The sequence below is a fragment of the Symphodus melops genome, assembly GCF_947650265.1.
Source record: "Symphodus melops genome assembly, chromosome: 6".
NCBI lineage: Eukaryota > Metazoa > Chordata > Actinopteri > Labriformes > Labridae > Symphodus > Symphodus melops.
The window spans coordinates 27442127-27498503 of NC_136696.1; the positions used below are offsets into that span (position 1 = coordinate 27442127).

The 56377-nt window shown below is 41.0% G+C and overlaps 3 protein-coding genes and 1 long non-coding RNA gene across 5 annotated transcripts; all 4 read left to right on the plus strand.

Annotated features, from left to right (window-relative positions):
- Positions 1-432: 432 nt before the first annotated feature.
- LOC306825854 (uncharacterized protein) lies at positions 433-21703 on the plus strand (the record flags this gene model as incomplete). The annotated part of the gene is made up of 4 exons (XM_079346808.1): positions 433-675; positions 18716-19149; positions 19348-19949; positions 21515-21703. Exons 2-4 carry the CDS (start codon positions 18957-18959, stop codon positions 21701-21703), a joined length of 984 nt encoding a protein of 327 aa, XP_079202934.1. The 5' UTR covers positions 433-675; positions 18716-18956.
- Positions 21704-25620: 3917 nt separating this feature from the next.
- LOC306825855 (uncharacterized protein) lies at positions 25621-28709 on the plus strand (the record flags this gene model as incomplete). Its single annotated transcript, XM_079346809.1, has 3 exons — positions 25621-26071; positions 26270-26871; positions 28521-28709. The coding sequence occupies exons 1-3, from the start codon at positions 25879-25881 to the stop codon at positions 28707-28709; spliced, it is 984 nt and encodes a 327-aa protein (XP_079202935.1). The 5' UTR covers positions 25621-25878.
- Positions 28710-32271: 3562 nt separating this feature from the next.
- Positions 32272-46163, plus strand: LOC306824900 (uncharacterized protein). Of its 2 annotated transcripts, XM_079345309.1 has the most exons (4): positions 32272-32692; positions 42431-42868; positions 44240-44841; positions 45994-46163. In XM_079345309.1, exons 2-4 carry the CDS (start codon positions 42676-42678, stop codon positions 46009-46011), a joined length of 813 nt encoding a protein of 270 aa, XP_079201435.1. In that variant the 5' UTR covers positions 32272-32692; positions 42431-42675; the 3' UTR covers positions 46012-46163. The 2 variants fall into 2 exon arrangements, with proteins under 2 accessions (XP_079201435.1, XP_079201434.1); XM_079345308.1 differs by lacking the exon at positions 45994-46163 and having other exon boundaries at positions 32284-32692; positions 44240-45844.
- A 3032-nt stretch (positions 46164-49195) lies between these two features.
- Positions 49196-53758, plus strand: LOC306824907. The gene is made up of 2 exons (XR_013779188.1): positions 49196-50288; positions 51657-53758. It is a non-coding gene; the product is annotated as an uncharacterized lncRNA (long non-coding RNA).
- Positions 53759-56377: the final 2619 nt, after the last annotated feature.

Genomic DNA, 56377 nt, shown 5'->3' on the forward strand with positions numbered 1-56377 from the left:
GAAGTCCATATTTTCTGTGGAAATAAATGCCCAATGTGTTGCAGGCGCAATTCTTTGTTTCTTGCACGCTACTGGCCTGTATCAAATGATCTGAAATAATTATACACTCCGAGACTGTGGAGGGCAGCATTACACTCTACAGTGTACAGCCTGCCGGAATTCTAACTGAAGAAGAAGGTGGAGCGAAACACTGCAGTCCGCTGATTGGTTGAAAGATTCGTCACTTCCTGTGTTACAACTGTAAGCAAAACCCCGCCCTGTATTTAAACCATAGACTGAGATGGGCAATAGAAATCAACATTGAAGACATTTTACGGTGTGGAAGGATGAAGGGAGGAAAGTGATTGTCAGATTTTTGTTCAAGACTGGACTCATCAAGACACTGTAACTCCAATAATTCAAAAAGAGGAGGAGACATGACCGTTTAAATTCAGCAGAGGGCAGTATTGCAACATAAGAACGCCAACTGCCGTAAAACTCCAGAAGAAGAAGAAACCACAGACTGATCATTTACGTCTGTTTGTTTCTCCTCGAGGCACACAGCCTTCACTGAAACAAAGCTTGATTGAGTTTTGTGATAAAGATCCACATGCTAGTGACAAAGTGGATGAACCGCTTGATGTCTTCCAGCGTTTTTCTCCTTTTGTTGAGTTTATTAGCGGTTAGCTGTTAGCGGTTAGCTGCTATCATACATAGCATACGGCTTACACGTCGGTGGCTGAGGAAACAAACAGGATCAGGCTTAACCGAACCAAACTGTACTGATCCGTACCGGACTGCTATGTGGAAAGGGGGCTTTTTTTTTACACATCTATGTTTAAGGTAACCATGGTAACGGATCAGCAATGTCAGTTTGAAATATAAACGGAGTTTTGAAGAGAGAAGTTGCCGCGATTTTTCTAAAATGTCTGAAGCTGAGTTGCTGAGAGCTTTCACCCAGCAGAGACTGTCTGCAGCTGCTGAAGAGATTCTGGAGCAGTTTGAAGGAACAAAAGCAGAATATGAAGAGGAAATCCGTCGATTAAAGCAACAACGCCACCTGCTGGATGCTGCTTTCAACCCTAGAGTCTGCCTCCACAGATTAGGTTTGTTTTGGTTTTTTATGCTTTTTATTTCCAGTCAAATGTGAACATTACCTGTTTGTTTGATTGACTTTTCCCTACGAGCGAGAAATATTTGTGTTGCAGGATTGTGTGAATGTCACTGTGTTGATCAAATATATTGAACCAAAATTTCACCATCTGACCCTGAAGAAACAAGCTGAGGGGGAGGGGCTTGTCAAATAGATACCAATGTTTGTTTTCGTCTCCTACAATCAGCCAGGGTGGTGTCATGGCTGCCTTTTACCTGTTGACCAAAGTCAGAAAAGTTGTAGGTTCAAGCACGGCTCTGTGAATGTCACTGTTTCCTCCAGGGACTGCGTACGGATTACGGCCGTTTTTAGTGTTATTTGCAGGCTGACCACTCGAGTTGTGCAGCTCCACATGTCCGCAGATAGCAGTTACAAAATGACCAAATCTCAACAAATGGTGAAGACGTCATCTCTGACACTTGAAGAGAGTTAATGTTGTGTAAATAAGATCATAAATAACAGGCTTCCAGGGACTCAGTTTCATCTGATTAGTAAATTCAGGTTTTTATAACTTTATGAATTTCACTTTTTTCACAGATGTGCAGCAGCTGGTGGTGAGTCAAGACGAGGTTTCACCTGAGCAGCAGGATCTGAGCCCTAGACTGGACCAGAGCGAGCCACCAAACTCAGCACAAATTAAAGATGAAGAGAAGGAACTGTGGGGGAGACAGGAAGGAGAGCAGCTTCAAGGGCCAGAGGAGTTTGATATCAGCATGTTAACATTCCAACTTGTCCCCGTGAAGAAGGAAGAAGAAGACGAAGAGAAACCTCAAATCTCACAGCTTCATGAAAACCAAAGTGAAGAGAGCAGAGACACACAGCATATAAAAACAGAAGCTGACGGAGAGGACTGTGGAGGAGCAGAACCAGGCAGAGACTTTAATCCAGACAGTCATTTACAGCCAGATACTCCTGACAAGACTTCAGACTTTTCTGGATCTGATACTGATGACAGTGGTGATTGGGAGGAGAGAGATGAACCTCAGGAAGGTTTAAAACTTCTGCCAAACAAAGACATAGCAGATACTCCTGACAACCCTTCACACTCTGAATCAGAGGCAGATGACACAAGATGGGCTTTGGAGGGCTCCAGGAATCCTCAGGAAGATGTAAACCCTGTGCAAAACAAAGATGTACCTGTGAGTAATGTGGTATGTAATACAACTAAAATATCAGTCAGCTCCTCTGAATGTGCCACAAGCTTCGTACAAAAGAAACCAAGAAAACAAAAAGGAATCCAAACAGGAGAGAAACGTTTGAATTGCAAAAAAATCAGCTGTTCACTTTGTAAAAAAATGTTTTCTTCCCAATCAGCTGTTGTTAAACACATGAGGACCCACACAGGGGAGAAACCCTTCAAGTGTTCAGTTTGTGGTAAAAGATTTACACGAAATGGAAATCTGAAGGACCACATGGCAATTCACTCAGGAGAGAAACCAGTTAGCTGTTCAGTTTGTAGTAAAAGATTTACACTAAATGAACATTTGAAGTCTCACATGGCAGTTCACTCAGAAGAGAAACCATTTAGCTGTTCAGTTTGTGGTAAAGGATTTGCACGAAATGGAGGGCTGAGGCGACACTCTGCAATTCACTCAGAAGAGAAACCATTTAGCTGTTCAGTTTGTAGTAAAAGATTTACACTAAATGAACATTTGAAGTCTCACATGGCAGGTCACTCAGAAGACAAACCATTTAGCTGTTCAGTTTGTGGTAAAGGATTTACACGAAATGGAAGACTGAAGGACCACATGGCAGTTCACTCGGGAGAGAAACCTTTTAGCTGTTCAGTTTGTGGTAAAACATTTCCACTAAAAGAAAATCTGAGGAGACACTCGGCAATTCACTCAGAAGAGAAACCATTTAGCTGTTCAGTTTGTGGTAAAAGATTTACACTAAATGGACATCTGAGGCAACACTCGGCAATTCACTCAGAAGAGAAACCAGTTTGCTGTTCAGTTTGTGGTAAAAGATTTACACTAAATCGAGCTCTGAGGCGACACACTGCAGTTCACTCAGGAGAGAAACCGTTTAGGTGTTCAGTTTGTGGTAAAAGATTTACACAAAATGGAGATCTGAGGCGACACTCTGCAGTTCACTCAGGAGAGAAACCATTTAGCTGTTCAGTTTGTGGTAAAAGATTTACACTAAATAGAGATCTGAGGCGACACTCTGCAGTTCACGCAGAAGAGAAACCATTTAGTTGTTCAGTTTGTTGTAAAAGATTTGCACACACTAGAACTCTGAAACACCACCTGGCAGTTCACTCATGAGAGAGACCATTGAGTTGTTCATATTTTTATAAAAACAGTCTCCCAACGTGATTGTTCCAAACGTCACATGCTTGTTTGTGAAAGAAGGAAAATTCAAAATGTCTGTAATGCCAATTAATTCCTGTAGGAATCTATCAGAAAAGGTCAGACACATCTTAACGATGGTCAGATTAAAAAACACACGAAACGGACTCCAAAATAAGTCTTAAGTTTGATGTTTCCAGCAGACGACGTCTGATGATGATTAAATAAATTCTGCATTCTGAAACAGTTATTGAAAAATGATGTACAAATACGTTGTATTTGTTTTACTTTTATCTGTAAAAAACAAACAACTTTTTTCCAAGCATAAAAAAAAGTCTTGTTTGCAATATTTCTTTGGTTGTGTTTTGCTTTATATGAAAAAAAAATAATAAATCTTTGTTCCAAACATAAAATAAAGTCTTTTATTTCTTTCGTTGTGTTTTGTAAATTGGTCTTGATATTTACTGACCTGCTCACAGAGTGCTTTATGAAATATTTCAGCTGCTCTGTTTGTGAAAAAATATTTCCAAGAGAAGAGATACACAGAAGATAGTCCTTACATGTGTTTCCTCTGCAGTACAGGATTTGCAAATAAAAGCTCTGTGACAACCCTTGGATGTTCATGCAGCCAGAGGCAGCCGTGGATCACTGGTAGGTTTATCCCCAGCTCCTGCAGCCACATGTCAAAGGGTGGATCCCAAGTCCCTTATTTGCAGTCTCCTCGGTCATCGGTCCTCGGCCGAACCGGAAGTAGTTCCAAAGCCGCCATGTTGAGGATCGTCCCAAAGCTCTTATAGCGAACGGAGGATCGAGGAGAGAGGAGGCTGATCCGAGGAGCGATGACCGAGGAGACACGAGAGCTGACTTCACGGAAGTCTTTTCACTGACAGACACGCCCCCTTCTCGTAAATCACTCATTGATTGGACGCTCTACAGGATCAGACTTCAGTGAAACTTCTCAACATGAGCAGAGTTTAATACGGGAGAATTATTTATCTTCTGAACGTTTCATCATTTAGATTCTAATCAATCATTTTCATTATCCTGACAGATAAATATCTGTTTATAAAATACAGAGTTCGATGTCTAAATACAGGCTAGGTTAAGTCAAAACTGTTTAATAATAATCAATAATTATAGACAATTCAAAATGAAATCTTTTAGTCAGTAGAAACTGTCCTTTTGGTTATGAGTAGTCTGCAGGTTGTTCTTCAGGTGTTTTTTTTATCAGGTAAAGACACCAAACACTGTAACTGTGTGTGTTTGATTAGAAATAATACAGTGTGTGTGTTTGATGAGAAATAATACAGTGTGTGTGTTTGATTAGAAATAATACAGTGTGTGTGTTTGATTAGAAATAATACAGTGTGTGTGTTTGATTAGAAATAATACAGTGTGTGTGTTTGATTAGAAATAATACAGTGTGTGTGTTTGATGAGAAATAATACAGTGTGTGTGTTTGATTAGAAATAATACAGTGTGTGTTTGTGTGGACATAAACAGCTGTTCGGCTGATTGACAGCTGAACGTGATCAGCTGATGTCGCGTCTCCTCTCCTCGAAGAAAGAGTTGCAAGGCAGTAAAGGACTCGAAGCTAAAAGACTCCAAACAAATAAAGGTGGTGTCAAGAATGATAGTTTGTCTGTGCTGCTTGTTTTTGAAAAGACAATGCCTTTGGAAGTCAAAATCGGATGGTTCAACTATAAAGCGAGGGAATATATTCCACAACCTCTAAGGTGTTTCAAATGCCAGAGAATAGGGCACATAGCTCAACTATGCAAATGGAAACAGAGATGTGCAAAATGTGGAGAAGAACATGATTATGGTAAATGTAAAAAGGATGCTAAGTTAAAATGCTGTAACTGTGGAGGTGAGCCTAGTGCTGCATATGCTGGATGTGTGGTCCAAACTCAAGCTAAAGAAGTACAGAGGTATAAAACTCTGAATAAGGTGACATATGCTGAGGCATTAAGAAGTGTATGTATTCATGAAAACAGACAAAATAGTCTAAATGAGTTTCATACAAACACAGATGGAAATTTGAGGAATGCAGGTCCTCAGCGGGCAGGTACAGAATCTACTCCCCCTGGAAGATTGACTACAGTACAGCAGCAACGCAATCATAAGTGCAAAGTTAAGGAGAACACCTTGATAGTGGAGAAGGAAAGTTTCGTAGCTTTTATATGTAAAGTAATTAATGTTGCAACACGACAAGAAAGAAAAAGTGATCGAATTAAGACAGTAGTAGAAGCTGCAGAGGAGTTTCTAGATATCAAAGACTTAAAAGCTGAAGACATACATCGTATGTTGAGGGGTGCAAATGAGGAGGGTTCTCAGAATACCACTTAATCTAGTGATGGTGTTCCTCATTTTACAATGGAATGCTAGGAGCTTGATTGCAAATGGACAAGAATTTAAAAGGTTTGTAACAGAATCTGAAATGAGACCTGATGTTGTTTGCATTCAAGAAACCTGGCTTAGGCCTCACCTTGATTTCATTTTACCTGGATATGAGTCTGTTAGGTTTGATCGAGAAGGAAATCAGGGAGGGGGTTGTGCAACATTTGTTAAAGATGGAATACCATTCAGAAGAATATCAACCTCAACCGATATAGAATGTGTGATCATTGAAATATGTAAATCAGATGGAAATATAACAATAATTAACATGTACAATCCTTGTAAATTATTAAATCTGAAAATATTAGAAGACATAATGAGACGAGGAAATGGGAGAGAAATATGGTGTGGAGACTTCAATGCACATAATAATCTCTGGGGAAGTAAACATACAGACAGTAATGGCAGAGTAGTGGAAGAATTGATGGATGTTAGGCAGTTAGTTTGTCTAAATAATGGAAATGGTACAAGAATTGATATACGATCTAACTCAGTATCTTGTATTGATCTCACTTTAGTTTCTAATAACTTTGCACACTCTTGTGAGTGGAATATAGAAAATAATACAAACATAGGAAGTGATCATTTTCCAATATTGTGCGCTATAAATGTTGAAATACATTTCACAGAAAATTCTAGTCATAAGAAATGGTCATAAGTTGGTCATAAAATGGTCCTTCTAGTCACAAGAAATCGGATAGAGAAGATTTTATGTTAGAAATCCATCAAAGTTTGTTTAGACTACATAAACTTCTTATAGATGTGAGATTCTGTTACCTGCACATGTAGGAGTTAAAGGAAATGAAAAAGCAGATAAAATAGCTAAAATTTCTTCTAAAATCTGAATATTTATAGATGTACCTTTTGGTAAAGGCGAAATTAAGACATTGATCAAAAAAGAAATAACAAAGAAATGGCAAGTCAGATGGGACAGGAATAAAAATGGGAGGAAATGTTACAATTTACAGAAATCTATAAACACACAAGGAGTAAATAGGAAAAATAGAAGAGAGGAGACAATTGTAAATAAAATGAGATTTGACCATACAGGGTTGAATAACACAATGTTTTTGTTAGGTAAAAGAGAAACAGATGAATGTGAGGAATGTGGAGTCACATGTTGAACACATATTGTTCCATTGCAAAAAATATAGAAGAATGAGGATCAGACTAAATCAGATAAGAGACGTAGGAAGGAAATGGAGTATTGAAGGATTACTTGGAACTACAGGAGAAGGAATCAAGAAAACACAGAAAGCTGTGATACAATTTCTGAAAGATATAGAGATATATAGTCGGATTTAGGTCGTTATTTAGTTATTAATGTGTTGGGTTTTTTTGATTATTATTTTATTTTATTTCATTTACTTGATATTAAATAGAGAAGTATAAACTCAAGCTCCATACTCCGGTACAGTAGGTGGCGGTATACACCTCTTTTAGATATGTTTGTAACCCGCCAGTAAACTAAAAGAAGTAGAAGAAGAAGAAGAATTGGTTGAAAGATTCGTCACTTCCTGTTTGACAACAATAAGCCAAACCCCGCCGTGTTTAAACCACAGACTGTGATCATTCACGTCTGTTTGTTTCTCCTCGAGGCACACAGCCTTCACTGAAACAAAGCTGGATTGAGTTTTGGGATAAAGATCCACATGCTAGTAACAAAGTGGATGAACCGCTTGATGTCTTCCAGCTTGGGTTTTTTTTTTGAGTAGCGTTTTTCTCCTTTTGTTGAGTTTATCAGTTAGCTGTTAGCTGCTATCATACATAGCATACGGCTTACACGTGGGTGGCTGAGGAAACAAAGAGGATCAGGCTTAACCGAACCAAACTGTACTGATCCGTACCGGACTGCTATGTGAAAAGGGGACTTTTTTTACACATCTATGTTTAAGGTAACCATGGTAACGGCTCAACAATGTCAGTTTGAAATATAAACGGAGTTTTGGGGGGAGAAGTTGCCGCAATTTTTCTAAAATGTCTGAAGTTGAGTTGCTGAGAGCTTTCACCGAGCAGAGACTGCCTGCAGCTGCTGAAGAGATTCTGGAGCAGTTTGAAGGAACAAAAGCAGAATATGAGGAGGAAATCCGTCGATTAAAACGGGAAATGAAGCAACAACGCCACCTGCTGGATTCTGCTTTCAACCCTAGAGTCTGCCTCCACAGATTAGGTTTGTTTTTTATGCTTTTTTATTTCCACTCAAATGTGAACATTACCTGTTTGTTTGATTTTTGATTCTCTCACTCGTGACTCCGCCCACTGAGACATCTCGTGCATACCCTGTATGAAGTAGTCCTATCAGTGGTTTCATCTGATTAGTAAATTCAGGTTTTTATAACTTTATGTATTTCACTGTTTTCACAGATGTGCAGCAGCTGGTGGTGAGTCAAGACAAGGTTTCACCTGAGCAGCAGGATCTGAGCCCTAGACTGGACCAGAGCGAGCCACCAAACTCAGCACAAATTAAAGATGAAGAGAAGGAACTGTGGGGCAGACAGGAAGGAGAGCAGCTTCAAGGGCCAGAGGAGTTTGATATCAGCATGTTAACATTCCAACTTGTCCCCGTGAAGACGGAAGAAGAAGACGAAGAGAAACCTCAGTCTTCACAGCTTCATGAAAACCAAAGTGAAGAGAGCAGAGACACACAGCATATAAAAACAGAAGCTGACGGAGAGGACTGTGGAGGAGCAGAACCAGGCAGAGACTTTAATCCAGACAGTCATTTACAGCCAGATACTCCTGACAAGACTTCAGACTTTTCTGGTTCTGATACTGATGACAGTGGTGATTGGGAGGAGAGAGATGAACCTCAGGAAGGTTTAAAACTTCTGCCAAACAAAGACAAACCAGATACTCCTGACAACCCTTCACACTCTGAATCGAAGGCAGATGACACAAGGTGGGCTTTGGAGGGCTCCAGGAATCCTCAGGAAGATTTAAACCCTGTGCAAAACAAAGATGTACCTGTGAGTAATGTGGTATGTAATACAGCTAAAATATCAGTCAGCTCCTCTGAATGTGCTACAAGCTTCGGACAAAAGAAAACAAAAAAACAAAAAGGAATCGAAACAGCAGTGAAACGTTTGAATTGCAACAAAAACAGCTGTTCACTTTGTAAAAAAATGTTTTCTTCCCAAACAGCTGTTGTTAAACACATGAGGACCCATACAGGGGAGAAACCCTTCAATTGTTCAGTTTGTGGTAAAAGATTTACAGAAAATGGAAATCTGAAGACCCACATGGCAGTTCACTCAGGAGAGAAACCGTTTAGCTGTTCAGTTTGTGGTAAAAGATTTACACGAAATGGAGATCTGAGGCGACACTCTGCAGTTCACTCAGGAGAGAAACCATTTAGCTGTTCAGTTTGTGGTAAAACATTTCTACTAAAAGAAAATCTGAGGCGACACTCAGCAATTCACTCAGGAGAGAAACCATTTAGTTGTTCAGTTTGTGGTAAAGGATTTACACTAAATGAAGGGCTGAGGCGACACTCTGCAGTTCACTCAGTAGAGAAACCATTTAGCTGTTCAGTTTGTGGTAAAAGATTTAAACAAAATAGACATCTGAGGCGACACTCTGCAGTTCACTCAGGAGAGAAACCGTTTAGCTTTTCAGTTTGTGGTAAAAGATTTACACAAAATGGAGATCTGAGGCGACACTCTGCAGTTCACTCAGTAGAGAAACCATTTAGCTGTTCAGTTTGTGGTAAAAGATTTACACAAAATGGACATCTGAGGCGACACTCTGTAGTTCACTCAGTAGAGAAACCATTTAGCTGTTCAGTTTGTGGTAAAAGATTTACACAAAATGGACATCTGAGGCGACACTCTGTAGTTCACTCAGTAGAGAAACCATTTAGCTGTTCAGTTTGTGGTAAAAGATTTACACAAAATGGACATCTGAGGCAACACTCGGCAGTTCACTCAGAAGAGAAACCATTTAGCTGTTCAGTTTGTGGTAAAAGATTTACACAAAATGGACATCTGAGGCAACACTCGGCAGTTCACTCAGAAGAGAAACCATTTAGCTGTTCAGTTTGTGGTAAAAGATTTACACAAAATGGACATCTGAGGCGACACTCGGCAGTTCACTCAGAAGAGAAACCATTTAGCTGTTCAGTTTGTGGTAAAAGCTTTACACTAAAAGAAAATCTGAGGCGACACTCACCAGTTCACGCAGCAGAGAAACCATTTAGCTGTTCAGTTTGTGGTAAAAGATTTACACTGAATGCAAATCTGAGGCGACACTCGGCAGTTCACTCAGGAGAGAAACCATATAGCTGTTCAGTTTGTGGTAAAAGATTTGCACTCATTGAAACTCTGAAACGCCATCTGGCAGTTCACTCATGAGAGAGACCATTGAGTTGTTCATATTTTTATAAAAACGGTCTCTCAACGTGATTGTTCCAAACGTCACATGCTTGTTTTTGAAAGAAGAAAATTCAAAATGTCTGTAATGCCAATTAATTTCTGTAGGAATCTATCAGAAAAGGTCAGACACATCTTAACGATGGTCAGATAAAAAAAAAACACGAAACAGACTCCAAAATAAGACTTAATTTTGATGTTTCCAGCAGACAACGTCTGATGATGATTAAATAAATTCTGCATTCTGAAACAGTTATTGAAAAATGATGTACAAATACGTTGTATTTGTTTTGCTTTATCTGTTAAAAAAACAGCTTTGTTCCAAACATAAAATAAAGTCTTGTTTGCAATATTTCTTTGGTTGTGTTTTGCTTTATATGTAAAAAAAAAAAAAAAAAGACTTTATTCCAAACATAAAATAAAGTCTTTTATTTCTTTGGTTGTGTTTTGATATTTACTGACCTGCTCACAGAGTGCTTTATGAAATATTTCAGCTGCTCTGTTTGTGAAAAAACATTTCCAAGAGAAGAGATACACAGAAGATAGTCCTTACATGTGTTTCCTCTGCAGTACAGGATTTGCAAATAAAATGGAGCTCTGTGACAACCCTTGGATGTTCATGCAGCCAGGGGCAGCCGTGGATCACTGGTAGGTTTATCCCCAGCTCCTGCAGCCACATGTCAAAGGGTGGATCCCAAGTCCCTTATTTGCAGTCTCCTCAGTCCTCGGCCGAACCGGAAGTAGTTCCAAAGCCGCCATGTTGACGATCGTCCCAAAGCTCTTATAGCGAACGGAGGAGAGAGGATCGAGGAGAGAGGAGGCTGATCCGAGGAGCGATGACCGAGGAGACACGAGAGCTGACTTCACGGAAGTCTTTTCACTGACAGACACGCCCCCTTCTCATATATCACTCATTGATTGGACGCTCTACAGGATCAGACTTCAGTGAAACTTCTCAACATGAGCAGAGTTTAATACGGGAGAATTATTTATCTTCTGAACGTTTCATCATTTAGATTCTAATCAATCATTTTCAGTATCCTGACACATAAATATCTGTTTATAAAATACAGAGTTCGGTGTCTAAATACAGGCTAGGTTCAGTCCAAACTGTTTAATAATAATCAATAATTATAGACAATTCAAAATGAAATCTTTTAGTCAGTAGAAACTGTCCTTTTGGTTTGAAACAGACTGCAGGTTGTTCTTCAGGTGTTTTTTTTATCAGATAAAGACACTAAACACTGTAACTGTGTGTGTTTGATGAGAAATAATACAGTGCGTGTGTTTGATGAGAAATAATACAGTGCGTGTCTGTGTGGACATAAACAGCTGTTCGGCTGATTGACAGCTGAACGTGATCAGCTGATGTCGCGTCATGTGACGCTGTCGAGGAAATGACGTCTCATGTGTGTTAAAGCTGATTTCCTCGGTTCTCTCTCCTCGGCTTCGTTTCCTCCGTGCATCTCTGGTGGGCGGGACTAAGACGCAAGTGGAGGAGACAACTCTTAGGACACTCGGTGGAAGTCATCCGAGCCGATAGGTGGCAGTGTCGGTGGATTGAGCAGTGGAGCGGAAGCACGGAGCGTCGTTGGCAGCAGTTAGGAAAACTTGGACAAAGCGGGTTACAAACAAACTGTACCGTGAGTGTAGCTATGGGTGGCACTTCGGATGGTGATGGTGATGGATGGACTTCAGAAATTGAGATTAGTCAACGGAAAGCTACAAGGAAAAAATCCTGGTCTGTAGCAAGTAGTGGAGAAGAAGGCTCATCAACACAAGTTTAAAAAAAACTGAAAGCTAGAACTAATGGGAACAATAAACCCCAAAGTGACAAGCAGGAGGATTTGAAAGTTATCATTACATTCAGTAATGATAAGGGACATTTTCATCCAGTCAAGGTGACGAAAGCTATAGAGAAAGAAATAGGGAAGATCAAGTATGCTAAACTGTTGGGTAACAGAAGAATTCTCATATCAGCAGTGAACAAGAAACAACAAGAGAAGATCATGAAAATGAATCATCTTGATGGAGGTCAGATTAAAGTACTTTCACCAGGAATGGTTGAGAAAACAAGAGGAGTGGTATCAAATGTACCTTTAGAGATGACAATGGAAGAAGTGAAGAAAGAGTTGCAAGGCAGTAAAGGACTCGAAGCTCAAAGACTCCAAACAAATAAAGGTGGTGTCAAGAATGATCGTTTGTCTGTGCTGCTTGTTTTTGAAAAGACAATGCCTTTGGAAGTCAATATAGGATGGTTCAACTATAAAGTGAGGGAATATATTCCACAACCTCTAAGGTGTTTCAAATGCCAGAGAATAGGGCACATAGCTCAACTATGCAAATGGAAACAGAGATGTGCAAAATGTGGAGAAGAACATGATTATGGTAAATGTAAAAAGGATGCTAAGTTAAAATGCTGTAACTGTGGAGGTGAGCATAGTGCTGCATATGCTGGATGTGTGGTCCAAACTCAAGCTAAAGAAGTACAGAGGTACAAAACTTTGAACAAGGTGACATATGCTGAGGCATTAAGAAGTGTAAGTATTCATGAAAACAGACAGAATAGTCTAAATGAGTTTCATACAAACACAGATGGAAATGTGAGGAATGCAGGTCCCCAGCGGGCAGGTACAGAATCTACTCCCCCTGGAAGATTGACTACAGTACAGCAGCAACGCAATCATAAGTGCAAAGTTAAGGAGAACACCTTGATAGTGGAGAAGGAAAGTTTTGTAGCTTTTATATGAAACATAATTAATGTTGCAACACGACAAGAAAGAAAGAGTGATTGAATTAAGACAGTAGTAGAAGCTGCAGAGGAGTTTCTAGATATCAAAGATTTAAAAGCTGAAGACATGCATCGTATGTTGAGGGGTGCAAATGAGGAGGGTTCTCAGAATACCACTTAATCTAGTGACGGTGTTCCTGATTTTACAATGGGATGCTAGGAGCTTGATTGCAAATGGACAAGAATTTAAAAGGTTTGTAACAGAATCTGAAATGAGACCTGATGTTGTTTGCATTCAAGAAACCTGGCTTAGGCCTCACCTTGATTTCATTTTACCTGGATATGAGTCTGTTAGGTTTGATCGAGATGGAAATCAGGGAGGGGGTTGTGCAACATTTGTAAAAGATGGAATACCATTCAGAAGAATATCAACCTCATCCGATATAGAATGTGTGATCATTGAAATATGTAAATCAGATGGAAATATAACAATAATTAACATGTACAATCCTTGTAAATTATTAAATCTGAAAATATTAGAAGACATAATGAGACGAGGAAAAGGGAGAGAAATATGGTGTGGAGACTTCAATGCACATAATAATCTCTGGGGAAGTAAGCATACAGACAGTAATGGCAGAGTAGTGGAAGAATTGATGGATGTTAGGCAGTTAGTTTGTCTAAATAATGGAAATGGTACAAGAATTGATATACGATCTAACTCAGTATCTTGTATTGATCTCACTTTAGTTTCTAATAACTTTGCACACTCTTGTGAGTGGAATATAGAAAATAATACAAACATAGGAAGTGATCATTTTCCAATATTGTGCGCTATAAATGTTGAAATACATTTCACAGAAAATTCTAGTCATAAGAAATGGTCATAAGTTGGTCATAAAATGGTCCTTCTAGTCACAAGATATCGGATAGAGAAGATTTTATGTTAGAAATTCATCAAAGTTTGTTTAGACTACATAAACTTCTTATAGATGTGAGATTCTGTTGGGTACCTGCACATGTAGGAGTTAAAGGAAATGAAAAAGCAGATGAAATAGCTAAAATTTCTTCTAAAATCTGAATATTTATAGATGTACCTTTTGGTAAAGGCGAAATTAAGACATTGATCAAAAAAAAAATAACAAAGAAATGGCAAGTCAGGTGGGACAGGAATAAAAATGGGAGGAAATGTTACAATTTACAGAAATCTATAAATACACGAGGAGTAAATAGGAAAAATAGAAGAAAGGAGACAATTGTAAATAAAATGAGATTTGACCATACAGGGTTGAATAACACAATGTTTTTGTTAGGTAAAAGAGAAACAGATGAATGTGAGGAATGTGGAGTCACATGTTGAACACATATTGTTCCATTGCAAAAAATATAGAAGAATGAGGATCAGACTAAATCAGATAAGAGAGGTAGGAAGGAAATGGAGTATTGAAGGATTACTTGGAACTACAGGAGAAGGAATCAAGAAAACACAGAAAGCTGTGATACAATTTTTGAAAGATAAAGAGATATATAGTTGGATTTAGGTCGTTATTTAGTTATTAATGTGTTGGGGGTTTTTTTATTATTATTTTATTTTATTTCATTTACTTGATATTAAATAGAGAAGTATAAACTCAAGCTCCATACTCCGGTACAGTAGGTGGCGGTATACACCTCTTTTAGATATGTTACGCCAAGATGGCGGCGCGGGTGCACGCAGCGGCTCCTCTCTCTCCCGGCAAACCTGCGTTTTTATGTTTTTTAGGCTGTTTATCTGTGTGTAATTGTCTGTCTTCGTCGCGTCCACTAACCCCACTAACCCCAAGGCGCACATTCACCCGTGAGGTTCTGCTTGACATCGGTAAAACCACAAATACGGAGGTTAATGCAGTGCTAGCGGAAGAGCTACGGGACTGCGGTCTGCTCCGGAGGCCTGCTCGATCACCGACCCCCACTCCTGCAACCAGCCCACAGTGGAAGCGCCACTGTCGGAATACAAGGAAGCAGAAGAGGGGGAAGCGTGGAGGTATCCGGGCTAGGCTAGCGGCTAGCCCTCACCGGCCGGCTATCCCGACCATCACTCTGGCCAACGTACGCTCGCTGGACAATAAACTAGATTATATTCGCTTGCTCCGGACAACTTCCAGGACTGTGAGTGAGTCTTGTGTTTTTGTTTTTGTGGAAACATGGCTTCATGACAGTGTTCCGGACCATGCTATTCAGCTAGCCGGGCTAACATGCTACCGGGCAGACAGAGTGCTCGTCGAGGGTGGTAAAACTCGCGGCGGGGGTCTGTGTGTTTACATCAGTGATGCCTGGTGCCGTGACGCGGTGGTAGTATGTAAGCACTGCTCACCAGTCGTGGAGTTTATGGTTATTAAATGCCGGCCATTCTACCTGCCGAGGGAATTTAGTGCCATATTGCTGGTAGCAATTTACATCCCTCCTGGCTCCACCAACAACAGGAGTGAGGCTCTGAATTATCTCCACAAGCACATCAGTGAGCAGCAGACAGCACACCCTGATGCCTTTCTCATCCTGGCTGGGGATTTCAACCACGCAAACCCCAAAAGTGTGCTTCCACAACTTCATGGTCACATCAAGTTTCCCACTAGAGGTAACAATATTCTGGACAATGTTTACACTGTAAACAAAGGGGCCTACAAAGCCCTCCCCCTCCCCCACATCGGAGCCTCAGACCACACCACTGTTATGCTAATGCCAGCATACAGGCCACTGGTTAAAGTCACCAAACCAGTTAGGAAGCGGGTACGGGTGTGGCCTGAGGGGTCCACAGAAGCACTCCAGGACTGCTTCTCCACCACTGACTGGAACATGTTTAAACAAGCAGCCACCAACAACAACATCACCGACCTCCAGGAGTACACAGAGACCGTCACGTCCTACATGGAAAAGTGCATGGACGATGTCACGGTAACCAAGACCTTCACCATTCGGGCCAATCAGAAGCCATGGCTGACAGGTGAAGTCCACAGGCTCCTGAAGGCCAGGAACACTGCCTTCAGAGCTGGGGACGCGGTGGGCCTAAGGACTGCCAGGGCCAACCTGTCACGAGGCATCAGATTGGCCAGGAGGCAATACTCCAGGAGGATCGCAGACCGGTTCACCGACAGCAGAGACACCAGGAACCTGTGGCGGGGGGTCCAGACCATCACGGACTACAAGCCCCCTCCGCAGACCTGTGACAGCTCCACCTCTCTGCTAAACAACCTCAACAACTTCTTTGCTCGTTTTGAGGCAGACAACAGCACCCCAGCACAGAAGACGCCACCTTCTCCTGGCGACCAGGTACTGACGCTTTCCCGGGATAGCGTGAAGCGATCCCTCCAGAGAACAAATGCACGGAAAGCGCCAGGTCCTGACAACATCCCAGGTCGTGTCCTGAGAGACTGTGCTGAGGAGCTCACAGATGTCCTCACCGACATCTTCAACACGTCACTGAGCCAAGCTGTTGTCCCCACATGCTTCAAAGCCACCACCATCATCCCGGTCCCCAAGAAGTCGTCTCCATCCTGCTACAATGACTACCGCCCGGTCGCACTAACCCCCATCCTCATGAAGTGCTTCGAGCGGCTGGTCATGCAGCACATCAAGTCTGCCCTCCCCTCCACCCTGGACCCCTACCAGTTTGCATATCGGCCTAACCGATCGACTGATGACGCCATCTCCACTGCCCTCCACTCAGCCCTCACCCACCTGGAGACCAAGGACGCCCACGTCAGAATGCTGTTCATCGACTTCAGCTCAGCATTCAACACTATCATCCCGCAGCAGCTCATCCACAAACTGGACAACCTGGGCCTAAGCACCTCCATGTGCAACTGGCTGCTGGACTTCCTGACAGGGAGACCACAGGCAGTCCGGGTCGGCAGCAACACCTCCAGCACCATCATGATGAACACGGGGGCCCCCCAAGGATGTGTGCTGAGCCCCCTCCTCTTCACTCTGCTGACCCATGACTGCGCCCCATCTTCCAGCTCCAACCTCTTCGTTAAGTTTGCGGACGACACGACTGTGGTGGGTCTCATCAATAACAACGATGAGTCAATCTACAGGAGTGAGGTGAGCAGGCTGGCCTTGTGGTGCAAGGACAATAATCTCCATCTGAACGTGGAGAAGACGAAGGAGATTGTTGTGGACTTCAGGAGAACGCACACCCAGCATGCTCCTCTGACCATCGACGGTGCTGCAGTGGAGAGGGTGAGCAGCACCAAGTTCCTGGGTGTGCACATCTCTGAAGACCTGTCCTGGAGCCTCAACTCTGCATCACTGGCCAAAAAAGCTCACCAGCGCCTTTACTTCCTCCGCAAACTGAGGAGAGCGAGAGCCCCATCCTCCATCCTGCACACGTTCTACAGAGGCACCATTGAGAGCATCATGTCCAGCTGCATCACTGTGTGGTACGGCGCCTGCACCGTGTCCTGCCGTAAGACTCTGCAGCGCATCGTGAGAGTAGCTGAGAAGATCATTGGTGTCTCTCTTCCCCCCCTTCTGGACATTTACAACACACGTCTCACCCGCAAAGCCACCAGGATTGCAGGTGACCCCACCCACCCGTCCTACAGCCTCTTCAGCCTGCTGCCGTCTGGGAAGAGACTGCGGAGTCTCCGTGCTCGAACCAGCAGGCTCAAGAACAGTTTATTCCACCAGGCTGTCAGGAGACTCAACTCCCTCCCTGCCCTCCCCCCCTTTCGTCCACTCATCCCCTTTCCTGCCCCTGCCCCCATCCCCCCTCCGCCTCCTCCACCCTCTGCCCTCAGTTCTCTACCCTCCTTCATCCCTCTGCCCCCTCTGCCCTCCATCCCCATCACTACCCTCCCTCACCCCTCTGCCCCCTCTGCCCCCCATCCCCCCCCTTCATCCTGCCACAGTCTGCCCCTACAGGACCTGGCATCACCCCCTTCCTCCACCCCCCGCATGCTCCACTAATTCACGCACCCTAAAAACTCTGCACAGCCGTTATTGAACTGTATTGACTATGCTATTGCACTATTGCACACTACCTCACTTTAACTTTGTATTTTTAATCTGCACTCTGTTTATATTGTTAATACTGTAATTTATCTACCTCATAGTAATTTGCTATTTGCACTACTGTACACTACCTCACTTTAACTTCGTATTTTAATCTGCACTCTGTTTATATTGTTAATACTGTAATTTATCTACCTCATAGTAATTTATCCACATTCTACCTCAAAGCGAAACACTCACAAGTGCCTTGTCTGTCGATTGTCTGTTGTTCGTTATTTGTTGTCCAAATGTCTTTAGTTAAGTTATTTGTTGTCTGTTGTTCGTTATTTGTTGTCCAAATGTCTTTAGTTAAGTTATTTGTTGTACAGTATTGCTAGTTTTTTCTTTAGTGCTCTTTTATGCACTGCAGGTTTGCACTGGGGGGGGGGGGGAATGCAATTTCATCTGTGCTGTATGTTTAACATGTGGCATATTTGACAAATAAAGAACCTTGAACCTTGAACCTTGAACCTTTGTAACCCGCCAGTAAACTAAAAGAAGAAGAAGAAGAAGAAGAATTGGTTGAAAGATTCGTCACTTCCTGTTTGACAACAATAAGCCAAACCCCGCCGTGTTTAAACCACAGACTGTGATCATTCACGTCTGTTTGTTTCTCCTCGAGGCACACAGCCTTCACTGAAACAAAGCTGGATTGAGTTTTGGGATAAAGATCCACATGCTAGTGACAAAGTGGATGAACCGCTTGATGTCTTCCAGCTTGGGTTTTTTTTTTGAGTAGCGTTTTTCTCCTTTTGTTGAGTTTATCAGTTAGCAGTTAGCTGCTATCATACATAGCATACGGCTTACACGTGGGTGGCTGAGGAAACAAACAGGATCAGGCTTAACCGAACCAAACTGTACTGATCCGTACCGGACTGCTATGTGAAAAGGGGACTTTTTTTACACATCTATGTTTAAGGTAACCATGGTAACGGCTCAACAATGTCAGTTTGAAATATGAACGGAGTTTTGGGGGGAGAAGTTGCCGCAATTTTTCTAAAATGTCTGAAGTTGAGTTGCTGAGAGCTTTCACCGAGCAGAGACTGTCTGCAGCTGCTGAAGAGATTCTGGAGCAGTTTGAAAGAACAAAAGCAGAATATGAGGAGGAAATCCGTCGATTAAAACGGGAAATGAAGCAACAACGCCACCTGCTGGATTCTGCTTTCAACCCTAGAGTCTGCCTCCACAGATTAGGTTTGTTTTGTTTTTTATGCTTTTTTATTTCCACTCAAATGTGAACATTACCTGTTTGTTTGATTTTGATTCTCTCACTCGTGACTCCGCCCACTGAGACATCTCGTGCATACCCTGTATAAAGTAGTCCTATCAGTGGTTTCATCTGATTAGTAAATTCAGGTTTTTATAACTTTATGTATTTCACTGTTTTCACAGATGTGCAGCAGCTGGTGGTGAGTCAAGACGAGGTTTCACCTGAGCAGCAGGATCTGAGCCCTAGACTGGACCAGAGCGAGCCACCAAACTCAGCACAAATTAAAGATGAAGAGAAGGAACTGTGGGGCAGACAGGAAGGAGAGCAGCTTCAGGGGTCAGAGGAGTTTGATATCAGCATGTTAACATTCCAACTTGTCCCCGTGAAGACGGAAGAAGAAGACGAAGAGAAACCTCAGTCTTCACAGCTTCATGAAAACCAAAGTGAAGAGAGCAGAGACACACAGCATATAAAAACAGAAGCTGACGGAGAGGACTGTGGAGGAGCAGAACCAGGCAGGGACTTTAATCCAGACAGTCATTTACAGCCAGATACTCCTGACAAGACTTCAGACTTTTCTGGTTCTGATACTGATGACAGTGGTGATTGGGAGGAGAGAGATGAACCTCAGGAAGGTTTAAAACTTCTGCCAAACAAAGACATAGCAGATACTCCTGACAACCCTTCACTCTATGAATCAAAGACAGATGACACAAGGTGGGCTTTGGAGGGCTCCAGGAATCCTCAGGAAGATTTAAACCCTGTGCAAAACAAAGATGTACCTGTGAGTAATGTGATATGTAATACAGCTAAAATATCAGTCGGCTCCTCTGAATGTGCTACAAGCTTCGGACAAAAGAAACCAAAAAAACAAAAAGGAATCCAAACAGGAGTGACACTTTTGAATTGCAAAAAAATCAGCTGTTCACTTTGTAAAAAAATGTTTTCTTCCCAATCAGAAGTTGTTAAACACATGAGGACCCATACAGGGGAGAAACCCTTCAATTGTTCAGTTTGTGGTAAAAGATTTACACAAAATGGAAATCTGAAGACCCACATGGCAGTTCACTCAGGAGAGAAACCGTTTAGCTGTTCAGTTTGTGGTAAAAGATTTACACGAAATGGACATCTGAGGCGACACTCTGCAGTTCACTCAGGAGAGAAACCATTTAGTTGTTCAGTTTGTGGTAAAGGATTTACACTAAAAGAAAATCTGAGGCGACACTCGGCAGTTCACTCAGTAGAGAAACCATTTAGCTGTTCAGTTTGTGGTAAAAGATTTAAACAAAATGGACATCTGAGGCGACACTCTGCAGTTCACTCAGGAGAGAAACCGTTTAGCTTTTCAGTTTGTGGTAAAAGATTTACACAAAATGGAGATCTGAGGCGACACTCTGCAGTTCACTCAGTAGAGAAACCCTTTAGCTGTTCATTTTCTGGTAAAAGATTTAAACAAAATGGACATTTGAGGGAACACTTGGCTGTTCACTCAGGAGAGAAACCATTTAGCTGTTCAGTTTGTGGTAAAAGCTTTACACTAAAAGAACATCTGAGGCGACACTCACCAGTTCACGCAGCAGAGAAACCATTTAGCTGTTCAGTTTGTGGTAAAAGATTTACACTGAATGCAAATCTGAGGCGACACTCGGCAGTTCACTCAGGAGAGAAACCATATAGCTGTTCAGTTTGTGGTAAAAGATTTGCACTCATTGAAACTCTGAAACGCCATCTGGCAGTTCACTCATGAGAGAGACCATTGAGTTGTTCATATTTTTATAAAAACGGTCTCTCAACGTGATTGTTCCAAACGTCACATGCTTGTTTTTGAAAGAAGAAAATTCAAAATGTCTGTAATGCCAATTAATTTCTGTAGGAATCTATCAGAAAAGGTCAGACACATCTTAACGATGGTCAGATAAAAAAAAAACACGAAACAGACTCCAAAATAAGACTTAATTTTGATGTTTCCAGCAGACAACGTCTGATGATGATTAAATAAATTCTGCATTCTGAAACAGTTATTGAAAAATGATGTACAAATACGTTGTATTTGTTTTGCTTTATCTGTTAAAAAAAACAGCTTTGTTCCAAACATAAAATAAAGTCTTGTTTGCAATATTTCTTTGGTTGTGTTTTGCTTTATATGTAAAAAAAAAAAAAAAAGACTTTGTTCCAAACATAAAATAAAGTCTTTTATTTCTTTGGTTGTGTTTTGTATATTGGTCTTGATATTTACTGACTCACAGAGTGCTTTATGAAATATTTCAGCTGCTCTGTTTGTGAAAAAACATTTCCAAGAGAAGAGATACACAGAAGATAGTCCTTACATGTGTTTCCTCTGCAGTACAGGATTTGCAAATAAAATGGAGCTCTGTGACAACCCTTGGATGTTCATGCAGCCAGGGGCAGCCGTGGATCACTGGTAGGTTTATCCCCAGCTCCTGCAGCCACATGTCAAAGGGTGGATCCCAAGTCCCTTATTTGCAGTCTCCTCAGTCCTCGGCCGAACCGGAAGTAGTTCCAAAGCCGCCATGTTGACGATCGTCCCAAAGCTCTTATAGCGAACGGAGGAGAGAGGATCGAGGAGAGAGGAGGCTGATCCGAGGAGCGATGACCGAGGAGACACGAGAGCTGACTTCACGGAAGTCTTTTCACTGACAGACACGCCCCCTTCTCATATATCACTCATTGATTGGACGCTCTACAGGATCAGACTTCAGTGAAACTTCTCAACATGAGCAGAGTTTAATACGGGAGAATTATTTATCTTCTGAACGTTTCATCATTTAGATTCTAATCAATCATTTTCAGTATCCTGACACATAAATATCTGTTTATAAAATACAGAGTTCGGTGTCTAAATACAGGCTAGGTTCAGTCCAAACTGTTTAATAATAATCAATAATTATAGACAATTCAAAATGAAATCTTTTAGTCAGTAGAAACTGTCCTTTTGGTTTGAAACAGACTGCAGGTTGTTCTTCAGGTGTTTTTTTTATCAGATAAAGACACTAAACACTGTAACTGTGTGTGTTTGATGAGAAATAATACAGTGCGTGTGTTTGATGAGAAATAATACAGTGCGTGTCTGTGTGGACATAAACAGCTGTTCGGCTGATTGACAGCCGAACGTGATCAGCTGATGTCGCGTCATGTGACGCTGTCGAGGAAATGACGTCTCATGTGTGTTAAAGCTGATTTCCTCGGTCCTCTCTCCTCGGCTTCGTTTCCTCCGTGCATCTCTGGTGGGCGGGACTAAGACGCAAGTGGAGGAGACAACTCTTAGGACACTCGGTGGAAGTCATCCGAGCAGATAGGTGGCAGTGTCGGTGGATTGAGCAGTGGAGCGGAAGCACGGAGCGTCGTTGGCAGCAGTTAGGAAAACTTGGACAAAGCGGGTTACAAACAAACTGTACCGTGAGTGTAGCTATGGGTGACACTTCGGATGGTGATGGTGATGGATGGACTTCAGAAATTGAGATTAGTCAACGGAAAGCTACAAGGAAAAAATCCTGGTCTGTAGCAAGTAGTGGAGAAGAAGGCTCATCAACACAAGTTTAAAAAAAACTGAAAGCTAGAACTAATGGGAACAATAAACCCCAAAGTGACAAGCAGGAGGATTTGAAAGTTATCATTACATTCAGTAATGATAAGGGACATTTTCATCCAGTCAAGGTGACGAAAGCTATAGAGAAAGAAATAGGGAAGATCAAGTATGCTAAACTGTTGGGTAACAGAAGAATTCTCATATCAGCAGTGAACAAGAAACAACAAGAGAAGATCATGAAAATGAATCATCTTGATGGAGGTCAGATTAAAGTTCACCAGGAATGGTTGAGAAAACAAGAGGAGTGATATCCAATGTACCTCTAGAGATGACAATGGAAGAAGTGAAGAAAGAGTTGCAAGGCAGTAAAGGACTCGAAGCTCAAAGACTCCAAACAAATAAAGGTGGTGTCAAGAATGATAGTTTGTCTGTGCTGCTTGTTTTTGAAAAGACAATGCCTTTGGAAGTCAATATAGGATGGTTCAACTATAAAGTGAGGGAATATATTCCACAACCTCTAAGGTGTTTCAAATGCCAGAGAATAGGGCACATAGCTCAACAATGCAAATGGAAACAGAGATGTGCAAAATGTGGAGAAGAACATGATTATGGTAAATGTAAAAAGGATGCTAAGTTAAAATGCTGTAACTGTGGAGGTGAGCATAGTGCTGCATATGCTGGATGTGTGGTCCAAACTCAAGCTAAAGAAGTACAGAGGTACAAAACTTTGAACAAGGTGACATATGCTGAGGCATTAAGAAGTGTAAGTATTCATGAAAACAGACAGAATAGTCTAAATGAGTTTCATACAAACACAGATGGAAATGTGAGGAATGCAGGTCCCCAGCGGGCAGGTACAGAATCTACTCCCCCTGGAAGATTGACTACAGTACAGCAGCAACGCAATCATAAGTGCAAAGTTAAGGAGAACACCTTGATAGTGGAGAAAGAAAGTTTTGTAGCTTTTATATGAAACATAATTAATGTTGCAACACGACAAGAAAGAAAGAGTGATTGAATTAAGACAGTAGTGGAAGCTGCAGAGGAGTTTCTAGATATCAAAGATTTAAAAGCTGAAGACATGCATCGTATGTTGAGGGGTGCAAATGAGGAGGGTTCTCAGAATACCACTTAATCTAGTGACGGTGTTCCTGATTTTACAATGGGATGCTAGGAGCTTGATTGCAAATGGACAAGAATTTAAAAGGTTTGTAACAGAATCTGAAATGAGACCTGATGTTGTTTGCATTCAAGAAACCTGGCTTAGGCCTCACCTTGATTTCATTTTACCTGGATATGAGTCTGTTAGGTTTGATCGAGATGGAAATCAGGGAGGGGGTTGTGCAACATTTGTAAAAGATGGAATACCATTCAGAAGAATATCAACCTCAACCGATATAGAATGTGTGATCATTGAAATATGTAAATCAGATGGAAATATAACAATAATTAACATGTACAATCCTTGTAAATTATTAAATCTGAGAATATTAGAAGACATAATGAGACGAGGAAATGGGAGAGAAATATGGTGTGGAGACTTCAATGCACATAATAATCTCTGGGGAAGTAAGCATACAGACAGTAATGGCAGAGTAGTGGAAGAATTGATGGATGTTAGGCAGTTAGTTTGTCTAAATAATGGAAATGGTACAAGAATTGATATACGATCTAACTCAGTATCTTGTATTGATCTCACTTTAGTTTCCAATAACTTTGCACACTCTTGTGAGTGGAATATAGAAAATAATACAAACATAGGAAGTGATCATTTTCCAATATTGTGCGCTATAAATGTTGAAATACATTTCACAGAAAATTCTAGTCATAAGAAATGGTCATAAGTTGGTCATAAAATGGTCCTTCTAGTCACAAGAAATCGGATAGAGAAGATTTTATGTTAGAAATTCATCAAAGTTTGTTTAGACTACATAAACTTCTTATAGATGTGAGATTCTGTTGGGTACCTGCACATGTAGGAGTTAAAGGAAATGAAAAAGCAGATAAAATAGCTAAAATTTCTTCTAAAATCTGAATATTTATAGATGTACCTTTTGGTAAAGGCGAAATTAAGACATTGATCAAAAAAAAAATAACAAAGAAATGGCAAGTCAGGTGGGACAGGAATAAAAATGGGAGGAAATGTTACAATTTACAGAAATCTATAAATACACGAGGAGTAAATAGGAAAAATAGAAGAAAGGAGACAATTGTAAATAAAATGAGATTTGACCATACAGGGTTGAATAACACAATGTTTTTGTTAGGTAAAAGAGAAACAGATGAATGTGAGGAATGTGGAGTCACATGTTGAACACATATTGTTCCATTGCAAAAAATATAGAAGAATGAGGATCAGACTAAATCAGATAAGAGAGGTAGGAAGGAAATGGAGTATTGAAGGATTACTTGGAACTACAGGAGAAGGAATCAAGAAAACACAGAAAGCTGTGATACAATTTTTGAAAGATAAAGAGATATATAGTTGGATTTAGGTCGTTATTTAGTTATTAATGTGTTGGGTTTTTTTATTATTATTTTATTTTATTTCATTTACTTGATATTAAATAGAGAAGTATAAACTCAAGCTCCATACTCCAGTACAGTAGGTGGCGGTATACACCTCTTTTAGATATGTTTGTAACCCGCCAGTAAACTAAAAGAAGAAGAAGAAGAAGAAGAATTGGTTGAAAGATTCGTCACTTCCTGTTTGACAACAATAAGCCAAACCCCGCCGTGTTTAAACCACAGACTGTGATCATTCACGTCTGTTTGTTTCTCCTCGAGGCACACAGCCTTCACTGAAACAAAGCTGGATTGAGTTTTGGGATAAAGATCCACATGCTAGTGACAAAGTGGATGAACCGCTTGATGTCTTCCAGCTTGGGTTTTTTTTTTGAGTAGCGTTTTTCTCCTTTTGTTGAGTTTATCAGTTAGCAGTTAGCTGCTATCATACATAGCATACGGCTTACACGTGGGTGGCTGAGGAAACAAACAGGATCAGGCTTAACCGAACCAAACTGTACTGATCCGTACCGGACTGCTATGTGAAAAGGGGACTTTTTTTACACATCTATGTTTAAGGTAACCATGGTAACGGCTCAACAATGTCAGTTTGAAATATGAACGGAGTTTTGGGGGGAGAAGTTGCCGCAATTTTTCTAAAATGTCTGGAGTTGAGTTGCTGAGAGCTTTCACCGAGCAGAGACTGCCTGCAGCTGCTGAAGAGGTTCTGGAGCAGTTTGAAAGAACAAAAGCAGAATATGAGGAGGAAATCCGTCGATTAAAACGGGAAATGAAGCAACAACGCCACCTGCTGGATTCTGCTTTCAACCCTAGAGTCTGCCTCCACAGATTAGGTTTGTTTTGTTTTTTATGCTTTTTTATTTCCACTCAAATGTGAACATTACCTGTTTGTTTGATTTTGATTCTCTCACTCGTGACTCCGCCCACTGAGACATCTCGTGCATACCCTGTATAAAGTAGTCCTATCAGTGGTTTCATCTGATTAGTAAATTCAGGTTTTTATAACTTTATGTATTTCACTGTTTTCACAGATGTGCAGCAGCTGGTGGTGAGTCAAGACGAGGTTTCACCTGAGCAGCAGGATCTGAGCCCTAGACTGGACCAGAGCGAGCCACCAAACTCAGCACAAATTAAAGATGAAGAGAAGGAACTGTGGGGCAGACAGGAAGGAGAGCAGCTTCAAGGGCCAGAGGAGTTTGATATCAGCATGTTAACATTCCAACTTGTCCCCGTGAAGACGGAAGAAGAAGACGAAGAGAAACCTCAGTCTTCACAGCTTCATGAAAACCAAAGTGAAGAGAGCAGAGACACACAGCATATAAAAACAGAAGCTGACGGAGAGGACTGTGGAGGAGCAGAACCAGGCAGAGACTTTAATCCAGACAGTCATTTACAGCCAGATACTCCTGACAAGACTTCAGACTTTTCTGGTTCTGATACTGATGACAGTGGTGATTGGGAGGAGAGAGATGAACCTCAGGAAGGTTTAAAACTTCTGCCAAACAAAGACATAGCAGATACTCCTGACAACCCTTCACTCTATGAATCAAAGACAGATGACACAAGGTGGGCTTTGGAGGGCTCCAGGAATCCTCAGGAAGATTTAAACCCTGTGCAAAACAAAGATGTACCTGTGAGTAATGTGATATGTAATACAGCTAAAATATCAGTCGGCTCCTCTGAATGTGCTACAAGCTTCGGACAAAAGAAACCAAAAAAACAAAAAGGAATCCAAACAGGAGTGACACTTTTGAATTGCAAAAAAATCAGCTGTTCACTTTGTAAAAAAATGTTTTCTTCCCAATCAGAAGTTGTTAAACACATGAGGACCCATACAGGGGAGAAACCCTTCAATTGTTCAGTTTGTGGTAAAAGATTTACACAAAATGGAAATCTGAAGACCCACATGGCAGTTCACTCAGGAGAGAAACCGTTTAGCTGTTCAGTTTGTGGTAAAAGATTTACACGAAATGGACATCTGAGGCGACACTCTGCAGTTCACTCAGGAGAGAAACCATTTAGTTGTTCAGTTTGTGGTAAAGGATTTACACTAAAAGAAAATCTGAGGCGACACTCGGCAGTTCACTCAGTAGAGAAACCATTTAGCTGTTCAGTTTGTGGTAAAAGATTTAAACAAAATGGACATCTGAGGCGACACTCTGCAGTTCACTCAGTAGAGAAACCCTTTAGCTGTTCATTTTCTGGTAAAAGATTTAAACAAAATGGACATTTGAGGGAACACTTGGCTGTTCACTCAGGAGAGAAACCATTTAGCTGTTCAGTTTGTGGTAAAACATTTAAACAAAATGGACATCTGAGGCGACACTCTGTAGTTCACTCAGTAGAGAAACCATTTAGCTGTTCAGTTTGTGGTAAAAGATTTACACAAAATGGACATCTGAGGCGACACTCGGCAGTTCACTCAGAAGAGAAACCATTTAGCTGTTCAGTTTGTGGTAAAAGCTTTACACTAAAAGAACATCTGAGGCGACACTCACCAGTTCACGCAGCAGAGAAACCATTTAGCTGTTCAGTTTGTGGTAAAAGATTTACACTGAATGCAAATCTGAGGCGACACTCGGCAGTTCACTCAGGAGAGAAACCATATAGCTGTTCAGTTTGTGGTAAAAGATTTGCACTCATTGAAACTCTGAAACGCCATCTGGCAGTTCACTCATGAGAGAGACCATTGAGTTGTTCATATTTTTATAAAAACGGTCTCTCAACGTGATTGTTCCAAACGTCACATGCTTGTTTTTGAAAGAAGAAAATTCAAAATGTCTGTAATGCCAATTAATTTCTGTAGGAATCTATCAGAAAAGGTCAGACACATCTTAACGATGGTCAGATAAAAAAAAAACACGAAACAGACTCCAAAATAAGACTTAATTTTGATGTTTCCAGCAGACAACGTCTGATGATGATTAAATAAATTCTGCATTCTGAAACAGTTATTGAAAAATGATGTACAAATACGTTGTATTTGTTTTGCTTTATCTGTTAAAAAAAACAGCTTTGTTCCAAACATAAAATAAAGTCTTGTTTGCAATATTTCTTTGGTTGTGTTTTGCTTTATATGTAAAAAAAAAAAAAAAAGACTTTGTTCCAAACATAAAATAAAGTCTTTTATTTCTTTGGTTGTGTTTTGTATATTGGTCTTGATATTTACTGACTCACAGAGTGCTTTATGAAATATTTCAGCTGCTCTGTTTGTGAAAAAACATTTCCAAGAGAAGAGATACACAGAAGATAGTCCTTACATGTGTTTCCTCTGCAGTACAGGATTTGCAAATAAAATGGAGCTCTGTGACAACCCTTGGATGTTCATGCAGCCAGGGGCAGCCGTGGATCACTGGTAGGTTTATCCCCAGCTCCTGCAGCCACATGTCAAAGGGTGGATCCCAAGTCCCTTATTTGCAGTCTCCTCAGTCCTCGGCCGAACCGGAAGTAGTTCCAAAGCCGCCATGTTGACGATCGTCCCAAAGCTCTTATAGCGAACGGAGGAGAGAGGATCGAGGAGAGAGGAGGCTGATCCGAGGAGCGATGACCGAGGAGACACGAGAGCTGACTTCACGGAAGTCTTTTCACTGACAGACACGCCCCCTTCTCATATATCACTCATTGATTGGACGCTCTACAGGATCAGACTTCAGTGAAACTTCTCAACATGAGCAGAGTTTAATACGGGAGAATTATTTATCTTCTGAACGTTTCATCATTTAGATTCTAATCAATCATTTTCAGTATCCTGACACATAAATATCTGTTTATAAAATACAGAGTTCGGTGTCTAAATACAGGCTAGGTTCAGTCCAAACTGTTTAATAATAATCAATAATTATAGACAATTCAAAATGAAATCTTTTAGTCAGTAGAAACTGTCCTTTTGGTTTGAAACAGACTGCAGGTTGTTCTTCAGGTGTTTTTTTTTATCAGATAAAGACACTAAACACTGTAACTGTGTGTGTTTGATGAGAAATAATACAGTGCGTGTGTTTGATGAGAAATAATACAGTGCGTGTCTGTGTGGACATAAACAGCTGTTCGGCTGATTGACAGCTGAACGTGATCAGCTGATGTCGCGTCATGTGACGCTGTCGAGGAAATGACGTCTCATGTGTGTTAAAGCTGATTTCCTCGGTTCTCTCTCCTCGGCTTCGTTTCCTCCGTGCATCTCTGGTGGGCGGGACTAAGACGCAAGTGGAGGAGACAACTCTTAGGACACTCGGTGGAAGTCATCCGAGCAGATAGGTGGCAGTGTCGGTGGATTGAGCAGTGGAGCGGAAGCACGGAGCGTCGTTGGCAGCAGTTAGGAAAACTTGGACAAAGCGGGTTACAAACAAACTGTACCGTGAGTGTAGCTATGGGTGACACTTCGGATGGTGATGGTGATGGATGGACTTCAGAAATTGAGATTAGTCAACGGAAAGCTACAAGGAAAAAATCCTGGTCTGTAGCAAGTAGTGGAGAAGAAGGCTCATCAACACAAGTTTAAAAAAAACTGAAAGCTAGAACTAATGGGAACAATAAACCCCAAAGTGACAAGCAGGAGGATTTGAAAGTTATCATTACATTCAGTAATGATAAGGGACATTTTCATCCAGTCAAGGTGACGAAAGCTATAGAGAAAGAAATAGGGAAGATCAAGTATGCTAAACTGTTGGGTAACAGAAGAATTCTCATATCAGCAGTGAACAAGAAACAACAAGAGAAGATCATGAAAATGAATCATCTTGATGGAGGTCAGATTAAAGTACTTTCACCAGGAATGGTTGAGAAAACAAGAGGAGTGGTATCAAATGTACCTTTAGAGATGACAATGGAAGAAGTGAAGAAAGAGTTGCAAGGCAGTAAAGGACTCGAAGCTCAAAGACTCCAAACAAATAAAGGTGGTGTCAAGAATGATAGTTTGTCTGTGCTGCTTGTTTTTGAAAAGACAATGCCTTTGGAAGTCAATATAGGATGGTTCAACTATAAAGTGAGGGAATATATTCCACAACCTCTAAGGTGTTTCAAATGCCAGAGAATAGGGCACATAGCTCAACTATGCAAATGGAAACAGAGATGTGCAAAATGTGGAGAAGAACATGATTATGGTAAATGTAAAAAGGATGCTAAGTTAAAATGCTGTAACTGTGGAGGTGAGCATAGTGCTGCATATGCTGGATGTGTGGTCCAAACTCAAGCTAAAGAAGTACAGAGGTACAAAACTTTGAACAAGGTGACATATGCTGAGGCATTAAGAAGTGTAAGTATTCATGAAAACAGACAGAATAGTCTAAATGAGTTTCATACAAACACAGATGGAAATGTGAGGAATGCAGGTCCCCAGCGGGCAGGTACAGAATCTACTCCCCCTGGAAGATTGACTACAGTACAGCAGCAACGCAATCATAAGTGCAAAGTTAAGGAGAACACCTTGATAGTGGAGAAGGAAAGTTTTGTAGCTTTTATATGAAACATAATTAATGTTGCAACACGACAAGAAAGAAAGAGTGATTGAATTAAGACAGTAGTAGAAGCTGCAGAGGAGTTTCTAGATATCAAAGATTTAAAAGCTGAAGACATGCATCGTATGTTGAGGGGTGCAAATGAGGAGGGTTCTCAGAATACCACTTAATCTAGTGACGGTGTTCCTGATTTTACAATGGGATGCTAGGAGCTTGATTGCAAATGGACAAGAATTTAAAAGGTTTGTAACAGAATCTGAAATGAGACCTGATGTTGTTTGCATTCAAGAAACCTGGCTTAGGCCTCACCTTGATTTCATTTTACCTGGATATGAGTCTGTTAGGTTTGATCGAGATGGAAATCAGGGAGGGGGTTGTGCAACATTTGTAAAAGATGGAATACCATTCAGAAGAATATCAACCTCATCCGATATAGAATGTGTGATCATTGAAATATGTAAATCAGATGGAAATATAACAATAATTAACATGTACAATCCTTGTAAATTATTAAATCTGAAAATATTAGAAGACATAATGAGACGAGGAAAAGGGAGAGAAATATGGTGTGGAGACTTCAATGCACATAATAATCTCTGGGGAAGTAAGCATACAGACAGTAATGGCAGAGTAGTGGAAGAATTGATGGATGTTAGGCAGTTAGTTTGTCTAAATAATGGAAATGGTACAAGAATTGATATACGATCTAACTCAGTATCTTGTATTGATCTCACTTTAGTTTCTAATAACTTTGCACACTCTTGTGAGTGGAATATAGAAAATAATACAAACATAGGAAGTGATCATTTTCCAATATTGTGCGCTATAAATGTTGAAATACATTTCACAGAAAATTCTAGTCATAAGAAATGGTCATAAGTTGGTCATAAAATGGTCATTCTAGTCACAAGATATCGGATAGAGAAGATTTTATGTTAGAAATTCATCAAAGTTTGTTTAGACTACATAAACTTCTTATAGATGTGAGATTCGGTTGGGTACCTGCACATGTAGGAGTTAAAGGAAATGAAAAAGCAGAAAAAATAGCTAAAATTTCTTCTAAAATCTGAATATTTATAGATGTACCTTTTGGTAAAGGCGAAATTAAGACATTGATCAAAAAAAAAATAACAAAGAAATGGCAAGTCAGATGGGACAGGAATAAAAATGGGAGGAAATATTACAATTTACAGAAATCTATAAACACACGAGGAGTAAATAGGAAAAATAGAAGGGAGGAGACAATTTGAACTAAAATGAGATTTGACCATACAGGGTTGAATAACACAATGTTTTTGTTAGGTAAAAGAGAAACAGATGAATGTGAGGAATGTGGAGTCACAGAAAACGCTGAACACATATTGTTCCATTGCAAAAAATATAGAAGAATGAGGATCAGACTAAATCACAAGATAAGAGAGGTAGGAAGGAAATGGAGCATTGAAGGATTACTTGGAACTACAGGAGAAGGAATCAAGAAAACACAGAAAGCTGTGATACAATTTCTGAAAGATATAGAGATATATAATCGGATTTAGGTCGTTATTTAGTTATTAATGTGTTGGGTTTTTTTGATTATTATTTTATTTTATTTCATTTACTTGATATTAAATAGAGAAGTATAAACTCAAGCTCCATACTCCGGTACAGTAGGTGGCGGTATACACCTCTTTTAGATATGTTTGTAACCCGCCATTAAACTAAAAGAAGAAGAAGAAGAATTGGTTGAAAGATTCGTCACTTCCTGTTTGACAACAATAAGCCAAACCCCGCCATGTTTAAACCACAGACTGTGATCGTTTACGTCTGTTTGTTTCTCCTCGAGGCACACAGCCTTCACTGAGACAAAGCTGGATTGAGTTTTGGGATAAAGATCCACATGCTAGTGACAAAGTGGATGAACCGCTTGATGTCTTCCAGCTTGGGTTTTTTTTTGAGTAGCGTTTTTCTCCTTTTGTTGAGTTTATTAGTTAGCTGTTAGCTGATAGCGGTTAGCAGTTAGCGGTTAGCTGCTATCATACATACCATACGGCTTACACGTGGGTGGCTGAGGAAACAAACAGGATCAGGCTTAACCGAACCAAACTGTACTGATCCGTACCAGACTGCTATGTGAAAAGGGGACTTTTTTTTTACACATCTATGTTTAAGGTAACCATGGCAACGGCTCAGCAATGCCAGTTTGAAATATAAACGGAGTTTTGAAGAGAGAAGTTGCCGCGATTTTTCTAAAATGTCTGAAGTTGAGTTGCTGAGAGCTTCCACCGAGCAGAGACTGTCTGCAGCTGCTGAAGAGATTCTGGAGCAGTTTGAAGGAACAAAAGCAGAATATGAGGAGGAAATCCGTCGATTAAAACGGGAAATGAAGCAACAACGCCACCTGCTGGATGCTGCTTTCAACCCTAGAGTCTGCCTCCACAGATTAGGTTTGTTTTGGTTTTTTATGCTTTTTTATTTCCACTCAAATGTGAACATTACCTGTTTGTTTGATTTTGATTCTCTCACTCGTGACTCCGCCCACTGAAACATCTCGTGCATACCCTGTATAAAGTAGTGCTATCAGTGGTTTCATCTGATTATTAAATTCTGGTTTTTATAACTTTATGTATTTCACTGTTTTCACAGATGTGCAGCAGCTGGTGGTGAGTCAAGACGAGGTTTCACCTGAGCAGCAGGATCTGAGCCCTAGACTGGATCAGAGCGAGCCACCAAACTCAGCACAAATTAAAGATGAAGAGAAGGAACTGTGGGGCAGACAGGAAGGAGAGCAGCTTCAAGGGCCAGAGGAGTTTGATATCAGCATGTTAACATTCCAACTTGTCCCCGTGAAGAAGGAAGAAGACGAAGAGAAACCTCAGTCTTCACAGCTTCATGAAAACCAAAGTGAAGAGAGCAGAGACACACAGCATATAAAAACAGAAGCTGACGGAGAGGACTGTGGAGGAGCAGAACCAGGCAGAGACTTTAATCCAGACAGTCATTTACAGCCAGATACTCCTGACAAGACTTCAGACTTTTCTGGATCTGATACTGATGACAGTGGTGATTGGGAGGAGAGAGATGAACCTCAGGAAGGTTTAAAACTTCTGCCAAACAAAGACAAACCAGATACTCCTGACAACCCTTCACACTCTGAATCGAAGGCAGATGACACAAGGTGGGCTTTGGAGGGCTCCAGGAATCCTCAGGAAGATTTAAACCCTGTGCAAAACAAAGATGTACCTGTGAGTAATGTGGTATGTAATACAGCTAAAATATCAGTCAGCTCCTCTGAATGTGCTACAAGCTTCGGACAAAAGAAATCAAAAAAACAAAAAGGAATCCAAACAGGAGTGACACTTTTGATTTGCAAAAAAAACAGCTGTTCACTTTGTAAAAAAATGTTTTCTTCCCAAAAAGCTGTTGTTAAACACATGAGGACCCATACAGGGGAGAAACCCTTCAATTGTTCAGTTTGTGGTAAAAGATTTACAGAAAATGGAAATCTGAAGACCCACATGGCAGTTCACTCAGGAGAGAAACCGTTTAGCTGTTCAGTTTGTGGTAAAGGGTTTACACTAAATGAAGGGCTGAGGCAACACTTGGCAGTTCACTCAGGAGAGAAACCATTTAGCTGTTCAGTTTGTGGTAAAGGATTTACACTAAATGGAAATCTGAGGCGACACTCTGCAGTTCACTCAGGAGAGAAACCGTTTAGCTGTTCAGTTTGTGGTAAAAGATTTACACGAAATGGACATCTGAGGCGACACTCTGCAGTTCACTCAGTAGAGAACCCCTTTAGCTGTTCATTTTCTGGTAAAAGATTTAAACAAAATGGACATTTGAGGGAACACTTGGCTGTTCACTCAGGAGAGAAACCATTTAGCTGTTCAGTTTGTGGTAAAAGATTTAAACAAAATGGACATCTGAGGCGACACTCTGCAGTCCACTCAGTAGAGAAACCATTTAGCTGTTCAGTTTGTGGTAAAGGATTTACACTAAATGGAAATCTGAGGCGACACTCTGCAGTTCACTCAGGAGAGAAACCGTTTAGCTGTTCAGTTTGTGGTAAAAGATTTACACGAAATGGACATCTGAGGCGACACTCTGCAGTTCACTCAGTAGAGAACCCCTTTAGCTGTTCATTTTCTGGTAAAAGATTTAAACAAAATGGACATTTGAGGGAACACTTGGCTGTTCACTCAGGAGAGAAACCATTTAGCTGTTCATTTTCTGGTAAAAGATTTAAACAAAATGGACATTTGAGGGAACACTTGGCTGTTCACTCAGGAGAGAAACCATTTAGCTGTTCAGTTTGTGGTAAAAGATTTAAACAAAATGGACATCTGAGGCGACACTCTGCAGTCCACTCAGTAGAGAAACCATTTAGCTGTTCAGTTTGTGGTAAAAGATTTAAACAAAATGGACATCTGAGGCGACACTCGGCAGTTCACTCAGAAGAGAAACCATTTAGCTGTTCAGTTTGTGGTAAAACATTTACACAAAATGGACATCTGAGGCGACACTCGGCAGTCCACTCAGAAGAGAAAACATTTAGCTGTTCAGTTTGTGGTAAAAGCTTTACACTAAAAGAAAATCTGAGGCGACACTCACCAGTTCACGCAGCAGAGAAACCATTTAGCTGTTCAGTTTGTGGTAAAAGATTTACACTGAATGCAAATCTGAGGCGACACTCGGCAGTTCACTCAGGAGAGAAACCATATAGCTGTTCAGTTTGTGGTAAAAGATTTGCACTCATTGAAACTCTGAAACGCCATCTGGCAGTTCACTCATGAGAGAGACCATTGAGTTGTTCATATTTTTAGAAAAACGGTCTCTCAACGTGATTGTTCCAAACGTCACATGCTTGTTTGTGAAAGAAGGAAAATTCAAAATGTCTGTAATGCCAATTAATTCCTGTAGGAATCTATCAGAAAAGGTCAGACACATCTTAACGATGTTCAGATTAAAAAACCCCTTAACAAACTCAAATACGTCTTTAGTTTGATGTTTTTTGCAGACAACGTCACATGATTAAATAAATTCTGCATTCTGAAACGGTTATTGAAAAATGATGTACAAATATGTTGTATTTGTTTTGCTTTGTACGTAAAAAAAAAAAAAAACTTTGTTCCAAACATAAAATAAAGTTTTTTATTTCTTTCGTTGTTTTGTAAATTGGTCTTGATATTTACTGACCCGCTCACAGAGTGCTTTATGAAATATTTTAGCTGCTCTGTTTGTGAATAAATATTTCCAAGAGAGGAGATGCACAGAAGATAGTCCTTACATGTGTTCCCTCTGCAGTACAGGATTTGCAAACAAAATGGAGCTCTGAGACAACCCTTGGATGTTCATGCAGCCGTGGATCACTGGTAGGTTTATCCCCAGCTCCTGCAGCCACATGTCAAAGTCTCCTTGGTTAAGCCACATCCATGCCCTGATGACCTCCACACCCAACTACTGAAATTCAATATTTTGATATGAACCAGACCTCTACACACATGTACATTTGGTTCAAAATGCTGAAGCCAGACTCTTTTGCAGATGCAAAACATGTCACCACACAACACCTCTTCTGACCTTCTTGCACCGGCTCCCACTTCAGAATAGATGCGTAAATATCTTGCTTGTGTTTAAAGCCCTTCATGGCTTCACTCCAGTTTACATCACAGAACTTTTACAACTAGGCCCCTCAGGTCATCGCACCATAAGGGACGTTCCGGTTCCCTTATTGCATCGAGTGTAATCCAAGTTGTCTCCTCCACTTGCGTCTTAGTCCCGCCCACCAGAGATGCACGGAGGAAACGAAGCCGAGGAGAGAGGACAGAGGAAATCAATTTTAACAGACATGAGAAGTCCTTTCCTCGACAGCGTCACACGACGCGACATCAGCTGATCACGTTCAGCTGTCAATCATCCGAACAGCTGTTTATGTCCACACACACACACACTGTATTATTTCTCATCAAACACACACACTGTATTATTTCTAATCAAACACAGTTACAGTGTTTAGTGTCTTTACCTGATAAAAAAAAACACCTGAAGAACAACCTGCAGTCTACTCATAATCAAAAGGACAGTTTCTACTGACTCAAAGATTTCATTTTGAATTGTCTTTAATTATTGATTATTATTAATCAGTTTGGACTGAACCTAGCCTGTTTTTAGACAACAAACTATTTATTTTATAAACGGATATTTATGTGTCAGGATACTGAAAATGATTGATTAGAATCTAAGTGATGAAACGTTCAGAAGATAAATAAGTGAGAATATAAAACGGACTCCTCTTCATCAGACTCTTTTTAATCCCAGCTCATCACAGAGCGACTCTTTACAAACTCACTGATGTTCATCATCTGTTTAAATGTCCCACGCTCCGTTTAGCGTCTTTTTAATGTCCGTCTTTTCTCCCGTATTAAACTCTGCTCATGTTGAGAAGTTTCACTTAAGTCTGATCCTGTGCAGCGTCCAATCAGTGAGTGATATACGAGAAGGGGGCGTGTCTGTCAGTGAAAAGACTTCCGTGAAGTCAGCTCTCGGGCCTTTTTCAAACCAACCCCTACACACTCCCCCTCCGTGACGGAGTGCACTCTGTCAGAAGTCACACTCGCAGCTGAATGAAGTCCCCTCCATCCAGGTGGAGGGTAGAAATACAGCAGCAGGCTTTGGGACAAACTTCACTCTCTCAGGTGGAAACAGGAAGTGTGTGTTACCATGGTTACTCAGCGGCATCCTGTGGGAACGGCTTATTATTAATGTACGTAATACATTCTGTAAAAGTCTTTATGTAGATTATTTTTCTCTAGTAAATTTATATTAGTGTAGACTTACAGCAAAACGATCAGATGGAGCCCACATTCTTTATCGTAATTTATAATTTAATGTTTAGTTAATTTATTATAATATCAAAGAACAGGTTGTCTTCAATGAAAGCAGACAAGGAGACTATAAATGAACATCACAGCTGCAAGACCTTTATTTTTTTGTTGTAGCCGAAATTAAGTTTTACAAAGAAATCAAAAATAGAACAATGATAAATAAATAAGAGTGAGAGGTTGTCTGCAACATGATTTAATATTCTTTAGTTTTTGCAACAGTCCCTTTAAATATGAAACACAGTGAAATAAAGAGGTGAACAGAAGGAAGAAAAGAAGAGGAGGCTTTTATTTGATCCTTTAAAACAATAAACAGGTGAAGTTGTTCACGTCTGTATGATCATATTAAATGTCCATCTTAGTTGGAGCAGTGTTTTGGTTTGTTCAAACACTTACACATTTACTTTAGTACAGGTCACTCCTTCCGTGACTACCGGACGCAATAGGCGTTACACGTGATCATCGAGTGGGCATCGGTGCAGACTCGCTGGAGGAGGGTTTTATGGCCCACTACCACTCCCCGCTAAGTGGTTTGAGACGGACTTAATATGGCGGACCCTCCGCGTGGACGCGCAAACGGAGGGGTAGTGGACGGTTTGAAAAAGACCCCTCGTGTCTCCTCGGTCATCGCTCCTCGGATCAGCCTCCTCTCTCCTCGATCCTCTCTCCTCCGTTCGCTATAAGAGCTTTGGGACGATCGAGCTGACTTCACGGAAGTCTTTTCACTGACAGACACGCCCCCTTCTCGTAGACTTCAATACACATAATAATCTCTGGGGAAGTAAGCATACAGACAGTAATGGCAGAGTAGTGGAAGAATTGATGGATGTTAGGCAGTTAGTTTGTCTAAATAATGGAAATGGTACAAGAATTGATATACGATCTAACTCAGTATCTTGTATTGATCTCACTTTAGTTTCCAATAACTTTGCACACTCTTGTGAGTGGAATATAGAAAATAATACAAACATAGGAAGTGATCATTTTCCAATATTGTGCGCTATAAATGTTGAAATAGATTTCACAGAAAATTCTAGTCATAAGAAATGGTGTTTTGAAAAAGCAGATTGGAAAAACTTTAAAGAATTATGCTGTAAATTTGCAGATTCAATTTCAATGGAGGGTAACATTGAGGAATGTACAGATGAAGTATCTATATATATATATATATATATATATATATATATATATATATATATATATATATATATATATATATATATATATAGTATCAAAAGTCATATTGAAAGCAGCAGAAAAAAGTATTCCTTTCAAATCAGTAGGGGGTAAAAAGAAAATGGTCCCATTGTGGAATAATAAATGTACGGAAGCGATCAAGGAAAGAAATAGTTCATTGAGATTATTAAGAAATAATTTGAATTCAGAGAACTTAATTAATGATAAAAGGAAAAAAGCTCAAGCTCACAGAATAATTAAGAACAGTAAAAGGAATGCATGGAGGAGTTACTGTTCTACTATTGGGAGGGAAGTTAAAATAGGAGAGGTTCTGACAATGTTGAAGAAAATGAGTGGAAAGAAAATGTATACTAAAGTACCGGTATTAGAAGAAGATGGAACACTGGCAATAACAGATAAAGATAAGGCAAATATGTTGGGAAAGAAGTTTGCCAGTGTACATAGTGGTCAACATTTAGATGATGATCACAGGAAAAATAAAGCCACAATTCTAGACGAAAATAAGGATGTGAATAATAAAAAAGACCGTGAGGAAAGTTCTTTAGATGATGACATCAACATGAATGAATTGATAACAGTTTTAAATAGAATTAAGAAATCTGCAACAGAGGAAGATCAATTAAGTTATGTAATGTTTCAAAAACTTCCTGGGAAAATGTATGAGAGAACATTGGATGTCTTCAATAAGATTTGGAATGAAGGAAAATTACCAAAAAATTGGAAGAGTGCATTAATATTGCCAATTAATAAACCTGGGAAAGATCCTAATAATTCGGGTAATTATTAATTTATGCTATATTAGTTTTAAGTCTAACTGCTAATGCTAAACTGCACAGGTTTAACATATAATTATGTTTACTCTTAGTCACATAGGGGCTGCTAAATCTTGTTTGGGGGATTTGTATACAGAGGGGAGGGGGGACAGCGGGTGTGTATCGTAACTAATGTCTTGTGTCCTGCCTGTCTGTATACTGCTACTGGATGCCTTGAATTTCCCTCGGGATCAATAAAGTATCTATCTATCTATCTATCTATCTATCTATCAATTACAGACCCATAGCCTTAACATCCCATCTATGTAAATGGATGGAAAAGATATTAGTCAGAAGGCTGAACTTCTTCCTAGAACAAAGAGGATTATATGCATCTTATCAAAGTGGTTTTAGGAAAGGACGATCAACTATGGATGCTATCGTAAAAGTAAACAATGAGATAGAGAAAGCATTTAAAATGAAAGAAATGATGAATATAGTATTTTTTGATATTGAAAAAGCTTATGACTCTATGTGGAGGGAAGGACTATTAATTAAATTGAACAAAATAGGAATTAGAGGCAGGTTTTATAACTGGGTATTAGACTTTCTTTCAGATAGAAGATTTAAAGTAAAAATAGGCTCAGAAGTATCTGAAGAATATGACATTTTAAATGGAATTCCACAAGGTAGTGTTATTAGTCCTGTACTATTTAATGTTTTGATTAATGATATCTTTTCAAATCTAGATAGAAGAGTTGGATCAGCGCTATATGTGGATGATGGAGCCATTTGGGTCAGAGGACGAGATCCTAAAAATGTGACAGATAAAATTGAAGAATCAATAAGAAAAGTTGAACAATGGTCTTATAAATGGGGCTTTAAGCTTTCAGCAAGTAAATCCTGTCGTATGTTATTTACCAGAAAAAAAGGGATAGACAAAAATACATTTAAACTATATGGACAGGATATGGAAAGAGTAGATCAGTTTAAATATTTAGGTATGTGGCTCGATCAAAAGGGTACATGGAAAATTCATGTGGAAAAAGTAGAATCTACATGTAAGAAAATTATAAATTTAATGAGAGCAATAGCTGGACAAGAGTGGGGAGCTGATAAAAGATCGCTCATGTACATATATAGGGCTTTGATGAGGTCAACTATAGACTATGGGTGCTTTGTGTACAGAGCAGCAGCCAAAACTCATTTATTAAAAATAGATAGAGTTATTAACAAAGCACTGAGGATATGTGCTGGTGCAATGAGATCAACCCCAATTCAGGCATTACAGGTGGAGTTAGGAGAAGCCCCCTCAGACCTAAGAAGTGATAAACTCATGCTATCATATTGGAGTCGATTACATGGTAGTGATAGTTCAAATCCTGCTAAAAGTGTAATAAAAGATTGTTGGGAATATCATTCTTTTAACGGTAATGGATTTGGTTGGGAAATAAAAGCAAAAGTAAAGGAATATAAGATTGAAAATATATGCATTACATCTCCTACTCCTATCAGTAATATTCCTATTTGGATGTTTCCGGCTACTGAGGTAGATTTGAGTTTGATGGACCTAAAAAGAAAATGGGGAGACAATGAGAAAAGAATATTGGTAAGTCAGTATATTAAACATAAATATTACAATTATATAGATATATATATACAGACGGATCTAAAAACGAAGAGGATAGGGTAGGTATAGGAATAAGCTTACCATCAATAAAAATAAATATTGGTAAAAGATTACCTGATCAGTTGTCAGTATATACGGCAGAAATGATGGCTATTATTATAGGACTTCAATGGGTGGAGGAGGTGAGGCCAGATAGAGCAGTATGTTGTATAGATTCTTTATCCGTCCTCTATAGTATCCAGAATATGAAATCGGATAGAGAAGATTTAATGTTAGAAATTCATCAAAGTTTGTTTAGACTACATAAACTTCTTATAGATGTGAGATTCTGTTGGGTACCTGCACATGTAGGAGTTAAAGGAAATGAAAAAGCAGATAAAATAGCTAAAATTTCTTCTAAAATCTGAATATTTATAGATGTACTTTTTGGTAAAGGCGAAATTAAGACATTGATCAAAAAAGAAATAACAAAGAAATGGCAAGTCAGATGGGACAGGAATAAAAATGGAAGGAAATATTACAATTTACAGAAATCTATAAACACACGAGGAGTAAATAAGAAAAATAGAAGAGAGGAGACAATTGTAAATAAAATGAGTTTTGACCATACAGGGTTGAATAACACAATGTTTTTGTTAGGTAAAAGAGAAACAGATGAATGTGAGGAATGTGGAGTCACAGAAAACGCTGAACACATATTGTTCCATTGCAAAAAATATAGAAGAATGAGGATCAGACTAAATCACAAGATAAGAGAGGTAGGAAGGAAATGGAGCATTGAAGGATTACTTGGAACTACAGGAGAAGGAATCAAGAAAACACAGAAAGCTGTGATACAATTTTTGAAAGATATAGAGATATATAATCGGATTTAGGTCGTTATTTAGTTATTAATGTGTTGGGTTTTTTTGATTATTATTTTATTTTATTTCATTTACTTGATATTAAATAGAGAAGTATAAACTCAAGCTCCATACTCCGGTACAGTAGGTGGCGGTATACACCTCTTTTAGATATGTTTGTAACCCGCCATTAAACTAAAAGGAGAAGAAGAAGAATTGGTTGAAAGATTCGTCACTTCCTGTTTGGCAACAATAAGCCAAACCCCGCCGTGTTTAAACCACAGACTGTGATCATTTACGTCTGTTTGTTTCTCCTCGAGGCACACAGCCTTCACTGAGACAAAGCTGGATTGAGTTTTGGGATAAAGATCCACATGCTAGTGACAAAGTGGATGAACCGCTTGATGTCTTCCAGCTTGGGGTTTTTTTTTGAGTAGCGTTTTTCTCCTTTTGTTGAGTTTATCAGTTAGCTGTTAGCTGCTATCATACATAGCATACGGCTTACACGTGGGTGGCTGAGGAAACAAAGAGGATCAGGCTTAACCGAACCAAACTGTACTGATCCGTACCGGACTGTTATGTGGAAAGGGGCCTTTTTTTTTTTACACATCTATGTTTAAGGTAACCATGGTAACGGATCAGCAATGTCAGTTTGAAATATAAACGGAGTTTTGAAGAGAGAAGTTGCCGCGATTTTTCTAAAATGTCTGAAGTTGAGTTGCTGAGAGCTTTCACCGAGCAGAGACTGTCTGCAGCTGCTGAAGAGATTCTGGAGCAGTTTGAAGGAACAAAAGAAGAATATGAGGAGGAAATCCGTCGATTAAAACGGGAAATGAAGCAACAACTTCACCTGCTGGATGCTGCTTTCAACCCTAGAGTCTGCCTCCACAGATTAGGTTTGTTTTGGTTTTTTATGCTTTTTTTATTTCCAGTAAATGTGAACATTACCTGTTTGTTTGATTGACTTCCCTACGAGCGAGAAATAATTATGTTGCAGGATTGTGTGAATGTCACTGTGTTGATAATATATAAAATATATTGAACCAAAATTTCACCATCTGACCCTGAAGAAACAAGCTGAGGGGGAGGGGCTTGTCAAATAGATACCAATGTTTGTTTTCGTCTCCTACAATCAGCCAGGGTGGTGTCATGGCTGCCTTTTACCTGTTGACCAAAGTCAGAAAAGTTGTAGGTTCAAACACGGCTCTGTGAATGTCACTGTTTCCTCCAGGGACTGCGTACGGATTACGGCTGTTTTCAGTGTTATTTGCAGGCTGACCACTCGAGTTGTGCAGCTCCACATGTCCGCAGACAGCAGTTACAAAATGACCAAATCTCAACAAACGGTGAAGACGTCATCTCTGACACTTGAAGAGAGTTAATGTTGTGTACATAAGATCATAAATAACAGGCTTCCAGGGACTTTAAAGGCCCTGACACAGCGAGGAGATCGTCAGCATATTAGCAGGTCGGGCTGAAGGATGCCATTGTTAACGTCAATGTTGAATGTCCCTTGCAAGCAATGCATCTTGGGAAGGGAAGGCTGCAAAGGACCCAACTGTTAGAGCCTCCAAATCGGGGAAAAGAAGGCTGCATTCGAAGGAGCCGCTGAATTGGGACAGCACTTATCACACCGGTGTGACGCAATCGTTCTGACAACGCAGCCCACGAAGGCTGCGGCTGCTGGAATGGGACTCAGCTTATGTGATAGTTTGTGCACAAAAACGCCATGACCACACGTCCACAGAGAGAACTGTCACGATACTGTCGGTGTGTTTGATTGAGTCACACAAAAAGAGCAACAAGCGGTTCATAAACACTGTAGTTACAGTTTAAAGTGCTGTTGATGCACGTAGCAGCCATGTTGGATTCTAACTCAGTCTACTCCAAGTTGCTCCGACTTTCCGACGAGTAAATACGACTTCAGGGGGCGTTCCAGTTCACACTTGACTTGAATTTCAAATTAAAGGCACATCTTTAAAGATGATGTCATATATTGATGTTTACACCGATTCTATTGAATCTTTGTTCAACCAATCAAAGCATCGATGTGGAGTGATGGATCGCCGAGCCCCGAGGTCCCCTCATCACAGAAAAGACATAAAGCCATGTACTGCTTCCTGACACCACTATGAGCTTTCTGTCACTTGTGACTCCGCCCACTGAGACATCTCGTGCATACCCTGTATAAAGTAGTGCTATCAGTGGTTTCATCTGATTAGTAAATTCAGGTTTCTATAACTTTATGTATTTCACTGTTTTCACAGATGTGCAGCAGCTGGTGGTGAGTCAAGACGAGGTTTCCCCTGAGCAGCAGGATCTGAGCCCTAGACTGGATCAGAGCGAGCCACCAAACTCAGCACAAATTAAAGATGAAGAGAAGGAACTGTGGGGCAGACAGGAAGGAGAGCAGCTTCAGGGGTCAGAGGAGTTTGATATCAGCATGTTAACATTCCAACTTGTCCCTGTGAAGAAGGAAGAAGAAGACGAAGAGAAACCTCAGATCTCACAGCTTCATGAAAACCAATGTGAAGAGAGCAGAGACACACAGCATATAAAAACAGAAGCTGACGGAGAGGACTGCGGAGGAGCAGAACCAGGCAGAGACTTTAATCCAGACAGTCATTTACAGCCAGATACTCCTGACAAGACTTCAGACTTTTCTGGATCTGATACTGATGACAGTGGTGATTGGGAGGAGAGAGATGAACCTCAGGAAGGTTTAAAACTTCTGCCAAACAAAGACAAACCAGATACTCCTGACAACCCTTCACACTCTGAATCGAAGGCAGATGACACAAGGTGGGCTTTGGAGGGCTCCAGGAATCCTCAGGAAGATTTAAACCCTGTGCAAAACAAAGATGTACCTGTGAGTAATGTGATATGTAATACAGCTAAAATATCAGTCGGCTCCTCTGAATGGGCTACAAGCTTCAGACAAAAGAAACCAAAAAAACAAAAAGGAATCCAAACAGGAGTGACACTTTTGAATTGCAAAAAAATCAGCTGTTCACTTTGTAAAAAAATGTTTTCTTCCCAATCAGAAGTTGTTAAACACATGAGGACCCACACAGGGGAGAAACCCTTCAAGTGTTCAATTTGTGGTAAAAGATGTGCAATTAATGGAAATCTGAAGATCCACATGAGAGTTCACTCAGGAGAGAAACCATTTAGCTGTTCAGTTTGTGGTAAAAGATGTACACAAAAAGGAAATCTGAAGGCCCACATGGCAGTTCACTCAGAAGAGAAACCATTTAGCTGTTCAGTTTGTGGTAAAAGATTTACAGCAATTGCAAGTTTGAAGTACCACATGGCAGTTCACTCAGGAGAGAAACCATTTAGCTGTTCAATTTGTGGTAAAAGCTTTCCACGAAATGCAAATCTGAGGCGACACTCTGCAGTTCACTCAGAAGAGAAACCATTTAGCTGTTCAGTTTGTTGTAAAAGATTTGCACAAATTGAAGCTCTGAAACACCACATGGCAGTTCACACATGAGAGAGACCATTGAGTTGTTCATATTTATATGAAACAGTCTCTCAGCGTGATTGTTCCGGACGTCACATGCTTGTTTGTGAAAGAAGGAAAATTCAAAATGTCTGTAATGCCAATTAATTCCTGTAGGAATCTATCAGAAAAGGTCAGACGCATCTTAACGATGTTCAGATTTTTAAAAAAATAACACGAAACAGACTCCAAAATAAGTCTTCTTCAGTTTGACGTTTTCAGCAGACAAAGTCACATGATTAAATAAAATCTGCATTTTGAAAGAGTTATTGAAAAATGATATACAAATATGTTGTATTTGTTTTGCTTTATATGTAAAAAAAACAACTTTGTTCCAAACATAAAATAAAGTCTTGTTTGCAATATTTCTTTGGTTTTGTTTTGTAAATTGGTCTTGATATTTACTGACCGCTCACAGAGTGCTTTATGAAATATTTCAGCTGCTCTGTTTGTGAAAAAATATTTCCAAGAGAAGAGATACACAGAAGATTGTCCTTGCATGTGTTTCCTCTGCAGTACAGGATTTGCAAATAAAATGGAGCTCTGAGACAACCTTTGGATGTTCATGCAGCCAGGGGCAGCCGTGGATCACTGGTAGGTTTATCTCCAGCTCCTGCAGCCACATGTCAAAGTCTCCTTGGTTAAGCCACATCCATGCCCTGATGACCTCCACACCCAACTACTGAAATTCAATATTTTGATATGAACCAGACCTCTACACACATGTACATTTGGTTCAAAATGTTGAAGCCAGACTCTTTTGCAGATGCAAAACATGTCATCACATAACACCTTCTTGCACCGACATGCAGATGCATGGAGGAAATGAAGCCGAGGAGAGAGGACGGAGGAAATCAGTTTTAAAAGACATGAGACATCGTTTCCTTGACAGCGTCACATGACGCGACATCAGCTGATCACGTTCAGCTGTCAATCAGACTAACAGCTGTTTATGTCCACACAAACACACACTGGATTATTTCTAATCAAACACACACACAGTTACAGTCAAGGGTGTAGGTTTGATTTTGACTTTGGTGGGGACATGAAATCAGGGCTTACAGTGTTTTAAGTATTTAAATAATGTATTATTTTGTACTGGGAATTTACTTAAACTATTAAAGAAAATAATGGCAGTCTCTTCATCTCACTGATAAACAAAACAAAGTGTACTTGTTTTAGTCTAGAATCACACAGTTCTCACAATCATAGAGGTTTCTGCTGGAAAGAAAGTGGTTTAGTCACTGGGTTCACTTCTCAGGACGTTTTAGCTTCTAACTCAGTCTGAAGGTTTCTCTCCTGTATTTCTATTTCAGACGTCGAAGATGTGTTGAGCTGAACTATCAATATGCATTAAAGTGTCCAACTGAAGGATGACTCTGAGGTCAGCAGTGATGATGAGGAGTGAGAAAAAAAAAGTGAAAAATGAGTCCAGGGTTCACCGTGTGCTTCTTCCCTGCCGTGACAGTGAAGTATTGTACAATCTGATGGCCAGGGGGACAAAAGAGTTCTTGAGTCTGTCCGTGGAGCACGACTGTGACAGCAGTCTGTCACTGAACATGCTCCTCTGCCCGGTGAAGGTGCTATGCAGAGGGTGGTGTGTGTTGTCTATGATGGAGAGCATTTTGTCCAGAGACCTCCTCTCTACCACTGTCACCAGTGAGTCCAGCTCTGTACCCACCACAGAGCCGGCCCTCCTCACCAGTCTGTCCAGGCCTGCTGCGTCCCTCTTCTTCCAGCTTCCTCCCCAGCACACCACTGCGTAGAAGAGGACGCTGGACACCACAGACTGGTAGAACATCTGCAGCAGCTTTTTGCAGATGTTGAAGGACCTCAGCCTTCTCAGGAAGTACAGACGACTCTGTCCCTTCCTGCAGGTAGTGTCCATGTTAGGCGACCAGTCCAGTTTGTCATCCAGTTGCAGCCCCAGATACCCGTAGGTCCTGACCACCTCCACGTCGACCCCCCCGATGGAAACAGGTTCTAGATGTGGTTTCTTCCTCCGGAAGTCCACCACCATCTCCTTGGTCTTGGAGGTGTTTAGCTGCAGATGGTTGGCACTGCACCACGTCACAAAGTCCTCGATCAGGCTCCTGTACTCCTCCTCCTGTCCATCCCTGACACAAGCAACTATCGCAGTGTCGTCCGAGTATTTCTGCATGTGGCAGAGCTCAGAGTTATACTGGAAGTCAGAGGTGTACATGGAGAACAGGACAAGGGAGAGCACAGTCCCTTTTGGTGCTCCGGTGCTGCTGACCACAGTGTCAGATGTGCAGTCCTTCAGTCTGACGTACTGTGGTCTCTCAGTGAGGTAGTCCGTGATCCACCTCATCAAGTACGAGTCCACCCTCATCTCGGTCAGCTTGTCTCTCAGTAGGAGGGGATGGATGGCGTCAAAGGCGCTTGAGAAATCAAAGAACATGATTCTCATCACGCTGCTCCCTTTGTCCAGATGAGAGTAAGCCCTGTGTAGAAGATAGAGGATGGCATCGTCCACGCCCACCTTTGCCTGGTATGCAAACTGCAGGGGATCCTGTGCGTGTTGGACCTGGGGTCTGAGGTGTTGGAGCAGCAGCCTTTCAAAGGTCTTCATAACGTGGGATGTCAGAGCGATTGGTCTGAAGTCACCTGGCTCACTGGGGTTTTTCTTCTTGGGGACCGGGGTGAGGCACAAGGTCTTCCAGAGCACAGGAACCTTCCCAAGCCGCAGGCTCATGTTGAAGATGTGCTGAAGTGGCTCCCCCAGCTCAGCAGAGCAGGCCTTTAGCATCCTGGGACACACCTTGTCTGGGCCTGCTGCCTTCCTGGGGCGGAGTCTCTTCAGCTCCTTTCTAACCTGGTCTCTGGTGATGGTGGGGGGGCGGGAGGGGGGGGGGGGGACGGGGTGTGTAGAGGGGTGCTGGGGGGACAGGCACTGGCTGCAGCGACGGGGCTGTCAAACCTGTTAAAAAACAAGTTGAGCTGGTTTGCTCTCTCAGGGTCCCCGTCTTCTGCGTTGTTGTTTTTCTTTTTGCAGCCTGTGATGGTTTTCATGCCCTCCCAGACCTCCCTCATGTTGTTCCGCTGCAGCTTCTGTTCTACCTTCCTTCTGTACTCCTCCTTTGCCTCTTGGAGTCTGACCTTGAGTTCCCCCTGCACACGCTTCAGCTCTGCCTGGTCTCCCTCCTTGAATGCCCTTTTCTTCCTGTTAAGGATCTCCTTGACATCGCTGGTGATCCAGGGCTTGTTGTTCGGGAAGCAGCGCACAGTTTTAGTGGGAACCACAACGTCCATACAGAAGTTCCATACGGTCCATACGCAAATGGACTCCGATTTGCAGCGTTTCCATACACTAATCCCGGGAAAGTTTCCCAAATAACCGTTCCGTACTGTCCCACTTTTTTTGGGACCCTTCCGTTCGGTTGCCAAAAATAGACTGGCATAGTTTAGAGTCCTAAAACCAGGATGTGAGTTTGCATTTTAGCGTCTGTAATCTGTTCTGACTCAACAGCAGCACTGGTGGCATTAAGAGAGGGGACATCAACATCTCGTCCTGATTTAGTTGAGGAGATCCTGTGCTGCTTACTAGAAGTTGAGAATGTAGGTGGTCAAATTGGGTTTTATGGGTACCCGGTCATTCAGGGATCGAGGGAAATGAAATCTCTGACAAGCTTGCAAAAGAGTCTTTGAGCAAACAGTATTGACATGAATGTTCCTCTTGGGAAGAGTGAATGTAATAGCATATGTAAAGAAAAGTTAGAGTGTCAATGGCAGAGAGAATGGGATGAAGAGCAAAAGGGCAGGCGTTGTTTCTCTCTGCAACCATCAGTTAAAAGGAAAAGGCTTCTGCTGAAATTAAGCAGAAAGGACGATGTGGTTTTAACTAGGCTGAGGTTCGGATATTGTGTTCTAGCCTGTTACTTAAAGGTAATAGGTAAACATCCTGATGGCCTGTGTCAATGTGGACAGGAAGAAACAGTCCGACATGTTGTGTTTGTGTGTTGTAATTATAAGAATGAAAGAAGTCAGTTATTCAGGGAGTTATCTGACTTGGGACTCTCATCCTTCTCATTGAAGTCCATATTTTCTGTGGAAATAAATGCCCAATGTGTTGCAGGCGAAATTCTTTGTTTCTTGCACGCTACTGGCCTGTATCAAAAGATCTGAAATAATTATACACTCCGAGACTGTGGAGGGCAGCATTACACTTCACAGTGTACAGCCTGCCGGAACTCTAAGAGAGGGAGAAGAAGAACCACAGACTGTGATCGTTTACTTCTGTTTGTTTCTCCTCGAGGCACACAGCCTTCACTGAGACAAAGCTTGATTGGGTTTTGTGATAAAGATCCACATGCCAGTGACAAAGTGGATGAACCGCTTGCTGTCTTCCAGCGTTTTTCTCCTTTTGTTTATTAGTTAGCTGTTAGCGGTTAGCTGTTACCAGTTAGCTGTTAGCGGTTAGCTGTTAGCGGATCAGGCTTAACCGAACCAAACTGTACTGATCCGTACCGGACTGCTATGTGGAAAGGGGGCTTTTTTTACACATCTATGTTTAAGGTAACCATGGTAACGGCTCAACAATGTCAGTTTGAAATATAAACGGAGTTTTGAAGAGAGAAGTTGCCGCGATTTTTCTAAAATGTCTGGAGTTGAGTTGCTGAGAGCTTTCACCGAGCAGAGACTGTCTGCAGCTGCTGAAGAGATTCTGGAGCAGTTTGAAGGAACAAAAGCAGAATATGAGGAGGAAATCCGTCGATTAAAACGGGAAATGAAGCAACAACTTCACCTGCTGGATGCTGCTTTCAACCCTAGAGTCTGCCTCCACAGATTAGGTTTGTTTTGGTTTTTTATGCTTTTTTATTTCATGTCAAATGTGAACATTACCTGTTTGTTTGATTGACTTTTCCCTACGAGCGAGAAATATTTGTGTTGCAGGACTGTGTGAATGTCACTGTGCTGATCAAATATATTGAACCAAAATTTCACCATCTGACCCTGAAGAAACAAGCTGAGGGGGAGGGGCTTGTCAAATAGATACCAATGTTTGTTTTCGTCTCCTACAATCAGCCAGGGTGGTGTCATGGCTGCCTTTTACCTGTTGACCAAAGTCAGAAAAGTTGTAGGTTCAAACACGGCTCTGTGAATGTCACTGTTTCCTCCAGGGACTGCGTACGGATTACGGCTGTTTTCAGTGTTATTTGCAGGCTGACCACTCGAGTTGTGCAGCTCCACATGTCCGCAGACAGCAGTTACAAAATGACCAAATCTCAACAAATGGTGAAGACGTCATCTCTGACACTCTCTGAAGAGAGTTAATGTTGTGTACATAAGATCATAAATAACAGGCTTCCAGGGACTTTAAAGGCCCTGACACAGCGAGGAGATCGTCAGCATATTAGCAGGTCGGGCTGAAGGATGCCATTGTTAATGTTAATGTTGAATTTCCCTTGCAAGCAATGCATCTTGGGAAGGGAAGGCTGCAAAGGACCCAACCGTTAGAGCCTCCAAATCGGGGAAAAGAAGGCTGCATTCGAAGGAGCCGCTGAATTGGGACGGCACTTATCACACCGGTGTGACGCAATCGTTCTGACAACGCAGCCCACGAAGGCTGCGGCTGCTGGAATGGGACTCAGCTTATGTGATAGTTTGTGCACAAAAACGCCATGACCACACGTCCACAGAGAGAACTGTCACGATACTGTCGGTGTGTTTGATTGAGTCACACAAAAAGAGCAACAAGCGGTTCATAAACACTGTAGTTACAGTTTAAAGTGCTGTTGATGCACGTAGCAGCCATGTTGGATTCTAACTCAGTCTACTCCAAGTTGCTCCGACTTTCCGACGAGTAAATACGACTTCAGGGGGCGTTCCAATTCACACTTGACTTGAATTTCAAATTAAAGGCACATCTTTAAAGATGATGTCATATATTGATGTTTACACCGATTCTATTGAATCTTTGTTCAACCAATCAAAGCATCGATGTGGAGTGATGGATCGTTGAGCCCCGAGGTCCCCTCATCACAGAAAAGACAAAGCCATGTACTGCTTCCTGACACCACTATGAGCTTTCTGTCACTCGTGACTCCGCCCACTGAGACATCTCGTGCATACCCTGTATAAAGTAATGCTATCAGTGGTTTCATCTGATTAGTAAATTCAGGTTTTTATAACTTTTATGTATTTCACTGTTTTCACAGATGTGCAGCAGCTGGTGGTGAGTCAAGACGAGGTTTCCCCTGAGCAGCAGGATCTGAGCCCTAGACTGGATCAGAGCGAGCCACCAAACTCAGCACAAATTAAAGATGAAGAGAAGGAACTGTGGGGCAAACAGGAAGGAGAGCAGCTTCAGGGGCCAGAGGAGTTTGATATCAGCATGTTAACATTCCAACTTGTCCCCGTGAAGAAGGAAGAAGAAGACGAAGAGAAACGTCAGATCTCACAGCTTCATGAAGACCAAAGTGAAGAGAGCAGAGACACACAGCATATAAAAACAGAAGCTGACGAAGAGGACTGTGGAGGAGCAGAACCAGGCAGAGACTTTAATCCAGACAGTCATTTACAGCTAGATACTCCTGACAAGACTTCAGACTTTTCTGGATCTGATACTGATGACAGTGGTGATTGGGAGGGGAGAGATGAACCTCAGGAAGGTTTAAAACTTCTGCCAAACAAAGACATAGCAGATACTCCTGACAACCCTTCACACTCTGAATCAGAGGCAGATGACACAAGGTGGGCTTTGGAGGGCTCCAGGAATCCTCAGGAAGATGTAAACCCTGTGCAAAACAAAGATGTACCTGTGAGTAATGTGGTATGTAATACAGCTAAAATATCAGTCAGCTCCTCTGAATGTGCTACAAGCTTCGGACAAAAGAAACCAAAAAAACAAAAAGGAATCCAAACAAGAGAGAAACATTTGAATTGCAAAAAAATCAGCTGTTCACTTTGTAAAAAAATGTTTTCTTCCCAATCAGCTGTTGTTAAACACATGAGGACCCACAAAGGGGAGAAACCCTTCAAATGTTCAGTTTGTGGTAAAAGATTTACACGAAATGATAGACTGAAGGACCACCTGGCAGTTCACTCAGGAGAGAAACCATTTAGCTGTTCAGTGTGTAGTAAAAGATTTACACTAAATGAACATTTGAAGTCTCACATGGCAGTTCACTCAGAAGAGAAACCATTTAGCTGTTCAGTTTGTGGTAAAGGATTTACACGAAATGGAGGGCTGAGGCGACACTCAGCAGTTCACTCAGAAGAGAAACCATTTAGCTGTTCAGTTTGTAGTAAAAGATTTACACTAAATGAACATTTGAAGTCTCACATGGCAGTTCACTCAGAAGAGAAACCATTTAGCTGTTCAGTTTGTGGTAAAGGATTTACACGAAATGGAAGACTGAAGGACCACATGGCAGTTCACTCAGGAGAGAAACCGTTTAGCTGTTCAGTTTGTGGTAAAACATTTCCACTAAAAGAAAATCTGAGGCGACACTCGGCAATTCATTCAGAAGAGAAACCATTTAGCTGTTCAGTTTGTGGTAAAAGATTTACACTAAATAGACATCTGAGGCAACACTCGGCAATTCACTCAGAAGAGAAACCAGTTTGCTGTTCAGTTTGTGGTAAAAGATTTACACTAAATAGACATCTGAGGCGACACTCTGCAGTTCACTCAGGAGAGAAACCGTTTAGGTGTTCAGTTTGTGGTAAAAGATTTACACAAAATGGAGATCTGAGGCGACACTCTGCAGTTCACTCAGAAGAGAAACCATTTAGCTGTTCAGTTTGTGGTAAAAGATTTACACTAAACAGAGATCTGAGGCGACACTCTGCAGTTCACTCAGAAGAGAAACCATTTAGTTGTTCAGTTTGTTCTAAAAGATTTGCACACATTAGAACTCTGAAACACCACCTGGCAGTTCACTCATGAGAGAGACCATTGAGTTGTTCATATTTTTATAAAAACGGTCTCTCAACGTGATTTTTCCAAACGTCACATGCTTGTTTGTGAAAGAAGGAAAATTCAAAATGTCTGTAATGCCAATTAATTCCTGTAGGAATCTATCAGAAAAGGTCAGACACATCTTAACGATGGTCAGATAAAAAAAAAACACGAAACTGACTCCAAAATAAGTCTTAAGTTTGATGTTTCCAGCAGACAACGTCTGATGATGATTAAATAAATTCTGCATTCTGAAACAGTTATTGAAAAATGATGTACAAATACGTTGTATTTGTTTTGCTTTATCTGTTAAAAAAACAGCTTTGTTCCAAACATAAAATAAAGTCTTGTTTGCAATATTTCTTTGGTTGTGTTTTGCTTTATATGTAAAAAAAAAAACAAAAAAAACTTTGTTCCAAACATAAAATAAAGTCTTTTATTTCTTTCGTTGTATTTTGTAAATTGGTCTTGATATTTACTGACCCGCTCACAGAGTGCTTTATGAAATATTTCAGCTGCTCTGTTTGTGAAAAAATATTTCCAAGAGAAGAGATACACAGAAGATAGTCCTTACATGTGTTTCCTCTGCAGTACAGGATTTGCAAACCAAATGGAGCTCTGTGACAACCCTTGGATGTTCATGCAGCCGTGGATCACTGGTAGGTTTATCCCCAGCTCCTGCAGCCACATGTCAAAGGGTGGATCCCAAGTCCCTTATTTGCAGTCTCCTCGGTCCTCGGCCGAACCGGAAGTAGTTCCAAAGCCGCCATGTTGAGGATCGTCCCAAAGCTCTTATAGCGAACGGAGGATCGAGGAGAGAGGAGGCTGATCCGAGGAGCGATGACCGAGGAGACACGAGAGCTGACTTCATGGAAGTCTTTTCACTGACAGACACGCCCCCTTCTCGTATATCACTCACTGATTGGACGCTGCACAGGATCAGACTTCAGTCAAACTTCTCAACATGAGCAGAGTTTAATACGGGAGAAAAGACGGACATTAAAAAGACGCTAAACGGAGCGTGGGACATTTAAACAGATGATGAACATCAGTGAGTTTGTAAAGAGTCGCTCTGTGATGAGCTGTGATTAAAAAGAGTCTGACATGAAGAGGAGTCCGTTTTATATTCTCACTTATTTATCTTCTGAACATTTCATCATTTTGTAATCAATCATTTTCAGTATCCTGACACATAAATATCTGTTTATAAAATACAGAGTTGGTTAAATACAGGCTAGGTTCAGTCCAAACTGATTAATAATAATCAATAATTATAGACAATTCAAAATGAAATCTTTTAGTCAGTAGAAACTGTCCTTTTGGTTTGAAACAGACTGCAGGTTGTTCTTCAGGTAAAGACACTAAACACTGTAACTGTGTGTGTTTGATTAGAAATAATACAGTGTGTGTGTTTGATTAGAAATAATACAGTGTGTGTGTGCGTGTTTGTGTGGACATAAACAGCTGTTCGGCTGATTGACAGCTGAACGTGATCAGCTGATGTCGCGTCATGTGACGCTGTCGAGGAAACGACGTCTCATGTGTGTTAAAGCTGATTTCCTCGGTCCTCTCTCCTCGGCTTCGTTTCCTCCGTGCATCTCTGGTGGGCGGGACTAAGACGCAAGTGGAGGAGACAACTCGGAGGACACTCGGTGCAAATAAGAGAAGTGAGAAAGGCCCTATGTCTCTCGGCTGGCTTGGGAACGCCTTGGGGAAGAGCTGGAGGAGGTGTCTGGGGTGAGGGAAGTCTGGGTGTCTCTGCTTAGACTGCTGCCCCCGCGACCCGGCCCCGGATAAGCGGCAGAAAATGGATGGATGGATGGATGGAAGTTTGAAGAGTTAATGCAGCTGAGAGAAGTAAAAAGCTAACGTTATGCTACAAGCTAACTACACCGAGGTCGTCCGAGTCAGACTGCTTGAGATCCCGAGACCTTCAAAAGGGTGGGACTTAAGTGGACTTTGGTTTGAGTTGCTTTATGAAGAAGTTATTTTATCCTCAATGAATAATTCAGGTAGGCCTACAGATTTTAAGACTGACCACAAAGCAAGGACAAAACTATTTCAGCCACAGACTTCAGCACCCAACAACAACCCACTCGAGTCCAAATAACAGACATAAAACCAGGCGTGAGAAAGAAATAACGAGAGGAGGAAGATATTCTTTTCATGGTCGATACTTTGAGGGGAAAAAAAGAGGAATAAAATCAAAACACAATTTCAGGAATTAAATTAAAATGTCATGAATCTGTACTTGTATTGTATTCTCTCAAAAAGCCAGCTCTACCTCCCATTCATTTCAAACTGCAGTGATGCAGATGAAACTGTGCAAACTGTAAATAATAAAAATCCACACTCAAAGTCTTCAGCTCGGTCAGAACTACAGACGTAAAAAAGAACACGGAAGTAAAGTCCCGTGATAGCCTATGGGGGAGACACGTGGGGCACTCTGCAGTCTTATTAAACCCAAACAGAGTGACTGTTGTATTACTGATCATAAAGATAACAGCCCATGTTGAAGCACCGTGCCCACAGAGATAAATCCCCTCAGCAGACTCTGTGAGGCTCCTGACACACAGGTGGGAAAACCCGGATGCAGTCTGAGAAGAGCTTCCTGCACCAGAAACAAACACAGGTCGATAATAATGACCATCTCCTCAGTGTCAGGTCTAAAATAACACATCAGCTGGTTAAAATATTTTATTTATGACCGTGTTTTCCCGCTGAACAACACCTGATCAAAGACAGCTTTTCCTAATCTCAAAGAACAGCGCCACCCTGTGGTCAAAGGATGAGGTGCAGGGATGCTGCAGAATCCATCCGTTTTTAGTTGAATCTTTTAAAGAATCTCTGAGGCTGTAACTTTAAAACAAAAATCAGATTAAGTCTTAGTTTTACACTTCAGATACTCTCTGTATATTTTGACTGGAGGTCAGATCTGCTGAAGAGGGAGAAACGGTTACCCAGGCTGCCCGTCAC

What these genes read in the sequence shown, in the direction of transcription:
- LOC306824900 (XM_079345308.1), top strand. Translation starts at nt 42,676, where the DNA reads ATGTCTGAAGTTGAGTTGCTGAGAGCTTTCACCGAGCAGAGACTGTCT. An exon ending in AGTCTGCCTCCACAGATTAG is followed by an intron (nt 42,869 to 44,239) that starts GTTTGTTTTGGT and finishes CTGTTTTCACAG; the next exon opens with ATGTGCAGCAGCTGGTGGTG.